Raw genomic sequence first — 72,089 nt, forward strand, 5'->3', positions numbered from 1 at the left:
AATCTATTAAGGACAGCATGTGGATAGTTAATTTTCCATCATGTCATATCAAGCAGTGCCATATTTTCAGAGTCAACCACCAAATACACTTTGTAGCTCAAGACAAAAAGTAAAGCATACTGCATTTCTAGATTTACTTTTATCTCATTCAGTTCATGGATGTATACATAATATACATGAATTATTTTTTTCATGATCGGCATTAGATATTAGTTGGATTTATCAGTTCATTGTGTGTGTATATGTTTCTCTCTCTCTCTCTGTGTATGTGTGTATATATATATATGTGTGTGTGTGTGTGTGTGTGTGTGTGTGTGTGTCTGTATTTCTCAGAGAAATTTGAAGAACATCAGATGCAGTTAAATCACAAAGGGCCGTGTGATTTTTATAGGTTATGTGAAAACTGAAGAGCTACAAATACTGGTGGCTTTTCACTTGGTCATCATAGACACATTATGAAACCAGAAGGAATGCATTATCACTTGGCAAATATTCTGGGGTAATTAAAAAAAAACAGACCAACCTTGTTTCACTAGTGTTTTTAGAAGGCGAAGAGCAATTATGTGTTTTGCTATGTTCCTGTATCTATTGTAGGTATTACAGACCTAATGGACAGTTGAAGACTTTCAGAAAGGAAAGTGATTTCAGAGATAAGGAGCATAAGGGTTACCAAGTATGCATGTTCACATCTGTGTGCTGTGGAACAGGCTGTTCTGAGCAATGTCAGGTTTATCCTTGGCTTGGTGAATTCCCCGCCCCCCCCCAAAAAAGTGCAACAAGTTCTGTGAAAAACTGGAAACATTTTTCCTTTTCCTTGAAGCGTTTCAGTGTTGACAATATATGAAGCAGACCATTCTGTTATGCTACCCCAAAATGTCACCCATGAACTTAAGGCACAATCAAAATAAAGTATTGAACAGATGACCAGGAATATATTTACTAAAGGTAAGGTTAAAGGATTGGCAGCATGATGAAGGTTTAGTGACCTGTAGATTGTTAGTGCCCTAAGCAATCTATGTCTAAAATGTGTCAACTACATAGAATCCACAACTTCTACTGTCCTCTTACCACTGTTTCATATCCATATTTTAAGTATCTACAATAATTATACACAGTTAGAGAAGAAAAATGAGAGATGTAATTTCCCACAGATTAATATGCCATTTTCTTCAGAGTTCTATTACCTGGTTCTACAGGAAAGTATTCAATTGATATTCTCGTGTACTGTCCTTTTGGCTCATGCGTTTCTCATGTCCCTTTATTCCTCCCTTTATTCTCACATGCAACCATGTCCTAAATACCTCCTCTCGATTTTCAAAGATTCAATTGGAACAACTGAAACTGTTGTACTCAGAGGTAGTGAGGATTAGAATTCAATATAAAAGTTAGGTCTTGGGGGAATTGGGATTAAATCCTACTTCTCAGCAACTAACAGTGATATATATGCCATTTACTAAGAGTTCACTTTTCTAATGATTTTCATAATCTTGTAACACTTCTTATAAAAAAGTATATATGGAAGGCAATAACAATGACATGGAAGTTAAGAGCATACCCTATTCTTATAGATGGATTGAATTCCATTCAAAGCATCAAAACTGTGTGACTCTAAAACACCTGTAATTCCAGCTACAGGGGATCTAATTTCATGTTCAGGCTTCCTCAGAAACCTGCATTTGCATGCACTCATAGGCATGGGCAGACAGACAGAGATGGACAGACACACACACACACACACACACACACACACACAAAGTCTATTTGCCAGGTTATATGTATATATGCATATATGTGATTGTGACTTCAGTAAAAATGATTATGAACTTGACAGCAAGGAGTAGAACATGGAAATAAATGGATGGGACTAGAAAATATCATCCTGAGTATGGTAACTCAGTCTCAAAAGGACATACATGGTATGTTCTCACTAATAAGTGGATATTAGTCAAAAAATTTACAGAATATTCAAGGTACATTCCACAAAAGTCAGAAAGGTCAACAACTTGAAGGGAGGTCAACACTTGGGAGGGAGAAGAAAGCAATGAAAAGAGGGAGGGAGGGAGGGACAGGGCAGGGAGAGGGAATGGGTGTGGGGGGGAGAGGGGAACATGATCTGGCATTAGATGGGGAGAAAGGACTGAGGTCCTGAGGGCCAGCAGAAAGAATGGAAACAGGCAAACTCAGGAAGAAGAAAGTTGGAAGAACCCTCCAGAGTACACCAGAGATTTTGGAAGTGAAAGACTCTCAGGACTCAAATGATAGGGAGGTTGCTGAAATGTTCTACAGTGGGGAGAGGGAACTTATTGAATCCACCTCCAACAGAAAGGCATGGCTTCAAGTGAGGGATGGGTTTGTTATCCCACAGCCAAAGCTCTGACCCGTAATTTTTCCTGTCTGAATGAAATGCAGGGATGGAAATGAAGAACAGCCTGAGGAAAAGAAGGTGCAGTGACTGCCCCAAAGTTGTTTCCAGCTCAAGGGGAGGCCCAAGTCCTGACACTATAACTGAGGCTATGGAGCACTCACATAAAGGACCTATCATGACTGCCCTCTGAAAAATCCAACAAGCAGCTGAAAGATTCCGATGCAGATACTTGCACCCAACCTATGAACAGAAACTGCTGACTACTCTGGTTGAATTAAGGAAAAGCAGGAAGAAGCTGAGAAGGAGGGTGACCCTGTAGGAGAACCAGCAGTCTTAATTAACATGAACCCCTGAGATCTCTCAGACAGTGGAGCACCAATAAGGCAGCATACATCAGCTGAGATGACGCCCCTAACACATATACAGTCGAGGTCTCCCAGGTTTGGTTTCAGTTAGAGAAGATGCACCTAACTCTTGAGAGACTGGAGGTCACAGGAAGTTTAGAGTATTGGTGCAGTGGTGGATGGGGTTATCCTCTTGGAGACTCAAGGAGAGCAGAGAAAAAGTATGGGATATGGAACAGTTGAAGGGTGGACCAGGAGGGGAATAAAATCTTGAGTGTAAAAGTAAATAGAACTTTAAAAAATAGAAAGAAGGCAAGGTTGAAAGAATGTAAATACAGTGTCATGCTGATAATTTCTAATGTTTAAAGAAACCACTACCATGACAAAGATGTTGGGAAAAATATTTTACTTATTCTACACTTCAATATTGCTGTTAATTATTATAATAACTTAGTAAAGGAACTTAAACTAGGAAAGGCCATGAAAGCAAGAACTGATGCATAGGCCATGGACGGGTGCTGATTCCTGGCTTGATTCCCATGGCTTATCAGTCTGCTTCTTTAGACAACCCAGGACCACTAGTCCAAGGATTCCAATAGCCACAAAGGGCTGGGTCCTCTTTCATAGATAACTAATTAAGACAATGTCTTATAGCTGAATCTTACAGAAACCTTTTCTCAGTTAAGGTATTCTCCATTTTCTTTTAGCTCAGTTCTAGCACCTAGCCTTTAAGATCATGCCACACACAAATTGTGTGCCTTTTTCACAGAATTTTCTCCCTTTACCTTAAATACTAATTTGAAAACTCAGACACACATACATATGTGCTGTCTTCTTAAATATGTGACGTCTTCTTAGTTCAGCCAAATTGATGGGCATAAACAACCATTACATGAAGACTGCATTAATTGTATCTAGGATAGTTAGACATTATTGTTTAGTGCAGTTTGAGTACATTATTAAAATGAATTTTAAAACAAAATGTCTTAAATCAATTCATTGATCATTGTAGCCAGAATTGCCACCCTTTCTACTCTTATACAAACAACATAACTATGGCCTTCTTCAAATTAGATGGTTTGGTTTTGTTTGGTTTATGTTTGCTTGTTTTATGACTTGCTGAATCCAATTAATCTTTCTTCTAGATACATGGGTAAGCGACCATCCTGTGAAATATGATTAACTTACCAGGGATCATACTCCTAGAAAAAATTATCTCTCCTTCAATTAAGAGCCATCAAAGTATAGCCTCAGGTATGTGTGAAAGTGTGTACCCCTCCCCCATTCATGTTATGATTTTCTAAAGTCAAGTACAGCTCCTCTAATTTCATGTGATCAGTGAGACTCTTATGTGGAGAAGACATTGTTTTACTCAGTCTTCCTGGATCTCTGGCTCTAAAATGTTTCTTTGCATCGTCTATTATGTTCCCTGGGTGTTGGGAGAAGGGTGTGTAATAAAATATGCATAAATGGTATGCATATTGTTCTTTTTATGTTGTTCGTATACGAGTCTCTCATTCAATTGCTGTCCAGTGCACAAAGATTCTTCTTTGGTGAGACTGAGAGCTGTACTAAAAGGCATTTACCTAAAAGAGATTTTTGCCAGGCTTTGGATTGTTGCTCTCCCCCTTGGGTATGTTATTGTTTGGTTTTGTTTTGCTTTTGTTTTGTATGTTTCAGAATATCCCATTCTGGACATCTATTTGAAAGTTACTAGTGACATATCTTTCCCCATTGAATGACCTTTAAAATGTCATAATAAATCTCATACTAGTTGTGGTTTCACATTCCACCCTACTGCTGGGTTGTGGGAAATGGCCTTTTGGACTGGTGAAAGCTGAATGCTAGACTGCATTTACACTGCATCATTGCTGTTGGGTACAGGGATCAATAGAAGCACTAACTTACAGTTCAGGGGGTGAAAAATGTCATGCTAGGGTGTGGGAAGATGAAACTGCAGTTCCCAAGCTCTCAAGTATCCAGTAACTGCCCTGCCAAGTAGTAGGGTCCCATACTCAGGTGATTTCAGGTGAACCTTCTCCCCATTTTAACTGGTCAAATAAAGGCTAGAGCCTGTAATTTGGCAGTTGGAAAAAAGGTGGGGCTTGGAGTTTTAGAAAGGGTGAGAGAGCAAGGAGGAGGGAGAGGTGAGGAGACTGGAAGTAAGAGAAAAGATGGAGGAAAAGGAGGTGGAAAGAAGATGGAGCACAACCATGTGGTCTAGAGGAACCACAAGTGGCAAGTGATCTTATAGCTGGAGAACGAACAAAGTAGTATAGTGGTATATCTGCCCATCTTGTTGTGAAGCTTATACATATTATATCTGAGTTTTGTGGTTTTTTTTTTACATGTGCTTATTAGTGTTAGAGATTCACTGCAACAAATTTGTGCCCTTCATATTGATTAAAACACCACATGAAATAATACTTCACTTCCCATACCCCACCCCTGGATATAAGTCTGGGGCAGTGATCTGGGTTGCCTACAGAGAGCTGCAAATTCCCTCCCAAGCCCCAGGCAGACAGCTACAGCCAAGGGCAGCATCCCAGCCTGGAGCAGGATATGGGACAGCCAAATTGGCTCTCCCGACTGTTAACACTGCAGGTTACCTGATATCAGCATACAAGTACATGGTTCCAGCTGCATCCCAAACTAAAGACAGAGACCTGACTTGGAAGCACAGAAGCCACAGGTTTTCCTACAGTCAGCCCCTTCCTCTATGAATAAAGGAATTGGAGAGGATTGCAGTGTTCTTAAGCGAACAGCAGAGGGAGCCAAAGGCACAAAGTGCTCTGTATCAGGTAAAAAGAATCATATGCTGGGATTGCAAGCTGGTACAACCACACTGGAAATCAGTCTGGAGATTCCTCAGAAAATTGGATATAGTACTACCCAAGGAGCCACCTATACCACTCCTGGGCATATACCCAAAAGATGCTTCAACATATAACAAGGACACATGCTCTACTAGTTCATAGCAGCCTTATTTATAATAATCAGAAGCTGGAAAGAACCCAGATGCCCTTCAACAGAGGAATGGCTACAGAAAATGTGGTACATCTACACAATGGAACACTACTCAGCTATCAAAAACAATGACTTCATGAAATTCATAGGCAAATGGATGAAACTAGAAAATGTTATCCTGAGCAAGGTAACCCAATCACAAAATAGCAGATATGGTGTGTACTCACTGATAAGTGGATATTACCCCAAAAGCTCAAATTACCCAAGCTACAATCCACAGGTCATATGAAGCTCAAGAAAAGTACGCCCAAAGTGCACATGCTTCAGTCTTTCATAAAAGGGGGAATAAAAATATTCATGGGAGGAGATATGGAGACAATGTTTGGAGCAGAGACTGAAGAAAAGGTCGTTTAGAGCCTGCCCCACCTTGGGATCTAACCCCTAAACATTCAGTCACCAGACCTAGACAATATTTATAAAGCCAAGAAATGCATGCTGACAGGAGCCTGATATAGCTGTCTCCTGAGAGGCTCAGTCAGTCCATGAGAAACACAGAGGGGAATGCTAGCATCAAACCATTGAACTGAGTACAGGATCCCCATTGGAAGAGTTATAGAAAAGTTTAAAGGAGCTGAAGGTCTTGCAACTGCATAAGAACAGCAATACCAACCAACCAGAGCCCTGAGGGACTAAACCACTACCCAAAGAGTACACATGGACAGACAAATGGCTCCAACTGCATATGTAGCAGAGGATGGCCTTGTTGGGCACCAATGGAAGGAGAAGTCCTTGGTACTGTCTTCTCCCCTCACTAGTGTAAGGGAATATCAGGGTGGGAGGTGAGATGGTTGGGGAGGGGGAATACCCTTATAGAAGAAGGGAGATGGGGGATGGAATGGGGGCTTATGGACGGGAAACTGAGAAAGAGAATAACATTTGAAATGTAAATAAAGTATATCCAATAAAAATGGAAGAAAGAAATGTAAATAAATAAAATTTCCATCAAAAATAAATGGGTAAAAGATATATATTGATACTTAAATATGCTAAACAGAATAGTAAATACCTTTTTGTCTTTTATGGAACAATATTTTGAATGGTTTGATGACAGGGATGATTTAATGGAAACAGACACCTTGTCATTCACTGGTATCGCAATATTTATTCTCTTGATTTACTGTGTCTTCTCAAAAGACAGGGCTCTAGATAAAATATTCTGTACCTTAGTAAAGAGAATAGAGGTAACACTAGAATTGAAGGCACAGGATTCTATAGTTCAGAGGAAGTAACAGAAAGAGAAGACAAATGACTGGAGACGGGCTGGAAGAGACATTAGAAAAAATAATTTAGTCATTTACCAATCAGACTGAAGAGCAAGGAGATAGAGAAAATTTGGAAGCAAAGTCTAGAGTATAATTTACTAAAGGTAGTAAATCAAAATAAGGAAGATGCTGCAATATCAGAATTACAACATAAAAGAAGCTAAGATTGTGGAAGCAGGGCCTAGAACAAAAGATATAAGAAATTGTAGAGCAGTATGAACAATTGAAGAGAAACTTAAGACTTGACATTATGGCCAAGGGGAAACAGTAGAATTGAAGATAGAGGAAGTTAGAGATCAGTATAAATACAGAAAGATAAAAATAAAGATGGGGGAGAGGAGCTGGAAAAGATCCTAGAACAAAGGATGCAATAGCTTACAGATCAGACAGATCAGAGAAGTAAAATGAGTAGGTAGTGAGGATTGAAAGCAAGACTTGGAGAATAACTTTTTAAGATTAGTCAATCAAAATAGAATAGACAAAAGACTATCAGAATTGCAATATAAAGAAAAATTTTAAATGTGGAGGCAGAACCTGTAAGAGAGAATACAAGGACTCGAGGAACAGGAAGAGTGACACAAGGAAAGAAATGAAGCATAGACAGAAACTGTAAGAGAGGAATTTAAAATTTCAATTGTCAGGTAGAGACAGAAGATAAAGAAGCCAACCACAGGTTATTAGAAACAAACTGTAGTTTATTGGGTTAATAAACAATAAAAACCTCCAGATGATGATCATCCACAGGATTATCAGGGATTTGAATGGAAACCCATGGATGTGTTAGAGCTGAGAAAATTTAAAGAAATTGTCACTAATTTTGGAATACATTCACCATTTGTAAAACAAATCCTGGGCTTCTAAAAATAGAATTAACCCATCTGCTTGTCTCAACTATGAACTTCACACTTATTATTCTCATGCAATTAATGATTTTTCCCATTCTCCTCTAAACTTATTTCATATTTGTTTTCTCAAGCCTCCAAATATACAAAAAGGAATCACAGATGAAATTAGTCACAGATTGTTTTTGTTTTTTCACATACACTCTGACAAGACCACTGCTAGTATTTCACAAGGTACACTCTGAATCATCAAACCATTTCTTTGATTCCAGAGAGTGATCTCTTTGGAATCTTATCACATGCAGCTGCATTATGTACAAGCATTTCTTGTGTTGCCTATGTGTTTCAGTGTCCTTTCACCTGAGAATGTCTGACATTTTCAATTGGATTATGTCTGAGGAGATTCATTTTGTTTTAGTAAGCGTCTAAAAAAAGAGCAATTCTCAGTGTCCAAACGTGGCTATATTTTATGGTAATATGGCTAGGCACTCTATATGAGAACAGGGGATTTTGGAAAAATCAGAGTTTATAACACTTCACACTATTTTTTTTTCAAAAATTCCTGATCTTGCCTTTTGCTCTTCCATGCTCTGCTCTCCTGCCCTCTTCCCTGTCCCTTCTCTCTATCCCACCCCCTTCCCTCCACATGCCAATGGCTGGCCTCCTTTGTTCCTCCCCTCTTTTACTTCTCTCATTAATCATTTTCATGTGGAAAAATTAATGCCTGATCTTGTATCCAAATACCAAACAATATACATGCCATTTAATTTTCTGTCTCTGTGACATTGTCTGCTAGACAGTCCAATTGGCTATACTTTTCAAATACATCACAAAAGTGACAATATTCTTAATCTGGCCTTCTAGCTCTGACAAGTCTGCATTCATTCCTCTCAAGCCATTAATATTCCATGAATGCATATTGTCTATGGCAGAGTACAATAGGGAACACATCATCAATATCTACCATATTTCCTACTAACCTTCATAATAATTGTTTTCAGAGTGATCTGAAATATTCTTCTTTGACAGAAGTGATGACATAGGTAAAAATCATGGCTGATGCAAGGAAGTGGTGGTCTAGCAAGAGACCAGCGATGAAGTTATCAACAATGACCCACTGTCTTCCACCTAGTTATGTGCTTAGGAATTTAGAGGAGAAAGTATTTAGCTTGGAATAAATTTCAAGTGACATGTATCTGATATACTTCTGCTGAATTGAAATTTCAGTTTTCATAGACAAGTACATTTGTACAATGTCATGAATTTTTTTCATATTGCTGTTACAATACTCTGTCCTTCATACAAGGATACCACCATGGAAGAATTGCCTGTTGCTGATTTTGAAATAAAAGTAAATGTCACAAAACTAATATCATAAGGTTCCCCTTCTGTGTTAGATTCTTTAATATACTGAATAGTTAGGATTTTACTGCTATGAGCAGACAGTATGACAAAACCAACTCTTACTTTTTTAAAAAATGTATTCAAAGAGGATCTGGTTTACAGTTCAGAAGCTCAGTCTATTATCAACGTGGTGGATATCATGGCAGTATCCATGCAGGCCTGGTACTGCAGAAAGAGTTGAAAGTTCTAAATCTTGATTCAAAAGCAGACAGGAGAAGACAATCACTTCCAGGCAGCCTGGTGAACCATCTCCAAGCCCACCCCTAAAGTGACACACTTGTTATAAAAAAGCCATTCACATTCCAACCACATAGCACTTCCTAATAGTGCCACTTCCTGGGCCAAGCATATTTAAGCCACCACATTCTGCTCCCTAGCTTTCATAGGTTTGTTCGAACACATGATTCTATAGGGGGCATACATAGCCATAGCATAATGCAAACTCTATTTAATCCTACTTCAAAAGTCCCATAGTATATAACAGTATCACCAATTTTAAAGATCCAAATTTCAATGTCTCTTTTGAGATACAACCAATCTCTTAACAGTAATCCCATAAAAAATCAATATCAAAAAAGCAGATTACATACATATACCATCACATGATAGACATTATCATTCCTAAACATCATAATAAGGAAATACTGTACCAAATTAAGGCCAAAAACAGTCTGGACAATCTCTAAACTGCATCTCTATGTCTGATGTCAAAACATTCTTCAGATCTCCAACTTCTTTTATCTTGGATGACTGTAACAAACTTTTTTCTTGGACTTATTTTACTCCCCGTTAGCAGCTTTCCTTGGCTGGTATTCCCTGGCTCTGAAATTTCTAACATCTTGGGGTAGCCAAGATGACTTCAACTTTATAACTTCTTGATACAGTGTCTATAGTATACACATGATTTTCTAGGTTCCTTCAAAGAGCCTGGGTCACTTCTTCAGCCCTGTCCTTTGTAGCATTCTAGGGCAAATTGTAAAGGGCATGTAGATGTGCGGTTTCTGAGTCTGAGAGTGAATGAAAGCATTTCTTTTCTTTTCTTTCCTTTTCTTTTCTCTTCTTTTCTTTTCTTTTCTTTTCAGATGACCTTAAATCAGTATCAGGAAATTTTTGTGAAATACTAAAAAAGCATCCCATGCTATTGCCTGCTAGTCCTACACAGACAGCCTGACCTGTTCTCATCCAGGCAGACAAACTGTTCTAAACCCAGTAGACTCTCTGACTCAAAGCTCTGAAATCACTCTCTACTCCTGGCTCACTAAGTTCCCATGGCTGGCTGCTGCCATGTCTGCCCTGTGCTTCCAAATCCCTGTAGCTAACTGGGGTATACTCTTACATGCTCTTGCACCATATCTTTCTCAGCAACCCAGTTGAGTAGCTCTGTGAAGGGAAACACCACAGAATCATAGTTTAGAATCAACAGATAACACAATTGCTGGGTGCAGAACCTAGCATTTTAGTATCGTAAACTAATCTATGTTAAATCTTCAAGTGGTGGATCCTGGTAGATCTACCACTCAAATCCAAAACTGCTAGCTTCCTACATTAAGTCTGCTTCCTTTGCTCCCACTATCCAAAAGGACAGTTCATTTCTCCTGCCTCCTTTTTTCTCTTTCTGACCCAGAAGTCCTGCCTACTCTCCTAGTCCTTTGAATTCTTGATTCATCAGAGGAAGGTTCCATGACAATGAAGTTATGAGCACACATTGCTTCATCTATGTTACATTTCTTTCCAATGATCCTGGATGTCTTCATGGAGATTTAATACCCAATATAAAGTTGATTTATGCTATCCTAAATTTAAATTTGTATTCCAGAGGGAGGGCACTCTACATTTGTAGATCAGAAAAAAGTAAACTACAGGAGTTTATACACTTCTTCCTTTTCTGGGCTCTGGGACTAAAATCTGGGTCACTGGCAAATAACTTTATGCTTTTGAGCCACCTTGCCACCTCATTTTCAAAAGATTTTAAATATAAATTACCCCAAATATCAAGGTCAATATTGAAATACATAAGGAAAAATCCGCCAACCCAGTTCTTCTCTGAGTTTCTTATTAAGTAGCATTTTACACAGCTGATGAAGGTAGTCTCTCTTGAGTTTTACAACATCACTTTCATTTGTGCTTCTCAGTTGTATGTTCCATTTAATAGTGTAAGGTCTCTTATTTAAAGATTTAAATTCTAGTTTACACATGTAAGAGAAAACACTAATTCTTTTGTTACTACTATTATTTTATTTTCTTCTGGTCCCTCTTTTCCCCATTTTCCTACTTGGTGCTATTAATTGTACACGGATGTTAAAATCAGATTCTAAGAAGATAGCATGTATATAATATTTGCCATGCTTAGTCATTCTTTTATGTATTTTTCTTAATTCGATGATCTCTATCTCTACCTGTTTTCCTAAAGATAGCAAGTTTTCTTTTGTTTTTAGAGAGCACTAAGTCTCCACTTTTTGAATGTTTCACACATTAACCAATTAATAGACACGTATGCTAGAACCAATCTTGACTACTGGAAATAATGTGTTCATTCAAAAGAATAGACTGGTAACTCTCTGCAGTATGTTGAAATAGCACAGGTAAGATCTAGTTTGGATTTTGAGGAACTTACATACTGATTTGCATAGGGGCAGTCTCATAAGATTTACAATCACCTAACTACCCTCTCTGGCATATGCTATTCATATAATTCATGGTAGGCATTTTGACTAATATGGGGTATTGTAGGCATGAAGAGAGGTATGCATTTATTATATATATACTTTTTTATTTAACCAGAGACATTATGTCTGAATTTATAGTTGGTCTTAGAACCAAATCTTAAAGAAAAAGGTTAAATGTCATTTACACTTAGAATCTTATACAATAATGTCACATTTATCATTTGGCCAGGAGATACAGTTAGGCTATAAGAAGAAAATGATAACTGGACTACATTATGAATGTATGTGCATATTCCTCCAAATTTCTTCCTTTTCATTTCAAGTTCTTTATAAAAACTAATTTCTTACTGAGTAAAAAATGTATTTAGTATTCTTATATATGTGTACGATGCCAACGAATGTTCTAATATTCCTTGATGTATTATCTGTCTATCACTTTTACCCCTTGAAAGTAAATTCACCAAAAATCAGAATCTGGCTAGTGAATTCTATATACATGTGGTCCGACTTTCTTTTGGATTTCAAATGTTTGGGGTAAATTTGGTTTTCATTTGCATTGTTTTACTCCATACCGAAAGTATTTCTGACTACACAAGCAGGGTTTAGAGGTCAGCAGTTTACAGTTATTTCCTGTAATTTAAATTATTCTTTCATGGATGGAGATAGGAGCCTTATAAGACTTAGGAGGCTTGAAATTTTAAGAGGCTCAGGAAATTCACAAATACCATAGGATTGAGGAAGCTTAGGAAATGACATGATTCAGAATGTTACTTCTCTTTTTTTCCTGCACTATGTTTTAATTTTTTACGACTATTTTTTAAAATTTTTATTAGATGTATTTCTTTACTTACATTGCAAATGTTATTCCCTGGTTTCCTGTCTGTAAGCCCCCATTCCCTCCCCTCCCCCATGCAGGTATTCCCCCTATACATCCCCCTTATTGCCCCCATATTACCCTGCGTTGGAGGTCCAACCTTGGCAGGACCAAGGGCTTTTACTTCCACTGGTGCCCCAACAAGGCTATTCTCTGCTACATATGCAGTTGGAGCCCTGGGTCAGTTCATGTATAGTCTTTCAGTAGTGGTTTAGTCCCTGGAAGCTCTGGTTGGTTGGCATTGTTGTTTTTATGTGGTTGCAAGCTCCTTCAATACTTCCTCTAATTCCCTCAAGGGGGTCCTATTCTCAGTTCGGTGGTTTGCTGCTAGCATTGACCTCTATATTGGACATGCTCTGGATGTGTCTCTCAGGAGAGATCTATATTCAGTCCATGAACTTTTTAGCTTCATCAATCTTGTCTAGTTTTGGTGCCTGTATATATATGGGCCACATGTGGGTCAGGCTCTGAATAGCCATTCCTTGATTCGCTGCTCTAAACTTTGCTTTCATATCCCTTCCTATGGATATTTTCCCCTTTTAAGAAGGAGTGGGAGCATCTGCATTTTTGTCATCCTTCTTCTTGAGCTTCCTGTTTTCTGTGGATTGCATATTGGGTTATTCAAGCATTGTGGCTAATATCCACTTATCTATGAGTGCATACCAAGTGTGTTTTTCTGTGATTGAGTAATCTCACTCAGGATGATATTTTTTAGTTTACCTATGAAATTCATGAAGTCATTGTTTTTGATAGCTGATTAGCAATCCACTTTGTAGATTATCATATATTTTTTAATCCATTCCTCTGCTGAAGGGCATCTGCACTCCAACCAGCTTCTGGCTATTATAAACAAGGCTGCTATGAACATAGCATGTGTCTTTGTTGTATATTGGAGCATCTTTAGGGTATATGCCCAAGAGAGTTATAGCTGTGTCCTCAGGTAGTCAAATGATCAACTTTCTGAGGAACTCCAGACCGACTTCTAGATTAGGTGTACCAGTTTGTATTCCCACCAACCATGGAGGAGTGTTCCTCTTTCTCCACATCCTTGCCAGCATCTGCTGTCACCTGAGTTCTTTATCTTAGCCATTCTCACTGGTATGAGGTGGAATCTCAGGGTTGTTCTGATTTGCATTTCCCTGTTGATTAAGTATATTGAACATTTCTTTAGGTGCTTTTTGGCCATTCGATAATCCTCAGCTGAGAATGTTTTATTTAGCTATTTAGCTCTGTACTTGATTTTTTAATATGATTATTTAGCTCTCTGGAGTCTACCTTCTTGAGTTCTTTGTATATTTTGGGTATTAGCTCTCTATCAGATGTAGTATTGGTGAAGATCCTTTTCCAATCTGTTGGTTGCAATTTTGTACTAATGACAATGCCTTTTGCCTTACAGAATCTTTGCAGTTTTATGAGGTCCCATTTGTCGATACTTTATCTTTAGATCATGAGCCATTGATGTTTTGTTCAGGAAATTTTCCCCAGAGCCCATGTGTTCAAGACTCTTCCCCACTTTTTCTTCTATTAGTTTGAGAATATCTGGTTTGATGTAGAGGTCCTTGATCCATTTGGACTTGAGCATTGTAGATAGTGATAAGAGTAAGTTTAAAAACCAAGGAACTATTCTGAGAGTGAGGAGACTCTTCAATGGCTTTCTTTTCCTAGGACATTCAGGGCTGAAGTTTTCATAAGTCATCATCCACATTGGGACCTAAAACCATGGGAAAGCATAGATATTCACTTTGATTCGCAACAACCAGAAATTACAGACATGATTTACAACAAAATTATTTTATGGTTGGAGTTCATCACAACAGGAGTGAATTTATTATAGGGTAGCAGCAACAGGATGTTTGATGGACTTTCTACTTCTAAATTTTGAAAATATTTCTAGGGTTCAAGAAAAGAGTTTCTCATTGGATTAATCATGTTGGCAGTGGTTATAGGCACATGAATACATCTAAGCTTCCTGTCTTATTGATACAAGAGTTCTAACCCAACCTAGGACCACTTACATTGTTACTGCCAGTGTGTAGAACAAATTTCTCTGTCCTTCTTGGAAAATGTTTCTATCACATTGGAATCTGTGATTCCCTTTACAAAAATCTTACCATCAACACTTTTATACCCTGGACCTCTGCATGGATTTGCATCACTGAATATTCTAAAACACCATCAATTCCAATGTCCCATTACATCCATGAGTAATACCTGCTGTTCTCTCTACCTTCATCTCTTTGTCAAAGAGCAGGTTTTCCATCCACTTGATGTTGTTCTAAGCATATGTTTCTATTTTAAAGAACCCACAAAGCTGAACATTTAAAACTTTTTGAAGTATGCTGCCTGTAAGCTTATTCTCCATTCTCCTGTTTATGTTCCCCTGCCATGAATCAATAATAAATCAAGGGTATGGCACCCACCAGAGTTAGGTATAGGTCAATATTATGGAAACCATATTTCAATTGAGGCTCCCTTTACCCACATGACTCTACTATGTTTTACATTGACAAAAATGAACCAGCGTAAGCCTTTTAAAAATATGAGGCTTCTTCCCCATTGATCGGTGTATTTCTGGTATTTTCTGCTTTTGTTTCCTCTTTTGCAAAGAAAATGCATTCTACTATAACAATTTTAACATTTTCTATTTGTGTTTAATATGTAGTTGACTGGAAGATATTTTGATATAATTTTCCTTGAGTTTTCTTAATAATAGTGTAAATGTCTTTCTCCCAAATATTTAATTTTAAACTGCAATAACCTAATGTGAGTTTATATAGAAAAGTGTCTACTGCAATTCATTGACATTAGGTGGTGCCCTAATAGCAAAGATTTACTTAGCTGTCTTTGCTGTCTGCCTTGTGTACAAATAATGAGAAAGTGACTGCTTATTCTCGGATGTTCGACATTCATAACTGTAAGAAGTTATTTATTTAAATGCAGTTACAGTCTATGGAGTTCATTTTTTTGGGAACACCAATCTAATATAAAACACTATTGTAAATATCTCACTCTTTTTGCCTTTAACTTTAGAACTTTTAAGTCTTAATCTTTCTCATCTCTTTTGGCTGTTTCATAGTCTGTGAGCTCTGAGATTCAGATGACATAAAATTGTATCTTAAATGTATCACAAGTCTTCATTTGATTACCATTTTTAATGAAAATGGCATTACATAATTTCATCCATTTCTTTCCTCCCTCCAACCCCTCTCTTGAACCCAACCTTGCTGCCTCTGAAATTTCATGGCCTCTTTTTCTTTTATTTGTTGTCACATAGTTTTTCTGGGATATAAAAAATAACCTGCTTAATTTTTATAATGTTAACTGTTTAAATATGATTTTGGTGCTGACCTTTTGATATTGCTTAACCAACTAAGCAGTGCTATTTTTGAATAATCATTAAATATTAGGAGCATGTGAATCTTAATTTCTTGGCATCTTATTTTTGTAATAATCAAGAAGGGGAAAGTATGATATCAGATGAGAATGTTTCCTTTAATTTTATTCTGAATTAAAATAGATAATTTTTGCACGGAAATTAATATTTTGAGTGAGAAAGGATATCAAATGTCTTTTGAATAATCTACTTGCTCAACTGACTGGCATAAATATTCTTCTAATAACTTCTTCAACATATTTGGCATGTGTTATGATTTGCCCTGGAGTTATCTGTATTTTGATGCTAACTCTGCTGCCCCAAGGATGGTTGCCTAGTCACATACTCAGGACTCAGGTGACATCTTCAGAACCTTCTCTGCATTTAATTTGTAAAATACAGGTGAGGGCCAATACAGGATAGAACGAGGCCTGTTGTTGGACAAGAAGGAAGGATGGGTAGGGGAAAAGTTTGAGGGAGGAGACTGAAATGGAAAGGAGGAAGAGACAGGAGGAGATGGGAGAAACTGCAGAGAGGACAACCTGGAAGCTGACGTTCCTTTACAGGTTGTTACGAATGTTCTTAAGGGATGGATGTGTACAGGGCATTATATGTTTAGGTGGGCAATTATATCCTATCGATTGGATCATAGGTTATTGTGTTGTGTGGTCTTTCATGTAGCGATTTAAGTGTAAGAAAGTGTGTGGTGGGTAGATACACTAAGCCGCCATGGAGTGTTCTTTTACCAGAGTAGTTTTGGGAGGAAGGATCCTAATTTTTATGTAATTTTAAGTAGCATCTCCTTATCTAGGCACATTTTCTTGCAAACAAATAATATCCTTTAATCACGGGACAGAATAAGCCCATCCTTCATTTAAATGTATTTGAACTCAACTTAAATGTTATTTGAATACAATTAAGTATTTTGGAACTCTAGAAACTAAGAAAGATTGTCAAATTAGGACAGGATTGGCATCTCTCTCTCTCTCTCTCTGTGTTTGTTTGTGTGTGTGTGTGTGTGTGTGTGTGTGTGTGTGTGTGTGTGTAAAATATTCACTCTTTAGAGAAGAGTTGATGTTAAAAGTTAATATTCCATTTCGGCTTGAGAGGGGATAAGCTGATAAGACTCCTTGTTTTTCAGAGGATATTCTTGTGGTTCCCAGCACTGATATGGTAACTGACAACTCTATGTAATTATAATGACATGGCATCAATTTCTGTCCCCCATAAGCCCTATATCCATGTTGTACACACTTACACTTTCAGGTAAAACTCATATGCATACCTTAATGTAAATGAATCTTGAAAAGTGTTAGACTTAATACTGATTGTGTGTGAGCACACTATGCATTCGGAACATGAGACATGACAACATGCCATTATTAATTTTCTTTTGTCTTGTATTTTATCAAAACACAAGAAAAGTATCAAACACATGTTGACTGATTTTTACTGTGACATGGACTTCAAAGAAATGTAGATTCTGACTTGATCTCTGTTTAAAAAATCCCACAGTATTATGTTGTAATACTATTCTGTAAACACCAATAGTTACCCTTGAATTTGAAGTAACTCCTAACAGGCAAAGTTACTTGTTTTTCTCTTGACTACACCTGAACCTTTCATGTGTGTGTGTGTTTGTGTGTGTGTGTGTGTGTGTGTGTGTGTGTGTGTGTGTGTGTGTGTGAAGTAAGGAAATGAGTGTGTGGTTTGTGTGGGTAGTGTCTGAGGGATTTGGGAATGGATATGATTAATGCATACATGTATGAAATTGACAAAAAATAAATGGCAGCCTACTGTCAGTGGCAAAAATTGGCTGTAGACATCAATAGACCCACTGGCATCCAGCCAAGGAGAACAGGCAGAGGTTGACACCTATAAGCTCACCAGTCACATAGCCAACTATCAGCAGCATCCACTACAATGTGCAAATATATATTGGACCGATGTGAAAGAAAGAAAAACAGAATAGTTTGAGCATTATGAAGAGAGATAAAACTAGAGATGTGAGGGTATAAAGGCATAGCCTGCTGTGAGAATCCTGCCTTGGAACTGCTGTGAGAATTCTTCCATGGCAAAAATCCCAGATGGTACTGCCCATGAAGAAAATTTCTGTTGCTATGGCTATGCCACAGTGTTCTGTGTCCGTGTCTGTGGCTCACTAAAGATCATTTGGACATCCCTGGTCTGGACTGAGACCCTGGCCCATAATTTAAGGGCTGTGCAGAGCTTATCAGACCTCTCACATGCTACAGCCCTTCGGAGACTATGCCCATCACCTCACCTGTGCATCACAGTTGAGCTGGCCCCTATGGTGAGAGAAGAGGTGAGCCAGTCAAGAGGAGGTGAGGGTGACAGTGTAATGAGAGAGCTGACTCTGCCACTCACCTTCTGTGAGGCATCCCACCCTCACCAGCTGAGGCAGGCAGGAGAGTTGGCATCAGGGTCAGGAGAGTGGGAGAACTTTCTCCATACCTAACCAGCTGTCAGCACCTTGATTGGGAACCACAGTAGAGCTGATTTTTTGACCTAGGTGAGCCATGAGAGCCAGAATGCTGTCTGTGAGCCTTGTTGTCTGCAGCACTGGGTCAGCTAGTGGGGGCAGTGCTGAAGAGCTCGATCTGGTGGTACAGGTGCAATAGAGCTAGCCAACTAAGCTGTCACCCATTCCCATATCCAGTGTATCGAGTTGGCCCACCCCAACATCTATACAATCTATGAAAAATACTAGTATTTTATTCACTTACCAATAAAAGGCAGAAGCATTTTCTTTCTCTAATACAATAAAAGTTAAAGCTTATTTTTAATCCAGAATGAGTGAGTTCTGAGTTGGTGCTTCAGCTTTTTCTCCATAATACATATGTGTCTGAGTATGTAAATAGATTAGACAGAATGTTGGGCACAACAAATAAGTATGTGATAATAAATGTGTATGTATTAAAATATATGTGTTTTGCTTCTGTAAATGGTTTTCCTTCTGCAAGAGTAACTCTCTTCTCCTGGTTCAACAAAAGTTTATAGGTCTAAACCTCCCTCCAGCCTGGCAAGTGAGAATCCAGGCTTCTGGGCAACAGAGAAAAAAAGGGGATTGAATCCTTTATTTAATAAGTAAACTTAATTTACCTATGCAATAGTTGTTAATTGCCCAAGCCTGCAATTCTTAACCATAGAATAAAGAGGGAAATTTTTAGGATTATTTAGAATCTATCAGCAAGCATTCAGTATAGTTAGAGAGCTAGAAGGCAAGAAACCATTAATCTTTAAAACTACCTCCAAAAACTACCAGTCCCTAAACCAAACTCTATATCTAATGCCTCAGTTGATTAATGGCCAGGATCCTGGTAAAGGAATAGGGATTTACAGAACATTCAAAGAAAAACACCAAACTCAGCTTTTAAGAATTAAGCTAACTTTTGAAGTTCCTAATCATCTGGAACTCCTCTAACCATTATATTTTTTACTCTTTTAATTAAAATCCAATAAAATATAAAACAAAATAAATAAATAGAATAATTGCAAATATCAAACATTAAAAATGAAAGACTGTTCTAAAGTATGTTTAAACTTTTCTAAGAATTTCATTGGTCTGCCTTGGGCACCAATGGAAGGAGGTGCCAAGGCTGGACTCTGCCCAGTGCAGGGCAATATCAGGGGGTAGATAAAGGGGGTGGTTGGAGAGGGGGAACACCCTTATAGAAGAATGGGAGGGGGATGGGATGGGGGTTTATGTCTGGAAAAGGGAAAAACACTTGAAATGTAAATAAAACAATATCCAATTAAAAAAAGAATTGTATTGGTCTATAAGGCCCAGGTATATAATATTCATAAACAAGACCAAAAAATAAAAATAAAAATAAAGTAATAACAGATTAGCCAGGGCATGCATACCACAGCATTTATTTATAGGACTGTTCAAATCAGAAGAATGTGAGCTGGTTGATACTAAACTGCCCAAAAGAATACGAGCTGCAAGAATAGGGACTCCTACATTTGGAATAGAAAGGATGTTATTTGTAAAAAAAATAATGAAGTTATCAAGGCAGTTATTCCCTAGAGTACTGACATTAAAGGCACACCACATACTAAAGGCATCACTGTTTATGTAGTTTACTCTTGAATTCCACATCTTATGTGAAGTCTTTTGCTAAAATAACCAGTAAATGGAAAATATAGCAAGACAGTGGGCAGAACATTGTGGTGACATGGAAAGAAGGAGTCCCTCAAGTGATAGTTGACTGATACATAGAAGGAAGACTACCCTTTCTGGAAATAACCATCCTCAGATTGCAGTACCACCCATGATCAGAATGAGAAACAGCAAATAATGATTGTATGCTAAATATTTTATTGGAATCACTTTTCTACAGGAATGATATTGAAGGCATCTGTCTTTTGTTCACCTGAAAGAAATAAATAAACAAGGTTTGGGAGAAGAAAGACACAATGCACAATTTTTCAACATGTCCTAAATATCTTAGTTTCTTGGATAACTGTGTTAGAGTTAAGACATTTAACTGAGAGTCAATTTAAATTATATATACCATAGAATTATAAAGGGTGTTCATGTTTTGGATGTATCCATCATCTTCGTGTTTAGGAATAGGATCACTGGAGTTTGGGGGATGGTATGAAGGATGAGATATTTAATTACCTTCTCTCTGCTCAGAAACCAGATGGTTATGCAGAAAATGACCACAGGAAACTTGACTGTTGCTGGCCTCCCTGCTGGGGTGGTCCTTGTGGGTTTCCAGGTTGAGGTGGTCTCTGAGGGCCTCCCTGTGGGGGTGGTCCTTGAGGGGGTCTTTGCTGAGGGCCTCCAGGAGGGGGCGGGCCTTGAGGGCTACCAGGCTGTGGGGGTCTCTGAGGGCCTCCCTGTGGGGGTGGTCCTTGAGGGGGTCTTTGCTGTGGGCCTCCAGGCGGGGGCGGGCCTTGAGGGCTACCAGGCTGTGGGGGTCTCTGAGGGCCTCCCTGTGGGGGTGGTCCTTGAGGGGCTCTTTGCTGTGGGCCTCCAGGAGGGGGCGGGCCTTGAGGACTTCCAGGCTGTGGGGGTCTCTGAGGGCCTCCCTGTGGGGGTGGTCCTTGAGGGGGTCTTTGCTGTGGGCCTCCAGGAGGGGGCGGGCCTTGAGGACTTCCAGGCTGTGGGGGTCTCTGAGGGCCTCCTTGTGGGGGTGGTCCTTGAGGGGGTCTTTGCTGTGGGCCTCCAGGAGGGGGCGGGCCTTGAGGACTTCCAGGCTGTGGGGGTCTCTGAGGGCCTGCTGCTGGGGGTGGATGGTGAGGATGGTGGTGATTGCCTCCGTGCTGCGGTGGTCTCTCTGGTCTGTTTACATCATCCCCACTGCCATCATCATCACCATCATCGTTATCATCACCATCACCATTTTCATCAGAAGCAGGAGGTCTTGGGGGCAATCCACCAGGAGGTGGTTTTGGATGATGTTGGCCATGTCCCTGGCTCTGCTGCTCTAACTCTGTTTAAGTATAGATTAGAGTAGATGAGTTTATACCTTCTCTTTCTCGCAGGATCAACCTCGTTCCCCAAACTTTATACCACTGATGCTTCATGAAGCTTAATTTTTATATTTATCGTATGTACTTTCTTGTATCTCAACTCTTGGGATGAATATTTGTCCTTATATCTGGTGGGGAAAAAGTGTTTTATGCTACTTACAATTCTCAGACAGAAGTGAAGAATGGAGGTATGTTCTTCAAATGCTACTAATTAGAAATTGGTGGAGTAGCAAAACTGTGATAGCAACGATTTATTCTTAAATATAAAATGGTGTTCAAGGCCTTATAAGCATGTGTAAAGCAAGAAGAAAATGTAAGAATATGTTTTCCATTCAATTCTCATGCAAAATATATGTATTATTCAGCTGTGGATACAGTGAGAATAATACATTTAAAAGTAAGGATAATAAATTTAATATTATTGGAAAGGACAGGCACTGTGTAGCTACATATTTTATGTACAATCAAAGCATTCTAAATGAATCACTGGGGAAAAAGAATTCTTTGAGCAAACCATAGTACCACAGAGGACGTTAAATGAGGACACCCTAAATGTGTACCGTGTATAATATATTGTGTCAGTCTTGAAAGTGCCTCCTATTTTTTTAATCAAAGCCTAGCTTGTGATTCTTCCACTGTATGGCCCTGCTGGAGACTCAATGTTGGGAAGATTGATTATCTACGGAGAAGCTACGAGTCCTTATTTTGATAAAATAAGGAAATGCTAGGGATGTTACAGAATTGAATAATTCCAAATGTAAAGAGTACATAGAACGTCAATAGAGGATGGATCTGTCTTTACCTAACTGCTGAGATGAGTCTTCATAGATGACTTCTAGGAAATAAATAGAAAGAAGTTGAAAGTTACTTATGACATTTTCTAGTTGCTGAGAATCCAACCAGGGTGGTTTCTACACTCAGTTGCAGTGACTATTTAGTTCCTTCTTAGATCTATCAAACTTTACTGATATTCTGCATTAAAATTCCCACAATTTCAGGGATACATGATTCTACTCTTAAAGTTTTCTTCATAATTTTTAATTACTTTATATTATAGTCCCAGGTATTTCATTCACTGAAATAAGAAAAAAATGCTTTCAATTCCATATACAACACAATGAATATTGCATAGCTATCATATTAAAAAAAAAAGAAAGAGAAATCAGGTCTAGCAATATACTTTAGTAGCAAAAAAAAAAAAAAACCTTACCTAATGACTTATATTAAGTTCCTGAATCTATATGATATAAGGAGAAGTTGTGCTACCAATAATGTGACCTCTGTCAGAATGTAATTAAGCATGGAAATACATGCAGACACATGGGCAGACAGACACGCACAGAGACATGCATATTTGCATTCACACACAACAATAAATCAATGTTAAAATTATATTTATAAAAATTATTCCCTGATATTTATAGCTCATGTTGTACAGAGTTTTCAATTTAACTTTTTCCATTTCTCAGAACCATTCCTGATATATTTTAACTTCTTTCATTTTTCCCTGTCCTCTAGACACCAGACAAGCACCATCCACTATCTGCTTTTCATAACACCATAAGAACTGAGTTTCCCTCTGTCAACAGGAATATATTATTATGCATCATTCACCACTAAAGAGGTCTTTTTATAAATGGACTCACATTATTTTGTTGCAACAATTTTTGACCTATAATTATACGTTAAACTTTAGACATAAAATTAAAACAAATATCCTATTATTTGTTCCCATAATTCTTTGCCTCAGTCCCTTTTTTTTTTACCTTCTTTGATTTCTCTCAATCCTGATCAGTGTGTTACCCAAGTCCCATATCACTGTACCACTCACTCCCCTACTTCATACCTTCATCTACGCCCTGAGCTGAGCTCAGGACTAGCAAGGCTGCTGTGAGCAGGACCACCAGCATCTTGCAGGTGACTCTGGAGTTGCTCCCAAGTGTGTGCTGGAGGATGGAAGGCAACAGCATTTATAAGGAAGTTAGAACAAAGGTATATTTCAGGTCTTCACTGTTGATCTGACCTGTCACAGCAGGATGCCATGCATCCCTGACTCTTCTTTGGGACTTTAGCCTAGCAGGATGCAGTAAGGAGCAGGTTGTCAAGGATTAAGGTCTAAATCATACAACATGAAATGTGGACAACAATGTTAAAGTGATGCACTGAAATTTCAGATGTTATAAATGAAATTCTAGTTTGATGTAACTGTGACTCTGTCCTTGTTAGCTGTGATCCTGGTAGGATTTGCTTCTATATTAGCATGTCTATTTGTGTTAATATTCTTTTCCTCATTGAAAATAAAGATGAACATTATTTCTGCTAATAAATGAGAAACTCCATATACGATATTATACACCTGCATATATACTTTAGATGACTCTTTTTCATTCCTGCAGACTAGTAAGATACCACGATGGAATACATAGTAAATGAGACAAGAATGATAGGCTGCTCTTGCCCAGATGGGCTGTACGGGATTCCCCAGATCTGGTTCAAATTAGACAAAATATAATAACACAGAACTGAAAGACTGAATATTCTTTTCTTCTCTTCTTTCTGTGTTAGGGAAAGAAAAATGGCAAAAGAGAGACCAGGTAAGCAGTGAAGCAGCCAATACTGGAACACACAGTCCTTACATGAACCACAGAATGACATGCTTTACAGAGCATATTCTTACACCTACACATTATTTATTTATTTGTTTATTTGTTTATTTCAGAACATTGCATTATACTATGTTCAGTATCACTTCCTTTTGGAATTATTCATGATCAGTTAAATGGACTTTTGATTGGCTATAAATATGAATCAGGTGGTCTGACATCACCTTCAAATCTACAAGGCATTGCTTACTCTAAATAATTTTCAACATGGAGAATTTAATTTTCTACATTTTTAGCCAATGCTTCAATACTTACCAATCTGACTAGCTGAGGATGACTATGCTCTATACCACACAGTGCCATGCTTATTGCTATATCACAGTACACCATCCATTTAAATTCAGCAAAAAGGCTTGACTATCATTTATATCAGTGTTCATATTATTTTGCTTGCCTATGACTTAGCCTCATATCTTCACTTGCCATTCTTCTACACATGTGCCCAGGAGTCTGGATTTGAACCCCTAAGGACAGCATCATTCTAGAACTCACGAACATAGTTTCCTTTCCTTTCCTTTCCTTTCCTTTCCTTTCCTTTCCTTTCCTTTCCTTTCCTTTCCTTTCCTTTCCTATCTTTCCTTTCCCTTCCCTTCCTTCACTTCTTTCTTTCTTTCTTTCTTTCTTTCTTTCTTTCTTTCTTTCTTTCTTTCTTTTTCTTTCTGTCTTTCTTTCTTTCTTTCTTTCTTTCTTTCTTTCTTTGCAATAATTGACTAACATATAGACAGGTGTGGTATCTCACTCTTTAATCATAGCACACAAAGTTGGGTGCAGAGGCAGGAGGATGTAGATGTTCAAGTGTAAGACCAAACTGGTCTACAGAGCCATGTTCATGACAGCTGAGATGAGAGAAGCCCTGTCTCAAACAAACGAACAAACAAGCAAACAAAACAAAACAAAAAACCCTAATAAATTGGTTGGCAGATGCTGTGCTTAAATGACTCTTCATTTGATACAAATATTGTTTTCTTTCATATTCTTACACTTATTTTTCTATTGCAAGAGGCATCGCCTCAACATGGAAAGTGTGAACTAAAGCAAACTGTTGCCTTTTCATCTCCGTGCTCAAATTGATTTTTCATAATCCCTCAGGTTTTAAGTGTGGACAGTAGAAATTTGAAGAAAAATTGGATGAGATAAAACAGGGAGGGCATTTGATTATATATTATCCTTTATCATGTGGACCAATCTCCTGTGCTATTCATTTCAATATTCAAAATGTTTCATTTTGAACATGTTATAGGGATTATTTCAGAAAAATTACCTAAATTGTCCTTTGCGATAAATGATTTGAAACTATGTGGTGCTATTAGGTGTGTGGGTTGTGATGTTGTTGTTTCTGTTGATGATGCGTCCGCCTTAGGTTGTTACAGATGTATTTTGAAGGGGGGTATATACTAGTATTTGGTAAATTTGTCTCATTCTGGGAAAATCAGAGACAGTTTCATAGGACTCATGGTGTTTATGCAGGGAAGGAAAATTCGACTCTTCTGAATATGCTTATTGATAGGATAGATTTTAGTGTGTACTAATAGAAGATGAGAAGTATTGGGAGATGGGTGTCTGAATCAGCTGTATTTTTGGTAGACATTGCACTGGGGATGTCAGATATAGAGCAGAGGAGAAAGCTAGGCAAACATGTTCATTATTGGTGAAGCATTTGGTGAAGCACTGCCTATTTTAGTGGAACTCAGCCTACTCCTGAGCTAAGTTCGTTCTGGAATAGAACAGTTGATTTTGGCAAAAATCACACAACTTGAGCCATGTCTGTGACCTTTTTCAGTGTCATCAATATGTAAAAGAGATTATTGTTATATGAAAGAAATGTCATCTGGGAACTCAAGAGGAACAAAAAGAAAAAAATGTTAAGGAGAAAGGGCCTGGAAACACTGCCAGTTATTAATGGCAAAGGTGACTTAAGTAATAGCTTTCATGTGAAGGACTCTTGGAGACCTGTAGTGATTAAAGTACTAAGGAGTGGTTCTTCCATATAACTCAGCTGTATCTCTTCTAGTTAAGTTTATGAATATCTCTAAGTCATCACACCATATAGACACTTGTATATTTATCACTGCATTATACAAAATACCCACAATTTAAAATCAGAAATATGTAAGTTTAGATCTTGTTTTTCTGGTGCTTCAATATGGATATTCATGGGGCTGGTACATCACATTGCCCTCTCAGAGGCTTCCACTTCTGTCCACATTCTCACCAATGTTTATGATTCTTTACTGGAATCATGGTGACTGTTCTAACTAATGTCAAATGGAATATTCTCTTAGTTTTAATTTGTACTTGTATGATTAATTAAGATAGTAGAAGATTTATTAGACATTTGTATTGTTTCTATTGATAAATGATCATTCATTTTTGGAGAGCTGGCTCAGTCATTAAAGGCTCATAATGGAAAATATGAGAGAAATATCTATTCAATATTCTGTATTTACCTTTCGAGACAACTGTACATTCTGAATATTAGTCTCCTATATGATATAGAGGTATCAAAGATTTTTATTTTACTGTAATGATGCTACTAAATAAACATAGCTATAATATAACTCCTAATAATATTCTGCTATACTGATGAATCAGTGCTTTCCTCAGCCATCATCAGAGAAGCTTTCTCCTGCCACTTATGGGAACAAACACAAATACCCCCTCAAAGAAAATATTCAAAGAATGAAAGGCCTACCTCAATCCTAAATGGAATGTTTTCACCAAATCATAAAACTATGCAGCAGTGGAGGTCTAAGGAGTGTTAGAGCCAGAGGGAATTGAAGACTCTGAGGAAGCAGGCATTGGAAACATGAAAAGACCTACACATATGCAAATGCATAGAAACTGAGACAGTGTGCACTGAGCCTGGACATGTCTGGACCAGCTAACATCCTAGTGGTAAAAACAGAAATAATGAAAGCATACCCTATCCCTAACCCATATACAATCTTTTATTGGTAGCCACTTGCAAGTGAAAATTTAATTTTCTCCAAGAGAGTCCCATAAAGGAAATAAACTAAGCATGTCCAGGAGTATATGACTAACATAAAACAAACTCAACAATACATTTGGAGGTTTCTTATCTCATAATATCATCTCATGGCTACCCCTTCTAATACTTTCATTTTCTTCTCAAAGTTTTATCTCAATGCACTCTTAATTATGTGGGGATGTATTTGCCTGTGTCTTCCATGGGAGTAGGGTCAATATAATGCATGTATAACTCGGAAAGAATGTTTATTCTATTATCTTAAAGACTCAGGGTTTAAACAACAGTACAGTGGGTTTTCTGGGAGTTCAAAAGCTACAAACATGGAACTTAGAAGCCAGAAGCCCTTGTATTGTAGAAAGTAATTGGTGTAAACCTACAGTAAGGCTGAAGAAGTTGAAGTCTCATGAGCCAATGTGTTTGCCTTTTTCTGTTAAATGCCTGCTTCCTTGGAGTCTTTCATCCCCTCTGGCTCTTATACGCTTTAGACTTCCACTGCTGCACAGTTTCATGATTTGGTGAAGACATTCCGTTTAGCTGTATTCCATATAGCTACAGGAAAAGCTCATTTGATTAGTGAGAATCTATTAGCACAGTATGCAAAAGCCCCCCTTTGCTCATAAGTTTGTTCTAGCACTTGCACCATGATACATACAAATAGTGTGCCCTTTTCACAGAAATTCTTCACTTAACCTTCAGTACTATTTAAAAACTTATCAGAGACACACATAAATATGTGTTTTACTCACCTTATTTATGTCTCCTAAGTTCAGAGAAATTGATAGTCATAAAGAACCATTATATAAAGATTGCACTGACTGTAGCTTGGATAACTAGACATTATATTGTAGTGCAGTTTGGATGAGCTATTAAACTAATCTTTAGAATATAGTAACTTGATTGATAATTGTGACCACTCTTGCCACCCATTCAACCCTTTCTCTAACACCATAACTCATTGCACACTTCAAATTAGATTGCTTATTTTGTGTGTGTGTGTGTGTGTGTGTGTGTGTGTGTGTGTGTGTTTGTTTCTGTGACTCACTGAATCCAATCAGTCTTTATTCTAGACTCATGGGGATGAGGCCATCCTCTAGTATATGATTAACCTACCAGGAACCATAACTCTTCTACCAAGAAAAATCTCTCAGTTAGCAGCCATCAAATCCAATAGATCCTCAGGTGGTGGGGAAGAGCTGTGTACTTTTCCATTATGCATGTTGTAGGTTGACCGGTTTGATTTGTTACAGACAAGTCAAGTTATTGTTGTTTCATGAGAGCAGTGGTTCTTTCATGTCAAAAAGACAATGTATATTACTCTGGTCCTCCTGAACCTCTGGCTCTTGAAAAGTTTCTTCCCCTCTTCTTTGATGTTGTCTGAACTTTAGGAGAAAGGAGAAAGGAGTATAATAAAACATCTATAAATGGCATATTAATTGTTCTTTTCACATCAGTCATTTATGAGTCTCTCTAAATGATATAAATGTTCCTTTAAATATTGCTCCCCACTGCACAAAGATGCTTCTCTGGTACAGTCTGAGAGCTGTACTTAAAGACAAGTACCTAAAAGTACACATGGACGGGCTCGAGCTGTTTAAGTAGCAAAGGATAACCATGTTGGGCACTAATGGAAAGATATGTCCTTGGTCTGCGAAGGCTGGACCCCCCTAGTGTAGGGAAATGTCAGGGTGCAGAGGCGGGAAGGAGTGGGTAAAAAAGGGTGGGGGAAAAACCCTCAGAAAGGAAGGGAGAAGGAGATGGGATAGGGTGCTTATGGACAGGGAAAGGAGATAACATTTGAAATGTATATTAAAAAATCCAATAAAAAATCAAAAGATATTTTTACCAGGCTTTGCATGGTTACTCTCATCCTAGCATGAGGTTTTATTTTTGTTCTTTGCTTGCAGTTCTTGTTTCTTTGTTTAAGAATATCCTTTTCCACACAATTATATAAGTCATCTATTGGATAGTAAGGAATGGCTTATCTTCCTGGCTTGATGACCAATAAAATGTCTTAGTAAATCTCATGTCAATGGTAAGAACAAGAAGCATCTTCATGGCTAAGACTCATCCTTTTTTATCATACCATGTTGACCTTGCCTGTTTTCATACCTGTTTATCAGGAGATCTCTCCTTGTGGCCCAACAATCAGTAAATGAAGAATCATTGTTACCACCAAGGTTAATTCCCAGGACTTACTTCAGTTAATGTTAGTAGTAGCTCCTACTGGTAAGTCTGGAGCAACAAAAATTAATATTTGAGAAAATGTTAATTCAGCCTTGATAAATTTCCAGAATATTGACTGGATTGAGTTGGAAACCTCCTACTGTGTCAGAAAATATGGCTCAGTGGGAAATGTGCATGTTGTGATAAACCTGGGGAATTGTATTCAAATTCCCAGAATCCACATATAAAATATTTATGGCCACATGTACAATTGAAACTACAGCAGTACAGAAAGCAGAGGCAGGATGAACTTTTGCAATTACAGTTTGCAGTGCCACTCTACGTTTAGTAAGAGTCAAGTCTTAAGAGAAGAAAATGGAAATAAGAAATAAAACCCTGACATCTTCCTCCAGCTTTCACCCATGCATGCTCACAAATATACAGTATATACTATATTTATATATACAATAAATAAAAAACCTCATCTTAGGAGGGTTTTATAGCTTTAATATACTTGTCACAGGTAGTGGTACTATTAGGAGGTGAGACCTTGTTGGAATATGTATGTTGTTGTAGGGGTGGACTTTGAGACTGTCCTCTTAGTTCTCTGAAGATAGTTTGCTCTTGGCTTCAGTTTGATGAAAATGTAGTTAGACCTCTCAGTTCCTACAGCCACTGGCCAGTCTGGATGTCTCCATTTCCCACCATGATGATAACTGACTCAACTTCCAAACTTATAAGTCAGCCCCAATTAAACATTTTTTATAATAGCAGCCTTGAACATATTTTCTCTTTATAGCAATGGAAACCCTTACTAAGAAAGAGGGCCTTTGGAAAAGATATTTTTCTTTCCTCAGTGAGTAAGCAGCCTTTGTCTGCTGAGCGCTTCAGGTGAAGTTGTTATTCTTTGCATGCCAGATCATCTCTAACTATGGTATCAGACATGTAGAAGCTAGGTTTTTTAAGTTTAAACCTCCTACTAACTTATCATTCCCACTTTGGCCATTTCTCCTGTTACTTCTGCAAATGACACGCTGGCTACTTTGACTCACCCTAAAATAGGCCATACACAGGCAGGATATCTAGTCTAGTCTCCTCTGGCATCTTGCTTATGACTGTCAGTTAAACTTATTTTCCTGGGCTTTATAATATTTCATTGACTTTAGAGTTTTCTTCAGCATCTGTCTTTTTATATATTTTAATTCTAAATAAAAGTTCATTTCACTAACATCTGCAAAAACAAAACAAAACAAAACAAAACCTCGGTCCTTTAGACTAAGAGGTCATAAAACAAATAATCTTAAAGAGGACTTAAAGTTGGAATGGAATATGTGGTGGAAGATGCCAGAGGAGTCAAAGAACTGGTTAGGGCCAAATACAGTCAAAACACATTGTTACATGGATGGCATTCACAAGGAATCAATAAAATATATTATTTTTCTTTAAAAAAAACAAAAAAACAAAAACCTGGGAGCACTTGGAAAGTGAAGCTAGAGCTGACATCGTCTTGCATCATTTGCATATGATTATAGGTTTGCTCTCCCTTCCCTTTCCCCATTCTGTGTGTCTTCATTGTCTTCTTGATTTTTGTTTTTGTTTTTGTTTTTTGTTTTTATCTCATTTTCTTGTTACCCCATCTCCATGTTTTTCTCCCAGTTCTTACCATTTGTGCTACTATTGGGTATCTCTCCTCTTTGAAATATATACTTTTTTTTGGCGGGAGCACAAAGGTCTTTTCACACATAGAAGCACTAGAAAGACAGGCATTTTAAAAACACAAGATGGCCTCTTTAGGGGAAGAGACACATAACCTGATTTTCACCCAAAATTCTAGGGATGAAGATGCTTATTAGCCTGGTGATTTATACCATGTATAGAGCCAGGCCATATCAAACAGAATTGGAGATACCTAATAGTCTAGGTGACCTTTGTGTTTTATGTATGGTCAAAGAATTCTCTAAGCTTGAATAAGTGGGTTTTGAGGTAGACTAAATGAATGCTACAGTATCTGTATTATAGAGACCATGCTAGATTCTTCCTTGGGCTCTAAAGATAACCTATCTCCATAAGCTATATCCTTGGAAAAACTGACATGTTACAAACACTTCGAGTTGAAATTTGATTTAATATAGCTCTGTATGCACAGGTGATTTTATTACAACAGGAATTTTTTTCCTCAAATTGTACAGTGCTAAACTTAGCTGACAATGTTTTAACTTCCAACAGTTGATTAAGTCATGCTGAACTATAGTTCCTTCTTGTCTCTCACCCATTGTGCCTCTAGCAGCTCTGGTCTTTGTAGGAACCCCCATGCATCTTCTGATGGAGAGGGACTCCTTTTCTGAGACCATCCTAACTCACTTCTAATGACCCCATAAAATCATCATTCAACTTACTGTTTGGGTTCAGGCTGTTAGCTTGTGTGGTTCTACCTGTGAGATCATTTGGCGGGGTTTCTCACTGATATGTTTGCCACTAACCATTTTTCATCTGGAGTTAGAACAACATTTAAGTGTATTTGAATGTATATCTGGAGAGCTGCTGGGTGACACAACGAGTGATTTAACCATTTTCTCCATATTCTCACTATGTAAAGAATCAGTGTTTCTAACTTATCAGATGTGATGTAGATAAGGGGTTATGTTTCCCGTAATATTCTGAGGATTGGTTTTCCTGAAATCCTCCTGGCTGAGACATCTTGGAGGATTTCATAAAACATTTTTCTTCTTATTCTTAAACATATATCATCTCCTTTCTACTTTTCTATTGTTTATAAGGCACAGTCCTGGTGTCCTTGTTGTTTTTTTTTTAAAGATTTATTTATTCTATATAAGTACATTGTAGCTGTCTTCAGACACAGCAGAAGAGGGCATCAAATCTCATTACAGATGGTTGTGAGCCACCATGTGGTTGCTGGGATTTGAACTCAGGACCTCTGGAAGAGCAGTCAGTGCTCCTAACCCCTGAGCCATCTCTCCAGCCCCCCCTTGTTGTTTTCTACAGGACTCTACCTCAGCTAATGTGAGATTTACAGAATTCAAAGATCGAGTGTACCATCCTTCATTTGATCAATAATTTTAATATATTGGAGGGAGAACTCTATCTTATTCTACGGTGAACCAGAAGTCTGTCTTATTACAGCATTTGTTAGCATACATATATGCATACAAATATTATCCCATTACTTTACATTTAATAATTTAAATTATTGAATATTAAAAAATGGTCGGTTTAAATGTACATCTTTCAAATGTGAAATTTACAGAAATATAGTTCACACAGTACTTCCTAAAACAGTATTATATTTTTGTTTCTTTCCCTTATTATTATCTGCCACTCTGTGTTGGCTTACTTTCAGACACTGAAGCAGCTTATTTGCCCATTTTAAAGGAAAACAGTTGCAGTGAGGAAGAAACAGCCAAATAATCCAAACAGAATATAGCTCATACAAACAGTAAAATCTTTCTTTCAAGAAAAGCTTGAAACATAGTTCGTCTATTATTGCCTCACAGCAGCCAACATAGCAGACAAGCCAAACAAGAAGCTACTAGCATCTTAAGTCCCTAGTAGTAGGGGTTGTGAAATCTTCTATTTAAGTAATATTTGTTCTCCTTTAGTTGTTGTTTAAGTGGGTTATATATTGCCTCTGTTTCAAACCTAGGCCTAGTCCTGGAAGCTTCTAGCCTCTATACAATCTTATCAAGGCCTAGAATATTTTCAGTTTCTGAGACTTCCTGTTGTATAAGCTCAGTTTCTCTTATTTATGATCTCTCCTTGGCTCATTCAACTCAGCTGTTCTTGGTCAAACTCCTCCTCAAGCTGACTGATTCTATCTGATTTTTCTCAACCTTTCCACTAACTATTCTGATTGTTGAATACCAATTTTGCCAATCTGTTCTGGATTTGCCAATCTGGATTCTCATTTCCTGGCTCATTCAATCTTTACCTATTTCTATCTTGCTCTCTGTGTTTATCCTGTCTCACTAAAACTCTTCTGGTAAAACTGCCTCCTTTGTCTCTCCCTCTAACCTGCTCTCTTAAGTAGGTTCTCATTCCTGTTTATTGAAATGTTGGACATATCCCATTCTGCCAAATCTTTTCTGATTCGTCACTTTTTTTGCAACTCAATTAGCCATCATTTTCAAATATGGGTGCTTCGTTCTACAAACTAACTTAACTTCATTGTTTGGGATTAAATGTGTGTGCCAAGGGGATGTCTATATTCTAACTGACTTCTATTTGATTGTTTTTCAAGAACAACAAAGAAAAGAACATAACAGAATATGCAATTTGCACTGGCAGAAGGGATTTCCCTTCTAACAAGAGTAATAGAATATGAGAATGTTTCTTTCTAACACTAGTAATAGGTGGCTAGATAGGCTTTAGTTTACCAGGCCTTAACATCCTCCTCAGTAAAATCTGGAAAGAGAAAGAAAGGAATTCATGAAGAAAAGCATAAAAGAATGCTAATATATGATAGTGAAATACTCAGAATTATTAGTATATGGGTAGTCATGTTTGATAATTTAATATAAAACCAAAAGGGTGACTTGAATTGGTAGTACAGGTGAATAACCAACCCTCAATTCCATACCTACTAGCTTTCCAGAAGCAAAAGCAAATTCTACTTGGTGGATGTATGACTTATGTTTGGGAGTCATCATTTTCTGGCATGTTCTTGTGTGATCTTGAAATGTCATAACAAATTTTGACATCATCCTTTTTTGAGGTAATCAATGAATATCCTTCCATGGAGTACTTAGCTAAAGCTTCATTAATCCCATATTTGCCTGCTTCACTTCCTTTGCCTCAGGAAAATTTCAATTTTTCAATCTCAATACCTTCACCATCATCATCAGCTTTTTGTTTGTTTAGGTTTTGGGATTTTGTTGGTGTTGTTTGTTTGTTTACTTTTAAAAAAAGTCATGAGTGGGAGCTTCTGAGGGTACAATGGGATAGTAAACTGTGCCAAAATCATGAACATCCACACTGAAGCTCTAAAAATACTACATCTGTACTTCCATATGTGGTGGTTCCATATTGTGGGTATTTTGGGGAGTGCAGTGAGAAATTTGCAAGTGTCCATGTGGGGTGATGACTTGTATAGTTATCCATATATGTAAGAAGAGGTAGAGCTGAGTCACATGAAAACACCACTCCTTAACTGCTTCAATAATTACAGGTCCCCAAGAACCTGATGCATAAGAAATTACTTAACCCAATTCAGGCACTAATAACTGACAGTGTTCCCAGTCCTCTTTTCTACAACCTGTTTGGGGTTGTTTGGTTTTGATTTGGTTTGTTTTATCTTTTATCTGGTGAGTTCCTGGGTGACATTTTTAATTCAACAATAGTCTCTTTAACATATTGCTGACACCGGAAAAGGTCACAAAAAGGCACGAAGATGTGTGATTTTTGGCAAATTCAGCTACAGTCTTCCAGAACTTATCTAGCTCAGGAGTAGCCTGAGTTCTACTAGAACAGCCAGTTCCTTAGCAAACTCCCCATGAACATGCCTGGCTAGTTTCTCCTCTGCTCCATATCTGACTTTCCCCACCCAAAGCTTACCAAATCCACACCTGGTCAGAATCCCTCATCTCCTCATTCTTCTCATCTTTTATCTGTAGACACTAGAAAATCATCTTGTCAATAAACATTGAACCATATTCAGAACAAACAACTGTTCTTTCTCTTTATTAAACCCCATGAGTCTGTGAGATTATCTCTGTTTTTATAGAATGATAGAAAATTACCAAATGCTAATATATTTCACTACAGAATACATCTATCATCATCTAAGGGGGAAACAGCAACAGCAACAACAAAACCCATCCGTCTGATATCACTACAAATTTTCACATCATTTGTAGCAATGAACAATTTAGGTAATTTTTCTGAGATAACCATCATACCTGTTCATAGTAAAACATCTGGAATGCTGATATACATAGCAGATTAGAGTGGTTCACATTTGATAAATGATAATAAAATTCTTCTCAACATTGACTGAGACGTCATGAGTAGGGCTACAACTAAGATAGCAGGAGGGCAAGGCTCTGATGACAACGTGGGACTATTAACTTTGCTCCAGATAGAGGGATACAGCTACAGATATTGTATATATTGGATGTGCTTCATTTAGTTTTCTTGGTGACACCATAAGATACCCAAAGGATTGTTTTTGTTTCCTTAATTTCTTATAGAATCATATGAATATATGTGAGATACAAAGTAACTGTCTGTGCCCCTTTCATTTCTGCTTCGAAACCTTCTGTATGCATACCTGATATAAATACTTAAACAGGCTTCCCACAAATGTTGTGTGCACCATCCTTTTGTCTTTTTTTCAATCTTTCATTTATTCTCTACATAGATCAAGAACTCTGTACACCATAATGTAAAATTAGGGGTTTCTTGTTATGACTTTTTTAACAGCCAATTTTTATTGAATAGTGTAGACTTATATTTTTCTCAGTCCTATATTTAATAGTGGCTCTTAAATGCTTTAATCTATTTTCAACCCCATCACTCAACATAGGTAGTAGAAAAGAAAGGTTTTTTATTATGTGGGGCCATGGGCCGGTTGAGAAATTTTTCCTTGGAACAAATTCCATTTTACTTGTCAGGAAATCAGCAGTTTAGTTCACAGAAAATATCTGTGACAGCCTAATCCACTTACCAACACTTCACAAATATGCCAGTTGTTCAGTAATATAGGATTGGGATAGGAAACATGAATTACCAACAGTGGCAAGGCAGTGGAGATAGCCTGGACCCCTCAGAATCTGAATGAGTCAGCAGGAGGAATCAGAACGATTAGAGACACCAGGGGAAGTTGTTTGCTGTGACCTTTCCAACATAATGAAGATCAGCAAAGGCTCAAGACCAAGAAGCATTGCAAAGCTGACTGTGCAAGCAAGCCAACACACACACACACACACACACACACACACACACACACACACACACACAAACACACACACACAGTCTCACACGCAGAGATAGAGAGAGAGAAACACACAGCCACACACACACACACACACACACACACACACACACAACCACCCCACACAAACACCAGGTTACTGTCCAGTGAATCCTATTTATACTCCCTCTATACATCACAAGTCCTCCATGGGTCTTGCCTCACCATGTAGCTTTCCTCAGTACATTAGTCTGTCTTATCAACTCCATGTGAGTCTGTATCAGCTGACATCACTTTGCCAATTGGCCTGAGTCATCACAAGTGGCAAAAAAACTGCAGGAACCTCATGAGAAGTATCTGGTCCCTTTCTTTTCATGGAGTCATGAGAAATGAATCTCAACAATACAATGTAAGGCGAACCAATACACACATGTCATAAAGGAAGTGTCCTTCATCACTCATCCTTTAATGTGCCTGCTTTAGCAAAGCATCCTTTCACCTGTGGCTACTTCAGGAAAACAGTCTTCATGGCAAAGCACCATCCAACATAACTGACTTTACATGGAAACTAGAAATTTCCACTTCAGAATAGCACTAAGAGTTGGAGCTGGAGAGATTATTCTGCTGTTCATAGCACTTGCTGCTCTTTCAGGTGACCTGGGTTTGGATGCTAGCACCCACCTCGGGTGTTCCAAAGCTTCCTATAACTCCAGTTCTAGAAGATCTAATGCCTTTTTTTTCTGGATGCTATAGATCCATGGGCACATGTGGAGTACACAGAGATAAGAAAGAACACATACAGTAAATAAATAAACCTAAAATCTATGTACATTTTTCTCTTTTATTTCACTTCTTTCTTTTGAAACAAATTCCAAAATGTTTACTACCCACTCTAATTTTGGTGTTAATTAGGTACACTAAAGGGGGCTTTCAGTTGCTGGACTTCAATATTTTGATAGCTGGATCTTGGTTGTAAGCCTCAGGAGAAAAAATGGCTAAATAAGGAACTAGACCTTGTTTGCTAACATGAATACAGTCTAATGGTTTCTAGGAAGTCAGAAGGAATGAAGGAGGGCAAGGTCTTCCAGCGTCATGTTTGCCATACTCAAGCTTATCACTCCCTTGAACCATGCTCCTTACTGCATGTTCTTCCAGCAGTAACAATTCCAACACTATGCTGCTTCATTCCTTTAAGGATGTTTACCAAAGCTGCCTTTCTGGCCTACTGGTGTTATCTTGCAAAGGTAAACAAACAATACAAGACATTTCAAACTAGGATTTTTATCTTAGACAGTGTTATCTTTCTGGAATGAATTTTTCTTACTCAATAAAATTTTCCCAGTCCCATTCACTGACATAAAATTTCATGATTTTATTTGTCTTTGCAGAGAAATAATTCTGTTATGTCTATGTACTACCTTTGTATTATCTCTGCTTCTGTTGATAAACATTGAGTTTGATTCCATGTCTTAGTTATTGTACATATAACTGTGATAAATTTCTGCAAATACTTCTGCACCAGAAGGGTATAAAATATACTTTGGGTGTACATGCATGAGTAATAAAAGTGGGCTAAACTTGGTAGTTTTACTCACATTTCTTTTCTTTCTCTTTAAAAATATCTTCAAAATGATTTGCAGCATTGCAAAGCTGACTGTGCTTCATCATTCTACACTCCAATCAGCAGTGTTCACCTTTCTGCTACATTCAGTATTTGTTATAATTTGTTTTCAAGATGATGGTCTTTCTGAATGGGGTAAAACAATCTCTAAAAGCACTGTAATCTGTTTCCCTGGTGGCTACAGATGTTGAGAACATTGAAAACATTTCTTAGACATATAATTTATTTTTCTTTTGAGAAATTTGTACTGTTTTTAAATTGTTTGCTTGCATTTTTAATAAGTACTGTTGCAGAATATTTGATCACACTATGAATCCCAAGATTATGCTATTTCTTTGGGGAAAAAAGCCCTGTTTCTTGGTGTGCTGTTGTTCTGCCCTTAGCACATACTTTTAGGCCATTTGACTGTAATAAAGACAAGTTCTTATATTTAACATCAAAGAGTGAATGTGAAGTTAGAAAGAAGCACCTGTTTGAAAGTGATATCTAGTTGAGTAGACAAAAAACAGGAGTATCAGAGAAAGATTTGAAGGAATAGGATTATTCTTCTCTAAATTGAAAAGAGAGGAAAGGTAAGTAAGTTAAGACGGAGTCAGAGAAAAGAATGAGGAAGGTAGTTTAACTAGGAGAGTTTTTTATTGGCTATTTTATGTATTTACATTTCAAATGTTATTCCCTTTCCCCCTCTCCCATATCCCATCCCCCTTTCCCTACTTTCATGAAGATTCTCCAACTCCCACACATTCACTCCCACCTCAACACCCAGGCATTCCACTATACTGCACAAATGAACCTTCACAGGATGAATGGCTTCTCCTCCTATTGATGTCAGACAATGCCATCCTCTGCTATATATGGATCTGGAGTCATGGGTTTCAACATTTGTATTCATTAATTGGTGCTTTAGTCCCTGGGAGATCTTGGGGTTTCTGATTGGCTGATACTGTTGTCCTTCCTATAGGGTTGCAAACCCCTTCAGCTCCATCAGTCCTTTCTTTAGCTCCTCCATTGAGGTCCCCATGCTCAGACAGATGGTTAGCTGGAAACATCCTCATCTGTATCAGTAGGGTTCTGGCACATCCTCTCAGGAGACATTCATATCAGGGTCCTGGCAGGATGCACCTCTTGGCATCAGCAATACTGACTTGGTTTGGTGGTTGCATATGGAATGGATGCCCAGGTGGGGCAGTCTCTGGATGACCTTCTCTGCAGTTCCTGCTCCAATCTTTGTCCCTATATTTCCTCCTGTGAGTATTTTGTTCTCCATTCTAAAAAGGACTGAAACATCCACATTTCGGTTTTCTCTCCTGTTGAGATTCATGTTTTGTGAGTTGTTTCTGGGGTATTCTGAGCATTGGGGCTAATATTCACTTATCAGTGATCATTCTTTTCTGACTATGATAACTCACTCAGGATGATATTTTTTAATTTTATCCATTTGCCTAAGAATTGGCATGTATGGGCCACATGGGGCAGGCAGGCTCTGAATGGGTGTTCCTTCTGCCTCTGTTTTAATCTTTGCCTCCCTCTTCCCTGCCAAGGGTATTCTTGTTCCCCTTTTAAAAAAGGAGTGAAGCATTCGCATTTTGATCATCCGTCTTGAGTTTCATGTGTTCTGTGCATCTACGGTAATTCAAGCTTTTGGGCTAATAGCTACTTATCAATGAATGCATACATACCATGTATGTTTTTCTGTGATTGGCTTACCTCAGTCAGGATGACATTTTCCAGTTCCCTCCATTTGCCTACAAATTTCATAAAGTCATTGTTTTTGACAGCTGAGTGATATTTCATTGTGTAGATGTACCGTATTTTCTGTATCCATTCCTCTGTAGAAGGACATCTGGTTCTTTCCAGCTTCTAGCTATTATAAATGAGGCTGCTATGAACATAGTGGAGCACGTGTCTTTTTTATATGTTGGGGCATCTTTTGGGTATATGTCCAAGAGAGGTATAGCTGGGTCCTCAGGTAGTTCAATGTCCAATTTTCTGAGGAACTTCCAGACTAATTTCCAGAATGGTTGTACCAGTCTGCAATCCCACCAACAATGGGGGAGAGTTCCTCTTTCTCCACATCTTCACCAGCATCTTCTCTCATGTGAGTTTATGATCTTAGCCATTCTCACTGGTGTGAGGTGAAATCTCAGGGTTGTTTTGATTTGCATTTACCGTATGACTAAAGATGTTGAACATTTCTTTAGGTATTTCTCAGCCATTCAGCATTCCTCAGCTGTGAATTCTTTGTTTAGCTCTGAACCCCATTTTTTATATGGTTATTTGTCTCCCTGCAGTCTAACTTCTTGAGTTATTTGTATATTTTGAACATAAGCCCTCTATCTTTTGTAGGATTGGTAAAGATCTTTTCCCAATCTGTTGGTTGCCGTTTTGTCCTAACCACAGTGTCCTTTGCCTTACAGAAGCTTTGCAGTTTTATGAGATCCCATTTGTTGAGTCTTGATCTTAGAGCATAAGCCATTGGTGTTTTGTTCAAGAAATTTTCTCCAGTGCCCATGTGTTCGAGATGCTTCCCCACTTTTTCTTTTCTTAGTTTGAGTGTATCTAGTTTGATGTGTAGGTCCTTGATCCACTTGGACTTAAGTTTTGTACAGAGTGATAAGCATGGATCGATCTGCATTCCTCTACATGCTGACATCCAGTTGAACCAGCACCATTTGCTGAAAATGCTATCTTTTTTACATTGGATGGTTTTGGCTCCTTTGTCAGAAATCAACTGACCATACGTATGTGGGTTCATTTCTGGGTCTTCAATTCTATTCCACTGGTCCAACTGTCTGTCCCTGTACCAATACCATACAGTTTTTATCACTATTGCTCTGTAATACTGTTTGAGTTCAGGGATAGTGATTCCCCTGGAATTCCTTTTATTGTTGAGGATAGTTTTAGCTATCCTGGGCTTTTTGTTATTCCAGATGAATTTGCAAATTGTTCTGTCTAACTCTCTGAAGAATTGGATTGGTATTTTGATGGGGATTGCAGTGAATCTGTAGATCACTTTTTTTAAAATGGCCATTTTTACTATGTTAATCCTGCCATTCCATGAGCATGGGAGATCTTTACATCTGAGATCTTCAATTTCTTTCTTCAGAGGCTTGAAGTTCTTATCATACAGATCTTTCCCTTGCTTGGTTAAAGTCACACTGAGCTATTTTATATTATTTGGGACTATTATGAAGGTTGTTGTTTCCCTAATTCCTTTCTCGGCTTGTTTCTCTTTTGTGTAGAGGAAGACTACTGATTTATTTGAGTTAATTTTATACCCAGTCACTTTGCTATAGGTGGTTCTCAGGTTTAGCAGTCCTCTGGTGGAACTTTTGGGATCACTTAAATATACTATAATGTCATCTGCAAATAGGGATATTTTGACTTCTTCTTTTCCAATCTGTATACCTTTGATCTCCACTTGCTGTTTGATTGCTCTGGCTAGAACTTCTAGAACTATGTTGAATAAATAGGGAGAGAGTGGGCAGCCTTGTCTAGTCCCTGATCTTAGTGGGATTGCTTCAATTTTCTCTCCATTTGGTTTAATGTTATCTATTGGTTTGCTGTATATGGCTTTTACTATGTTTAACTATGGACCTTGAGTTCCTATTCTTTCCAGGACTTTTATCATGAAGGGCTGTAGAATTTTGTCAAATGCTTTCTCAGCATCTAATGAAATGATCATGTAGTTCTTATCTTTCAGTTTGTTTATATAATGGATTACGTTGATGGTTTTCCATATATTAAACCATCCCTGCATGCCTGGGATGAAGCCTACTTGATCATGATGGATGATTATTTTGATGTGCTCTTGGATTCAGTTTGACAACATGTTATTGAGTATTTTTTTCTTCAATATTCATAAGGGAAATTGGTCTGAAGTTCTCTTTCTTTGTTGGGTCTTTGTGTGGTTTAGATATAAGAGTAATTGTGGCTTCACAGATGGAATTTGGTAGCGCTCCATCTGTTTCAATTTTGTGGAATAGTTTGGATAGTATTGGAATGAGGTCTTGTATGGAGGTCTGATAGAATTCTGCACTGAACCCATCTGGACCTGGGCTCTTTTTGGCTGGGAGTCCTTTAATGACTGCTTCTATTTCTTTAAGAGTTTTGGGGTTGCTTTAATGGTTTATCTGTTCCTGATTTAACTTCAGTACCCGCTAACTGTCTAGGAAATTGTCCATTTCCTCCAGATTTTAAAGTTTTGTTGAATATAGGCTTTTGTAGTAGGATCTGATGAATTTTTGAATTTCCTCTGATACTGTAGTTATGTCTCCCTTTTCATTTCTGATTTTGTTCATTTTTACACACTCTCTGTGTCCTCTCATTAGTCTGGCTAAGGGTTTATCTTTCGTGTTGATCTTGTCAAAGAACCAACTTTTGGTTCTGTTCATTCTTTGTATGGTCCTTTTTGTTTCTACTTGGTTGATTTCAGCTCTGAGTTTGATTATTTCCTGCCTTCTACTCCTCCTGGGTGTATTTGATTGTTTTTGTTCTAGAGCTTTTAGTTGCTGTCAAGATGCTGATATATGCTCTCTCCTGTTTCTTTCTGCAGAAACTCAGAGCTAAGAGTTTTCCTCTTAGCACAGCTTACATTGTGTCCCATAAGTTTGGGTATATTGTATCTTCATTTTCATTAAATTCTAACAAGTCTTTAATTTCTTTCTATATTCCTTCTTTGAACTGTTTATCATTGAGTAGAACATTGTTCAATTGACATATATATGTAGACGTTCTTCCCTTATTGTTGTTGAAGACCAGCTTTAGCCCTTGTTTGTCTGAGAGGACACGTGGGATTATTTTTATCATTTTGTATCTATTGAGGCCTGTTTTGTGACCAATTATATGGTCAATTTTGGAGAAAGTACCATGAGGTGGTGAGAAGAAGGTATATCCTTTTGTTTTAGGATAAGATGTTCTCTAAATATCTGTTTAGTCCATTTGGTTCATGACTTCTCTTAGTCTGTCTATGTCTCTGTTTAATTTCTGTTTCCATGATCTGTCCATTGATGAGAGTGGGGTGTCAAAATTTCCTACTATTATTGTGTGAGGTTCAATGTGTGCTTTGAGCTTTAATAGTGTTTCTTTTATGTATGTAGGTGCCCTTGTTTTTGGAGCATAGATATTTAGGATTGAGAGTTCATCTTGGTGGATTTCTCCTTTGATGAATATGACATGTCCTTCCTTATCTTTTTTGATGACTTTTGGTTGAAAAGCGATTTTATTCGATATTAAAATGGCTACTCCAGCTAGCTTCTTCTGACCATTTGCTTGGAAATTTGTTTTCCAGCCTTTCACTCTGAGCTTAGTGTCTGTCTTTGTCTCTCTGGTGTGTTTCCTGTAGGCAGCAGAATGCAGGGTCCTCATTGCATATCCTGTTTGTTAATCTATGTACTTTTATTGGGGATTTGAGTCCATTGATGTTGAGAGATATTAAGGAATAGTGATTGTTGCTTCCTGTTGTATTTGGATGTGAGATTATGTTTGTATGCTTTTCTTCTCCTTGTTTTGTTGCCAAGACGATTAGTTTCTTGCTTTTTCCAGGGTGTAACTTGCCTCCTAATGTTGGCCTTTGCCATGTATTATCCTTTATCGGGCTGGATTTGTAGTAAGATATTCTGTAAATTTGGTTTTGTCATGGAATATCTTGGTTTCTCCATCTATGTTAATTGAGAGTTTTGCTGGATACAGTAACCTGTGCTGGTATTTGTGTTCTCTTAGGGTCTGTACGACATCTGCCCAGGATCTTCTCGCTTTCATAGTCTCTGGCAAGAAGTCTGGTGTGATTCTGATAGGTCTACCTTAATACTTTACCTTTTTACCTTACTGCTTTTAATATTCTTTCTTTCTTTGTACATTTGGTGTTTTGACTATTATGTGACGGGAGGAGTTTCTTTTCTGGTCCATTCTATTTGGTATTCTGTAGGCTTCTTGTATGTTTATGGGCATCTCTTTCTTTAGGTTAGGGAAGTTTTCTTCTATGATTTTGTTGAAGATATTTACTGGTCCTTTGAGATGGTAGTCTCTTCTATACCTATTATCCTTAGGTTTGATCTTCTCATTGAGTCCTGGATTTCCTGTATGTTTTAGACCAGTAGCTTTTTCCATTTTACTTTATCTTTGACAGTTGTGTCCATGATTTCTATGGAATCTTCTGCTCCTGTGATTCTGTCTTCTATCTCTTGTATTCTGTTGGTGATGCTTTTATCTACGGCTCCTTGTCTCTTCCTTTGGTTTTCTATATCCAGGGTTGTCTCCCTTTGTGCTTTCTTTATTGCTTCTATTTCCATCTTTAATTCCTTCACCTGTTTGTTTCCTGGAATTCTTTCAGTGATTTTTGTGATTCTTCTCTATAGGCTTCTACTTGTTTATTTATGTTTTCCTCCATTTCTCTAAGCGAGTTCTTTATGTCTTTCTTGTAGTCCTACATCATCATGATCACATGTGATTTTAAATCTAGATCTTGCTTTTCTGCTTTGCTTGGATATTCAATGTTTGCCTTGTTGGGAGAATTGGGCTCTGATGATGCCATGTAGTCTTGGTTTCCGTTGCTTGGGTTTCTATGCTTGCCTCTTGACATCAGATTGTCTCTGGTTTACCTTGTTCTGCTATTTCTGACAGTGGCTATATCGTCCTATAGGCCTGTTTTTCAGGAGTGTTGTACACCTGTTTCCTGCTTTCTTTCAGCCAGTTATGGCAACATAGTGTTCTGCTTTTGGACGTGTAGTCTTTCCTGTCTACTGGTCTTTAGCTGTTCCTGTGGGCCTGTGTCCTGAGTCCACCAGGCAGATCACTTGGAGCAGAAAATTTGATTTTACCTGTGGTCCCCTGTGGCTCCTGGGCAGTTCCTTTTGAGCTCCTTGTGAGGGCGGCAACCAGGAGTGCCTATGCTGCCTTTCCCATGCCTCCTGTGCACAGGGTCCCAGATGTCGTTAGGTGATTTCCCCTGGAGTCAGAGATGTGGGCTGAGTGTAGTCTCTTCTTGCTTCCCAGGTATGTCTGCCTCTCTAAAGTTTTAGCTCTCCCTCCCATGGAATTTGGGTGCAGAGAACTGTTGATTGGGTCCCTTCTTGTCTGGGTGGTGTCCGGACCACAGGGGACCTGCCGCTCGAGTGCCCCTATCTTCCAGTTTCCAGAGGCCCTAAATAGTTTCCTCTTGAGCCAGGGATATGGGCATGGGTGGGTAGTATTGGTGGTCTCTCCTGCTCTACAGTCTCAGCAGTGCCCACCTGTCTGGGCGGTGAGCTCTCTTTCCCAAGGAGTTTGGGAGCAGTGAGCTGTGGGCCAGAATCCGCCTATAAGAAACATTTTTAATCTATTTCATAAACAACTTTTTCAGCTTTCTCAAATAACATTGCAATTTTTTTCTACAATGCTCTGATAGGCAATCTTGTCTCTCCGCTGACTTATTGACGTTTTAAGTTCTGTATCAACCATACTTTTTGTAACCATCTTGTACCTGCTTTTATCCAAATACCAAAATTTTGTATTTTCTCAGTCTCTGTGACACTGACTGCTAGACAATCCAATTGACTGTACCTTCCAAACACATCTCCAAAGTGCCCTCCTACCTGTAATCAGTCCAAATTCCTCCCTCAAACTCCATTAATATCCCATTGTGGCCTGTGTGATGGACAGTTCTTCACTGGCCCCTACTTGATCATGGGGGTTAGGGATGAGTTGGTGCAGAGTCAGCATCACAGATTATGTGAGAAAGTGAGAAATGCCATAGCTCATCTGCACACAGCTGCAAGCTCATTTAATACCCGCCACCCATGTCCTCATTGGTCCTAAGAAAGTATCTATTCTAAACAGCAGTTCCTGCTGAGATGGATTTTATTTGCACTACCCATCATTGTTCTCTCAGGCATTCCTCAATTAGGTCCTCCTGCAGGAATGCTGGTGTCAGAAGAAGTCTTCAATTAGGTCCTTCTGCTTGAGAAGCTTTTGCAGCTGCACAGTCTCCCAGCATTTACATAGAGGTGGCACCACCATTCCTGCTTCATGTCCATCCTTTTGTTTTTAGATATTTACAGCCTAGTGGGAGCAGGGTGCCAGTGCTCCAACGTTGTTGGCCCCACCTTGGAGGACTGCCAGTATACTGTACTTTGCCTGTCTTATGTTGTCCTGTCTTCCAGATCTTACCTGACCTTGATTACCAGCCCTCAGACTACCAGCCCTCAAAGAGATATAACTCTGGAGGCATGTCACACAATGGGGTTGGGTGGGGATTAGGAACATGCTGCATTGTGGTGTCGCAGGTTTCTGCCATCCATGCTTTGATCAGTTCCTTAGAGGGGGCCACAATTGGGATTTTTGAGAGTCATCAGCACATTGAGGGTTGCCTTCTTTTTAGAACACTGCCTGGAGATGTGCTGTGTGAGGCACTTAAACAAAATAATTATTAGTATGACCATTCCTCCCATCATAGCATAAGTGGCTATCCATAAGAGGTCAAGGAGCCCCTTAATATTGTCCCACACTTTTCCCAAGAACCCAGCATCTAGGGACTGCACAGATATGCTGGTCACATTGAGGTTGTTTATATTTTACCTTAATGGTACAGAATAGTTAAAGAATTTGTCTGACTGGATGCCTTTAAAATACTGAGCCAACTGCTTTCAAGCTTCAGTGGAGTTATGTACCTGGTAAGAGGTTAGGCAGAGTAAATGAATCCCGCGGTTGCATGCCAATAGAGACATGTCCCTAACAAGTGCCAACTCTTCTGCCAGTAAGTCAATCTGTTGTTTTAAAATGTGAATGGCTTAGTAAAGATGCTGACTTAGTACATATTGTGCCTGTAGCACCTCAGCTGACTTAAAGACTACAGCATTGATAGTCTCTGCTGTAGTGGCTCTCTTGGTCAAACCAACAACAGCTATTATTGCCCCAGTAATATCTTTTTGATGTTACTGCAACAATGGCAGCTGTAATACCAAAATCTCTCTTTCCTTGGTGTAGGTGTTGTAAGTAAGGCTGGGCCATCAGAGTGATGACAAGAAAGTTGGTGGTATTTACTACAGGGATCCACGTAGTGTACTTTGAAAAGGAAAGTGGAACCCTATATTAAACTCTTGATGATTTGCATAGTTAACTTAGCTACTATAATTTATATGAAAATCAGTGAAGCCTTGGTGCTCTAGAACACTGATGCAGGATAGACCCTGAATACCTTGTACAATCTTTATGAAATAGGATAGAATCAGTGTCTACCTTCATTTACCACCTGTTTTAGTGTGATATCCTAATGAATTTGAGACCTGGGTTGAAATGACTGCTGCATTAATAAAAATTTTGACTGAATATCATGTACACAGGACATACAATGTGACTGATAGAATTTAGGTTATAAAGATCATCAGAAATATCTGCTGCCTTCCCTTTGTGATAGAATACTGGTGACTAATATCACTTTCCCCCAACAACATATATTTGAAGAACAGATAGTCTCATAAAACAGACTGAAATTTAAATTATGTCAAAACTTTACTTTGAATATGGGTACTGGAACCTTACATAATATTCCATCAACAAGATTAGTTTCTGAAGTCACATGGCATATCTTTTATAAGTAAAACAATGACAGTCTTCCTAACCGTGATATGTTATGGGCTAAGTCCCAAGTGAAGTCAGGGATGCAAAGAATACTGTTTGCCAGGTTTGAGGTCATCCTGTAGGGAACTCAAAAGTACCATTGTTCTGAATCTCTCTATAAGGAGTGTTGGTTCTTTTTCTTCTGTCTTCTAGGAAGGATTGAGAAAAACTCCAGAGCCTCCTCAGGATGCTGGTGGTTCTGCTGACAGTGGTCCTGCTGCCCCTGAGCTCAGTTCAAAGCTCACATGAAGGTATAAGGAAATAAGTTGGGGTGGATTTTTTGTCTAGTGCTAAGAAAAAATACTGTAGGAAAAAGGGAGGTAGATGGAGGTTATCAAATTATGATCAATGTATTATGTATACTGAGGAAGCTAGTGTGTTGTATAATGGGTGCAGGAGAGATGAAAAAGATAAATGTACATCAAAATTGCTAGGAAAATAGAGAATTGGATAGTAAGACTGACACTTTATACAGTAAGATAGGCATCTAATGATAGAAAAGTCAAATTTACACATTTTTGAATCTATAAGTTGATGCAGGGATTTCATACATGAATACTTTATATAGAGTTTTCTTTTCACTTCCTTTCCTCAACTCATCCTCCGTTTCCTACTCTTTCTCAAATTTGAAACTTCCTTATTAGTACTGCAACTACACACATATACACAGACAGAGAGAATGGATGAAGAAGGGAGGGAGGGAAAGGAATAGAGAGAGATATATAGAGAGAAAGAGAGAAAGTGATAGAGAACTGTCTATCAAGTATTGCAGCTATGTAGAGGTGTTTAAGGCTGACTACTTGGGTTTGGATTCATCAACTAGAGAAAACTAGTTCTTCACCCCTAGAGAAAACTCATTCTTCCTCTCTCAGCCACTATTGGATACATACAGCTCTTCATTTATCAGTAGATTTTTACTCTCACATTCAGAATACACTTACATGTAGCACATGTGACATAGTATAGATGTTTATACTTTTATTATCTTCTTGAGAAATCTTGCAAACATAAGGAAAGAAAATAATGAATTAAACTGTCATAATTATGTAGTAAAACTTGGCCTTGAAATAAACATAGCAAATGCTAGTTTTAAGTTTTGAAGGATTCTAGGACAGCAAAATGTTGTCTTCACTTTTGGCAGGTCATTGAGATTCAGTAATCACACTCTTTTGAAGCATTTCAGAATATTGTTGTTAGGCTCACACAAATTATAGAGATGATGAATAGAAGTCACACAAAATAATTTATGCAACTCTTCCATACTGCTAATTCTGGGTGACACCAGTTTGAATAAGAATATGGCCTGGGTTCTAATCCAGTAGTAGCTTGCATGTTCCCCAAAGGAGAACTGACTGCTGAGAGAAGGCTCCCAAATGCAAAGCCTACTTATTTTGACTTCTTTATGGCTTGTTAAGCTATTTCACTCTTTCTCAGCATTCCCCTAAAACATACTTAGTTTCATTTTTAATACTGAACAGAAAATTCTTTCTTTGCTTCTTATCTCTGCATATCATTATTGATACTACAGAACAATTTTCAGTGTGAATATTCAGAGAATCTGGTGAGAACATTTTATTTTTTTATCTTTCTTGGTTCACTCTCCATTTTTAGATCCTTGAAAAACTCTCTTTGTCTCAATGCATAGTATGTGCAGTGAGACTAAAGTTCATAGAAAGCCTATCATTACCATATATAACTTTGTTTCCTGGGGATTGTAATGCATTTAATCTAACATCACATTTTGTGGAGAAATTTAAGAAAATCTACTCATTTCAGGAGCATAGATAAGAGATACCCAAATTAGTTGAGTATAGAAAAACTATCAAGACCAAGAAATGGACATGATGTTAGTTGGCTTCTGACAAATAGGTCTAGACTGCCAATATGTGATGAGGTCAGACAAATGCAAGGTAATGTTACTCTCTTACTTTCTGGATGATACTTACAGTGACAATGTATCTGGATGAGCATACACTTAAGAGACTAATACCTGGAGAACACACATTCAGAGTCTCTGCTAATAGTGGAAGTCAAGAGGAAACCTCTCAAACAGGAGCACCTCACAGTGAAAGCAGCTACTTACATTCACACTCTTCACCTCCCTTCCTTCCTCCATGGTGGAGAAAACCACTCCCATACCCACCACCCAACACCTACCACACCACCACCCACACAGACCACCACATATTGGGGGGGACCACACACAACCTCGCTCTCCTCAACCTGACCATAGCAACCAGACTCATCCTCTTACTTCTCACCCAGACCATGGCCACCAGACTCAGCCTCTTCCTCCTCACCCTGATCATGGAAACCAGACACAGCCTCGTCCTCCTCATCCAGACATAGGCAACCAGACTCAGCCTCGTCCTCCTCACCCCGACCATGGCAACCAGACACAGCCTCGCCCTCCTCACCCTGACCAAGGCAACCAGACACAGCCTCGTCCTCCTCACCCTGACCATGGCAACCAGACACAGCCTCGTCCTCCTCACCCTGACCAAGGCAACCAGACTCAGCCTCATCCTCCTCACCCTGACCATGGCAACCAGACACAGCCTCGTCCTCCTCACCCTGATCAAGGCAACCAGACACAGCCTCGTCCTCCTCAACCAGGTCAAGGCAATCATACTCACCCTCGTCCTCCTCACCCAGACCATGGTAATCAGACTCAGCCTCGTCCTCCTCGACCAGGTCAAGGCAACCAGACTCAGCCTCGTCCTCCTCACCCTGACCATGGCAACCAGACACAGCCTCGTCCTCCTCACCCTGATCAAGGCAACCAGACACAGCCTCGTCCTCCTCAACCAGGTCAAGGCAATCATACTCACCCTCGTCCTCCTCACCCAGACCATGGTAATCAGACTCAGCCTCATCCTCCTCACCCTGATCAAGGCAACCAGACTCAGCCTCGTCCTCCTCACCCCGACCATGGCAACCAGACACAGCCTCGCCCTCCTCACCCTGACCAAGGCAACCAGACTCAGCCTCGTCCTCCTCACCCTGACCATGGCAACCAGACACAGCCTCGTCCTCCTCACCCTGATCAAGGCAACCAGACTCAGCCTCGTCCTCCTCACCCTGACCAAGGCAACCAGACACAGCCTCGTCCTCCTCACCCTGACCAAGGCAACCAGACTCAGCCTCGTCCTCCTCACCCTGACCAAGGCAACCAGACTCAGCCTCGTCCTCCCCATCCAGACCTAGGCAACCAGACTCAGCCTCGTCCTCCTCGACCAGGTCAAGGCAACCAGACTCAGCCTCGTCCTCCTCGACCAGGTCAAGGCAACCAGACTCAACCTCGTCCTCCTCTACCTGGTCAAGGCAACCAGAATCAGCATCCTCATTCTCCTCTACCAGATCATCCTCCTCACCCTGACTATCAACGTACACCACAGCAAGATGGAGGCAATCAGTTAGGATCTCAACCTCCTCCTCCTGCCTACTGACACAGGCACAAGAAGAGGTAATCATATATAACACCATCAATTCTTACTAAGTGACCCCAAGAAAGCACTAACATTGTTTCCAATAAAATCAAAGGACAAAATGATAAGGCCAGCTACTTCACTAACCTAAATTCAGTGTCTGCTAAAGTTATGCTTTATTCACTCAGCAAAGACCTACACTTTCCTCATTTACAGAGCCCTAAATTAAACTGAGAACATACTAAGCTAGACGGTAATGGAAACACAATTCTATATTTTTTAGTCCAATATTTTCTTTGCTTTTTAAAAATCTTCTGTACAATATTTATTTTCTTGAAGTGTTATATCAGTGTACTTTATTTTTCCATTGTTTTTGTTTTGTTTTGTTATTTATTTATATTTGGCCAGCATTGGTGTGGGACTCTCTGTCTTCTCTGAAGTTTCTGCTTCCTTTCTCAACTTCACCGATTTTCCATCTCATGCCTTCATCCTAACAAACTTAACTCTGCTTAACACAAAAGTGTTCAGGTTCAATGTCTCTCTTAAGACTTGTTTCTGTATCTTGTAGACTTTCAAATGATTGCTTGGTTCATTGACACATTCTCAAACTAAAAGTAAAATAAAATAATAATTTAACACCGAAAATCAATATGCTGCTAAATTTTAAATTTCTATCTTATTTTTAATTCTCCACATCTCTCACTGAAAACCTTATTAAGAATTACTTTTATGATACTGTGTTCAAATATTCGATTTTCCCAATGAATTATTTCATAATTATGTATAAATATTTACTGTTCATTTCAAATAATTATTTCTCAGAAAACTCCTATGTCAATTAATATAGCTTTAAAAATCTTACATTTCATTTTTCTCTACCCGAACTTCTTATATTTATTTACAATTATTTGTTTCTCTTTTCCTCACTCTATTGCTTCTTTTTCATCTTCACTCTTCTTTATAATTGTACAGCATCTATTACATAACTATTTCATGATAATTTGTTCATTCCCTGTTCATAGGTACTTGTAAGTATTCCAATGTCTCTGTTAAATTTAACAGTGACCACTCTGTCACATCACTTTTCCTTTCTAAAAGCAACTGAAAGATAACTTAGAATAACCTGTATTTCATCATGGTAAAAGCCACAGTTGAAAGAACATACTGTGTTGGGTGACTAATATGAGCAAACAAAACATTATAAGGAACAAGAAAGTGGGAAGGAGACAAAAATCCATGAAGTTGGGCTTTTTGCTATTGTTAATGAATGCAGAAGGAGCCAGAAACTGTTTCCTATAGTGATCCAGGTCTATGATCTTTATTGGCTTTGTTTTTTATTTGTATATAGGAAATGATAAAGTACTCATCAGAAGTTATGTCACTGAAGCTATCCTTTGTCATCTCAACACTTAAAAGACTGAATGCAAGATTGACCTATACTACACATCACAAGTTACACAGATAAGGTATACCATTGGAAGCTAAACTATATCTTCAGTTTCACAATAAAAAGCCAGAATGCAATTTCTTCTTGTGTTGTCTCTTTTCTTGATGGATGGAAGGTAAGGATACAAAAATTAGAACATCCATGACTGTTTTTCCTGTGTGTTTTTGGAAAACTTCTTTTCCTCATTTACCAATGAGCTCCATTTTATGTGAAGATATGGGTTACTCTCAGACTGATCTTCATTTTACAGAGTAAAGGAAATGACATAAGCTATTTTAATAATTTTTATTAAATCTTACCATTTTACAGAGACAAGGAATGCATAGCATGCAAATCACTGATTCTTAAAATTTCTATAGAAGAACCAGGTTCCTGAGATGGATGTGGCTCTAAGCTGGTTCTCTCATAAACCTTTTCCCTGATTTCAGTTCTGGCTTTTCATATGCTTAAAAATTTTCTTCTTGGTTTGGTTTTAAAAGATATAAAGAAGTTCTCACTATGTAACCCTTGTGGGTTAAACCTCACTATGTAAACAAGAATGGTTTCAAGTTTCGCTCTGCCACTACATTTTCCTGCCTCCAACATTTTATCTAAATACAAGTACATTGCGCATAAGAATAGTAGATCTTAAGCTGTAATTAATTTGAGTCTTTCTGATATAATCTAATATTAAGTTATTTTAAAATCAAGTATTTGATTCAATACTTATCTATTTTACTTTGGGTTTTCATACATTTGACAGATAAAATTATGAATAACAGCATTGGACACAGATATATTAGATTTTTGGCCATTTCATAAAATTTACTGAAAATATATTGATCACATTTATCTATGCAATTCAATAAATGTGTGACATTATTTCTTGTTTCCTTCTCACTTGAATTAGTTTTTCAACTCTTATGCACAAAGGACTGCTGGAGTATCTTAGGTGCAGGTGTAACTCCATTCTTTGTTTGTTTCTTTGTTTCTTTGTTTGTTTGCTTGTTTGTTTGTTTCCTTCTTTCTTTTACAATCTTGAGGATTTTGCCTTCATGCTTCTAATCTCAGATGCATGAATATGGCCTCTCCTAAAACTGATTTTTCTCAGATGGCCTACATTATTTATTCATTTATTTATTGGCAGATATTCCACATTCCTACAGTTAATCACTTCTTGGGTTTCTTTGCATTACCACTCTCTCAAAACTATTGAAAAGATTTCTGATACTACCTACACTACCTGGCTGTAGGATGTCTTGTGACATCTAAGTCTTTGTGACCCCATAATCTCGCCAACAAAATCTGTGTGCCAACAAAAGAAGTTTCACATGTGTAATCCAAACTAAGTTTTCAAATGAAGACCCTAAGACCATATTACCAAAGGTATAAAACATTTGCTTACTTGGGAACCTGAATCTAAAAAATACTCTTTTATGTGATTATTTGAGGCACAATATCCTGACATCATTTTCTTTAAAGGAAAGTGTTTCACAAGATTTTATATTTCTGTGCTATTGATCAGTGATGTCATTTTCTCAACCTGTATGAAAACAATTTGATTTCCTTTTAAGGAAACAAAATCTCCAGAAATGATGACTTCTTTAAACAATATTACACAGGTTTGTGAGTTTTTCAAACTTTCTATTCATACTTTTGCTAACAAATTCCATTATAAACAGAATTAAAATAGTTAATGTTCATGCATGTACTGAATGCTGTATCACCTTGAAATTCTGCCATATCTGTTAACCTCATTAATTTAATATTAATTTCCCACAAAATTTCAGACCATGAACAAATTGAAAATAAGTGTTTTGACATGATGTAACAAATGCCCTTTAGTATAATTCCCAGTAGAAGCTCATTTACTTCTGTAAAACCATATGAGTAATCTCAGTCTTCTACATTTCTACTGAAATTCTAGTATTGAGTTTTTTGCTGATATCCCATTAAGCTCTGCTTACCGTACTCTAATGTATCTCTCCATTGAATTGATAGTAGCTAAATTTACCTTTTAAATTTAAATGCCCTTGAAAATGTGTAGTCTAGGCTGACCTAGAACTCATAATTCTGTTTCCCCACACTCCTAAACCTATGAAAGGGGAAGTTCCTAGGAATTTATGAGAGTAACCCTAGCTAAGACTCACAGCAATTGGGGCTATGGAACCTGAAATGGGCATCTCCAGTTACCAGAAAAGGCTTCTAATGAAAGGATTTGGAAACCAAACAAGTCATAAAATCTTTGACCCAAAATTTTTCCAACCTTTAATATGTATAGGGGTAAAGATGGAGCAGAAACTGAGGAAAAAGTTAACCAATGATTAGCCCAGTTGACACCAATGACATGAGATAGGGACCATCCTTTACACAATTAATATTTTGCTATACTTGCCGTCAGGTGCATAGCATAACTATCATCAGAGAGGCTTCATTCAGCAACAGAAGAAAACAGATGCAGAAACTCACAGCCAACCATAAGATAGAGTTTTGGGGAATCCTGTGAAAAATGAGGATGATGGATTGAAGGAGACAGAGAGTCCAAGAACTCTACAAGGTCACCTACAGTATCAACAAATCTGAGCCCATATAGAACCAAAGAACTGAACTGCCATCCAGAGAGCATTCATGGGATAGACTTAGGCTATCTTCACATATATATATAACAGTTGTGCATTCTGGTATTCATTTTGGAAATTTAACAGCAAAACCAGGGACTGTCTCTGACACTGTTGCCTGTGCTTTGATGCCTTTCCTTTATCTAGGCTACCTTCTATAGCCACAGTAAGAGCTGTGTCTACTGCTACTACAACTTAGATGGAAAGGTAGATTGATATTCCTGGGTTGCCTCTTCTTTTCTGCTGAGGAATGGAGGACTGAAGGTTGGTGAGAGGAGCAAAGGATAGAGGAGAGGACTGGGCGAAAAGGAGAGGGGAAAGCTGTGATTGAAATACAAATTAAATTAATTAATTAATTTAAAAAGAATAAGTAGAAGAGAAAAATCCTCCTGAGATACTCTGTTATATAGTCTCAGCAACATGCTGCTTCTCAATTCTAGTTCAATATTGACTTTCTAAAGCTGTGACTGACTCATCTAACAAAACAATGCAAGGGGAGCATTAGTCATCAGTTTGGGTTTGTTTTTTAAAACCATGTTTAGAGGATAATTTATTGTGCTGAAAGGACTTGTAAAAACAAAGTTGTTTTAGCTTGTAATTCATGAGAATGTCTTAAATTAATACCTTCAGCTAATGTGCCTAAGATGGGCAATATCCTGATGCAGTTGGGCTTGTCTTAAAAATTATGCTGATTGTTATAAAATCTTTCTCTGACTCACCTATTATTATGAAACCATGGGTCACAAAGTTAAAAGGCTAACTGCTAGTTCAGCTGTTTTACTGAAGCCTTGTTTGCTTAGAATAACTGTGGCATCTAATGGATATCTGTTACAAAATCAAGTTTTTCTTACCTCTATACAGTATGAGTTAACCCTACTTCCCAAAATTGCTACATTGTGGTTTTCGCCTTTCATTTCCTTCCACCAAGAATAATCAGGACATTATCTAGAAAAGTCCCGTTCACTGTTTCTCAGTGTTCTTTCCCTGGGGTATATTAGCCCTGGGGTACATAAAATCCAGTAAAAAGGTATCTGCTAAGAAAAGATCCACAAACAACTTGAAATAAGGAATTCATATAAATTTGGGAACTCTGATGTCTTGAAACATGCAATTTTATGTTCTTACATGAATGGATAAAATTAATAAGTTACTAATTCTGAGTTACCAATTGATTTAAATGAAGGAAAGAAATAAAGTGCTTATCCTTGAAGTCATTTACTCAATTAAAAGTTCAGATTTGAATTCTCTACTGCATACTTTCAATGTTGTCCGTCTATTTTCAGAATCTGTATCTGATGGAATCTGTCTATTCTGTATTTGTGCATCTGTCCCTGTATCTATGCCTATACTTGTTCATCTCTAACAAAAGCCCTCACATTTTATTGAACATCCTAAATAGCATCACATGGGGAAGGTACAGGATACATTAAAGGAATCTTTAATAAGCCTGTACAAGTATTTAAGTATCTGGCTCTAAATGATCCAAATTGATCCAGCCATCAAACATTAGTACAGACATCATTATTTATAATCCTATATCCATAAATGGATATTCATTTTAGAAGGTCTTTTTCAACCTCTGCATTCGGTCTTTTCAGCATGTTTTGGGTCAGGGACATGGAAGAATACATAAATTGAGAATAATGCTATGTATTAGCACAAGTAGCTAAACTTGACTGCAAGGGAATTCCAAAGCAAGTAAAGTTATGTGTTACATTGTTCTCTTAAAAACAGGTCAAACAACTGCACTGATTACACAGTTCATTATCAGTCTTAAATGACTTCAAGGTTTAGTAATAACTAGCTACCAGGCTCACCTCAAAAATCCAGTCTCTAAGAATGTAAAAAATAATTTATCATAAAACATTGTCATAGATGGTAAAATTATAAAACATATTTTAGAAGTATCATGCTAAAGTGAGTTATTTATTTATTTATGTTTGATACATTACTTACATTTCAAATGGTATTCCCTTTCCTGGTTTCATGTCCATAACCCCCAATCCCCAAACCCACCCCCATACAGATGTTCCCCCTATCTACCCACTTACCACCCCCAACATTCCCCTGCACTGGGGGTTCAACCTTGGCAGAACCAAGGGCTTCCCCTTCCACTGGTGCCCCAACAAGGCTATTCTCTGCTACATATGCAGTTGGAGCCCTAGGTCAGTCCATGTACAGACTTTTGGTAGGGGTTTAGTCCCTAGAAGCTCTGGTTGGTTGGCACTTTTGTTCTTTTGGTGTTGCAAGTTCCTTCAGCTCTTTCAATCCTTCCTCTAATTCCCCCCAAGGGTGTCCTGTTCCCAGTTCACTGGTTTGCTGCTAGCATTGACCTCTGTATTGGACATGCTCTGGATGCGTCTCTCAGGAAAGATCTATATCCGGTCCCATTCAGCATTCATTTTCTAGCTTCATCAATCTTATTTAGTTTTAATGGCTGTATATATATATATATATATATATATATATATATATATATATATATATATATATATATATATATATATATGGACCACATGTGGATCAGGCTCTGCATGGCCATTCCTTGAGTTGCTGCTCCAAACTTTGCTTCCATATCCCCTCTTGTGGATATTTTTCCCCTTTTAAGAAGAAGTGGGGGCATTCCCATTTTGATCATCCTTCTCCTTGAGTTTCCTGTGGTCTGTGGATTGCATCTTCAGTAATTTGAGCTTTAGGGCTAATATCCATTCATCAATGAGTGCATACCAAATGTGTTTTTCTGTGATTGGGTTATCTCACTCAGGATGATATTTTTTTTCTTTTTCTTTTTTTTTTATTAACTTGAGTATTTCTTATATACATTTCGAGTGTTATTCCCTTTCCTGGTATCCGGGCAAACATCCCCCTTCCCCCTCCCCTTCCTAATGGGTGTTCCCCTCCCGACCCTCCCCCCATTGCCGCCCTCCCCCCACCAGTCTAGTTCACTGGGGGTTCAGTCTTAGCAGGACCCAGGGCTTCTCCTTCCACTGGTGCTCTTACTAGGATATTCATTGCTACCTATGAGGTCAGAGTCCAGGGTCAGTCCATGTATAGTCTTTAGGTAGTGGCTTAGTCCCTGGAAGCTCTGGTTGCTTAGCATTGTTGTACATATGGGGTCTCGAGCCCCTTCAAGATCTTCCAGTTCTTTCTCTGATTCCTTCAACGGGGGTCCTATTCTAAGTTCAGTGGTTTGCTGCTGGCATTCGCCTCTGTATTTGCTGTATTCTGGCTGTGTCTCTCAGGAGCGATCTACATCTGGCTCCTGTCGGTCTGCACTTCTTTGCTTCATCCATCTTGTCTAATTGGGTGGCTGTATATGTATGGGCCACATGTGGGGCAGGCTCTGAAAGGGTGTTCCTTCAGTCTCTGTTTTAATCTTTGCCTCTCTCTTCCCTGCCAAGGGTATTCTTTTTCCCCTTTTAAAGAAGGAGTGAAGCATTCACATTTTGATCATCCGTCTTGAGTTTCATTTGTTCTAGGCATCTAGGGTAATTCAAGCATTTGGGCTAATAGCCACTTATTAATGAGTGCATACCATGTATGTCTTTCTGTGATTGGGGTAGCTCACTCAGGATGATGTTTTGTAGTTCCAACCAATTGCCTACGAATTTTATAAAGCCGTTGTTTTTGATAGCTGAGTAATGTTCCATTGTGTAGATGTACCACATTTTCTGTATCCATTCCTCTGTTGAAGGGCATCTGGGTTCTTTCCAGCTTCTGGCTATTATAAATAACGCTGCAATGAACATAGTGGAGCACTTGTCTTTTTTATATGTTGGGGCATCTTTTGGGTATATGCCCAAGAGTGGTATAGCTGGATCCTCAGGCAATGTCCAATTTTCTGAGGATCCTCCAGACTGATTTCCAGAATGGTTGTACCAGTTTGCAATCCCACCAACAATGGAGGAGTGTTCCTCTTTCTCCACATCCTCGCCAGCATCTGTTGTACCCTGAGTTTTTGATCATAGCCATTCTCACTGGTGTGAGGTGAAATCTCAGAGTTGTTTTGATTTGCATTTCCCTTATAACTAAAGATGTTGAACATTTCTTTAGTTGTTTCTCAGCCATTTGGCATTCCTCAGCTGTGAATTCTTTGTTTAGCTCTGAACCCCATTTTTTAATAGGGTTATTTGTTTCCCTGTGGTCTAACTTCTTGAGTTCTTTGTATATTTTGGATATAAGGCCTCTATCTGTTGTAGGATTGGTAAAGATATTTTCCCAATCTGTTGGTTGCCGTTTTGTCCTAACCACAGTGTCCTTTGCCTTACAGAAGCTTTGCAGTTTTATGAGATCCCATTTGTCGATTCTTGATCTTAGAGCGTAAGCCATTGGTGTTTTGTTTAGGAAATTTTTTCCAGTGCCCATGTGTTCCAGATGCTTCCCTAGTTTTTCTTCTATTAGTTTGAGTGTGTCTGGTTTGATGTGGAGGTCCTTGATCCACTTGGACTTAAGCTGTGTACAGGGTGATAAGCATGGATCAATCTGCATTCTTCTACATGTTGACCTCCAGTTGAACCAGCACCATTTGCTGAAAATGCTATCTTTTTTCCATTTGATGGTTTTGGCTCCTTTGTCAAAAATCAAGTGACCATAGGTGTGTGGGATCATTTCTGGGTCTTCAATTCTATTCCATTGGTCTATCTGTCTGTCTCTGTACCAATACCATGCAGTTTTTATCACTATTGCTCTGTAATACGGCTTGAGTTCAGGGATAGTGATTCCCCCTGAAGTGCTTTTATTGTTGAGGATAGCTTTAGCTATCCTGGGTTTTTTGTTATTCCAGATGAATTTGCAAATTGTTCTGTCTACCTCTTTGAAGAATTGGATTGGTATTTTGATGGGGATTGCATTGAATCTGTAGATTGCTTTTGGTAAAATGGCCATTTTTACTATATTAATCCTGCCAATCCATGAGCATGGGAGATCTTTCCATCTTCTGAGGTCTTCTTCAATTTCCTTCTTCAGTGTCTTGAAGTTCTTATTGTACAGTTCTTTTACTTGCTTTGTTAAAGTCACACCGAGGTACTTTATATTATTTGGGTCTATTATGAAGGGTGTCGTTTCCCTAATTTCTTTCTCGGCTTGTTTCTCTTTTGTATAGAGGAAGGCAACTGATTTATTTGAGTTAATTTTATACCCAGCCACTTTGCTGAAGTTGTCTATCAGCTTTAGTAGTTCTCTGGTGGAACTTGTGGGATCACATAAATATACTATCATATCATCTGCAAATAGTGATATTTTGACTTCTTCTTTTCCGATCTGTATCCCCTCGACCTCCTTTTGTTGTCTGATTGCTCTGGCTAGAACTTCAAGAACTATATTGAATAAGTAGGGAGAGAGTGGGCAGGCTTGTCTAGTCCCTGATTTTAGTAGGATTGCTTCAAGTTTCTCTCCATTTAGTTTAATGTTAGGAACTGGTTTGCTGTATATGGCTTTTACTATGTTCAGGTATGGGCCTTGAATTCCTATTCTTTCCAGGACTTTTATCATGAAGGGGTGTTGAATTTTGTCAAATGCTTTCTCAGCGTCTAATGAAATGATCATGTCGTTTTGTTCTTTCAGTTTGTTTATATAATGGATCACGTTGATGGTTTTCCGTATATTAAACCATCCCTGCATGCCTGGGATGAAGCCTACTTGCTCATGGTGGATGATTGTTTTGATGTGCTCTTGGATTCGGTTTGCCAGAATTTTGTTGAGTATTTTTGCGTCGATATTCATAAGGGAAATTGGTCTGAAGTTCTCTTTGTTTGTTGTGTCTTTGTGTGGTTTAGGTATAAGAGTAATTGTGGCTTCATAGAAGGAATTCGGTAGGGCTCCATCTGTTTCAATTTTGTGGAATAGTTTGGATAATATTGGTATGAGGTCTTCTATGAAGGTTTGATAGAATTCTGCACTAAACCCATCTGGACCTGGGGTCTTTTTGGTTGGGAGACTTTAATGACTGCTTCTATTTCCTTAGGAGTTATGGGGTTGTTTAACTGGTTTATCTGTTCCTGATTTAACTTCGGTACCTGGTATCTGTCTAGGAAATTGTCCATTTCCTGAAGATTTTCAAGTTTTGTTTAATATAGGTTTTTATAGTAAGATCTGATGATTTTTTGAATTTCCTCTGAATCTGTTGTTATGTCTCCCTTTTCATTTCTGATTTTGTTAATTTGGACGCACTCTCTGTGTCCTCTCGTTAGTCTGGCTAAGGGTTTATCTATCTTGTTGATTTTCTCAAAGAACCAACTTTTGGTTCTGTTGATTCTTTCTATGGTCCTTTTTGTTTCTACTTGGTTGATTTCTGCGCTGAGTTTGATTACTTCCTGCCTTCTACTCCTCCTGGGTGTGTTTGCTTCTTTTTGTTCTAGAGCTTTTAGGTGTGCTGTCAAGCTGCTGACATATGCTCTTTCCTGTTTCTCTCTGCAGGCACTCAGCGCTATGAGTTTTCCTCTTAGCACAGCTTTCATTGTGTCCCATAAGTTTGGGTATGTTGTACCTTTATTTTCATTATATTCTAAAAAGTTTTTCATTTCTTTCTTTATTTCTTCCTTGACCAGGTTATCATTGAGTAGAGCATTGTTCAATTTCCAAGTATATATGGGCATTCTTCCTTGATTGTTATTGAAGACCAGTTTTAGGCCGTGGTGGTCCGATAGCACGCATGGGATTATTTCTATCTTTCTGTACCTGTTGAGGCCCGTTTTTTGACCAATTATATGGTCAATTTTGGAGAAAGTTCCATGAGGAGCTGAGAAGAACGTATATCCTTTTGCTTTAGGATAGAATGTTCTATAAATATCTGTTAAGTCCATTTGACTCATGACTTCTCTTAGTCTGTCTACATCTCTGTTTAATTTCTGTTTCCATGATCTGTCCATTGATGAGAGTGGGGTGTTGAAATCTCCCACTATTATTGTGTGAGGTGCAATGTGTGTTTTGAGCTTTAGTAAGGTTTCTTTTCATATGTAGGTGCCCTTGTATTTGGGGCATAGATATTTAGGATTGAGAGTTCATCTTGATGGATTTTTCCTTTGATGAATATGAAGTGTCCTTCCTCATCTTTTTTGATGACTTTTAGTTGAAAATTGATTTTATTTGATATTAGAATGGCTACTCCACCTTGCTTCTTCTGACCATTTGCTTGGAAAATTTTTTTCCAGCCTTTCACTCTGAGGTAATGTCTGTCTTTCTCTCTGAGGTGTGTTTCCTGTAGGCAGCAGAATGCAGGGTCCTCGATGCGTATCCAGTTTTTTAATCTATGTCTTTTTATTGGGGAGTTGAGGCCATTGATGTTGAGAGATATTAATGAATAGTGATTATTGCTTCCCACTTTATTCATATTTGGATGTGAGGTTATGTTTGTGTGCTTTCATTCTCTTTGTTTTGTTGCCAAGACGATTAGTTTCTTGCTTCTTCTAGGGTATAGCTTGCCTCCTTATGTTGGGCTTTACCCTTTATTATCGTTTGTAGTGCTGGATTTGTAGAAAGATATTGTGTAAATTTGGTTTTGTCATGGAATATCTTGGTTTCTCCATCTATGTTAATTGAGAGTTTTGCAGGATACAGTAACCTGGGCTGGCATTTGTGTTCTCTTAGGGTCTGTATGACATCAGTCCAGGATCTCCTGGCCTACATAGTTTCTGGCGAGAAGTCTGGTGTGATTCTGATAGGTCTGCCTTTATGTTACTTGACCTTTTTCCCTTACTGCTTTTAATATTCTTTCTTTATTTTGTGCGTTTGGTGTTTTGACTATTATGTGACGGGATGTGTTTCTTTTCTGGTCCAATCTATTTGGAGTTCTGTAGGCTTCTTGTATGCCTATGGGTATCTCTTTTTTTAGGTTAGGGAAATTTTCTTCTATGATTTTGTTGAATATATTTACTGGTCCTTTGAGCTGGGAGTCTTCACTCTCTTCTATACTATTATCCTTAGGTTTGATCTTCATATTGAGTCCTGGATTTCCTGTATGTTTTGGACCAGTAGCTTTTTCCGCTTTTCATTATCTTTGACAGTTGAGTCAATGATTTCTATGGAATCTTCTGCTCCTGAGATTCTCTCTTCCATCTCTTGTATTCTGTTGGTGAAGCTTGTATCTACAGCTCCTTGTCTCTTCTTTTGGTTTTCTATATCCAGGGTTGTTTCCATGTGTTCTTTCTTGATTGCTTCTATTTCCATTTTTAATTCCTTCAACTGTTTGATTGTGTTTTCCTGGAATTCTTTCAGGGATTTTTGCGATTCTTTCAGGGATTTTTGTGATTCCTCTCTGTAGGCTTCTACTTGTTTATTAATGTTTTCCTGTGTTTCTCTAAGGGAGTTCTTCACGTCTTTCTTGAAGTCCTCAGCATCATGATCAAATATGATTTTGAAACTAGATCTTGCTTTTCTGGTGTGTTTGGATATTCCGTGTTTGCTTTGGTGGGAGAATTGGGCTCCGATGATGGCATGTAGTCTTGGTTTCTGTTGCTTGTGTTCCTGCGCTTGCCTCTCGCCATCAGATTATCTCTAGTGTTACTTTGTTCTGCTATTTCTGACAGTGGCTAGACTGTCCTATAAGCCTGTGTGTCTGGAGTGCTGTAGACCTGTTTTCCTCTTTCAGTCAGTTATGGGGACAGAGTGTTCTGTTTTAGGGCGTGTAGTTTTTCCTCTCTACAGGTCTTCAGCTGTTCCTGTGGGCCTGTGTCTTGAGTTCACCAGGCAGCTTTCTTGCAGCAGAAAAGTTGGTCTTACCTGTGGTCCCCAGGCTCAAGTTCGCTCGTGGGGTGCTGCCCACGGGCTCTCTGCGGTGGCAGCAACCAGGAAGACCTGTGCCGCCCCTTCCGGTGGCTTTAGTGCACCAGGGTTCCAGATGGTCTTTGGCTTTTTCCTCTGGCGTCCGGGATGTGTGTGCAGAGAGCAGTCTCTTCTGGTTTCACAGGCTTGTCTGCCTCTCTGAAGGTTTAGCTCTCCCTCCCACAGGATTTGGGTGCAGAGAACTGTTTATCCGGTCTGTTTCCCTCAGGTTCCGGCGGTGTCTCAGGCAGGGTCCTGCTGCTCCTGGGCCCTCCCCCACGGGAGCCCAGAGGCCTTATACAGTTTCCTCTTGGGCCAGGGATGTGGGCAGGGGTGGGCAGTGTTGGTGGTGTCTTCCGCTCTGCAGCCTCAGGAGTGCCCACCTGACCAGGCAGTGAGGCCTCTTTCCCAAGGGGTCTGGGAGCAGAGAGCTGCTGCCAGCTGGGATCCGCGGGCGTGGGACCTCCGGCAAACACAGGACGTGCCCGGTCCTAGGTGAACTCTGCCTCTGTGTGTCCCGATCTCACCATCAGCTCTCTTGCAGCAGACAAGTTGGTCTTACCTGTGGTCCCGAGGCTCAAGTTTGCTCGCGGGGTGCTGCCCACGGGCTCTCTGCGGCGGCAGCAACCAGGAAAGGATGATATTTTCTAGTTCATTCCATATGCCTATGAAGTCATAAAGTCACTGTTCTTGATAGCTGAGTAGTACTCCATTGTGTAGATGTGCCACATATTTCGAATCCATTCTTCAGTTGAAGGGTCATCTGGTTTCTTTCCAGTTTCTGGCAATTATAAACAAGGCTACTATGAATATAATGGAGCATGTGTCTCTGTTGTATCTTGGAATATCTTTTGGGTATAGGCCCAGGTGAGTAAGTTTTAAAACAAACAATTTTGCTCATTTTTGGAATACATACAAAAAAGGGAATCAAGAAATTATCCCCAACATGGGATACAGTGTGCCCTAACATGTGATTTATATGATATCAAAGCAATCTCTAAGATACCAAGCTATTTATGTTTGTTCAAATGCATTATGCATTTGATATTTTCACAAATGAGGGATGCTGAAAATTAATTTAAAGATAGCTTTATTTGTTCTATGAAATGAAGAAGTCATACGAACTCTTTTCACTCACAAATATAAAGACTAACAGAAATATTTTATAGTTCATCAGGTGCAAAGAAAATTCAATTTCCCTAAATTTGTGACATAAGTTGGAAACAAATATTGTTAGGAACTTATAAAACCAGTTCCCCTCTACCCAAGGAGCCATTTCTTTTATCACTGGCAGAAGGAACAAATGTCCTTATCTGGTGCCAAGTAGGATAACAAAGTGCTTCCTGCTGACTTCCAGCCCTTCCCAGTATCACAGTACCAGTTTACACATTTCAGAATCTATTTTGCCCCCCTGCCCATTCTGAGGTTGTCTTTGTTTCTCTCTGTTTCTCTGTCTCTCACTGTCTCTGTCTCCATCTCTTTCTGTCCCTGTCTCCCCCTCTTTCTCTCTCTTCTTCCTCTTTTTGTCCCCTCCCTTTAACTTATATTCCCATCTATACCTCCTCTCATGGATGAGTCCATGCTAGACATTTGCAGACTACAGTTTTCCCTCTGCTCTAGACTGTTGGAGATTCCCTGTGAATTCACAAAGTTCTCTCTCTCTCTCTCTCTCTCTCTCTCTCTCTCTCTCTCTCTCTTTCTCATATCTACAATTTACAAACAATGCACTTAACCATATCTTGGAAACCAGATGACCCATCTCCTCCTGAAAACATGAGTTGATACTGATGATAAAATTCTCCGTGCAGGGCATAAATTAATCCCTTTCAAGGGTCCCTGCCTCTCCTAATCAAAGCAAGCTGGTAGTTTGACTTTCCTAAGTAATGTTTGGATCATTTGTTTCTCCTGGCCTCTGCCACCTACCACATTTGATTCTAAATTTTAGAATCCATCTTCTCAACTGCTTCTTTCTTCAAACTGTTATACTTCTCAACCTCACTGTGATTCAGAACTGCTAGCTCCTATAACTTGCTACCTCTGCAAAAGCCACATCAGTGTGCTAGGAAGCAGTTGTTGCAGAATGATGTCATTACCCAGGTTAAGGCAGGTACAGGGTTGAGTAAGGCCTGTCATTGGATGAGAGTGAAGGATAGGTGGGAGAAACGATTTAGAGAGGTTGGGAAGGCCAGAGCAAGGAGGAAAGAGCTGAAAGAACATGGTGGCAGAGGTTAAGATTAGTTTCTAAGCAAACTACAGGTTGTTATGACTATTCATTTTTTATATGATATTTTTATTTACATTTCAATTGTTGTGCCCTTTCCTGGTTTCTTGGACATTGCCCCCATCGCACATTCTTTTTTTTTCTTTTTTTTTCTTTTTCTATTTTCTTTTTTTCAGACCTGGGGACCGAACCAAGGGCCTTGCACTTGCTAGGCAAACACTCTACCACTCAGCTAAATCTCCAACCCCTCCATCACACATTCTTGAGGGATGGGTGTGTACAGGATTTTGTGTTGTCTAGATGGACAAATTTTATCTTATCAATTGGACAGAGGTATTGTATGATGTGTTCTTTCATGTGGCAATTTAACTTAGTTCAAGATAGTGTATGATGGCCAGATACACTGGGTCTGCCACGGAATCGGGATGTGTGTGCCTGGTGTGGTAGAAACCAGCCAAGAGAACTGTGAGTGAGAGCAAGGTGGCCTAACAGGTTTCTTTGTTGGAATGGCTTGTGGACAGAGGGTGAGAAAGTAAATGGAAGCAGCATGGAGCCACTGAGATAAATTAGCTAGTTCCCAAAGTCAGAACTAGAGAGAGAGCATGACTGCTAGGGTGTGCCCAGGAATCTTTCTGCTGCTTTTTTTTTTTTATTTTTACTGCAACAACTTGTTTTTTATATTGGGCTCACACCACTTGTAAAGGGAAGCTTCTCCTCTCTGATTTCAGATATTTGTTTCTGACAAATACCTTAGACTGAGAGACTAGATCTCTTGGGTTCAAACTCCATCTTAGAGAACCTAACCTAAAGTTGAACTTGTGTAAACTAACAGGCTGGTGCCTAACACTGGTTTCCAGGCTCCCCTCCCAATAAAATCTACATCTAGCACCAGTTTCCAGGTTAATTTGCAACAAATCTGCACTTCCAGGTTATAAGGCTGCCTCTGACGATTTACTTTCTAACAACCACCAATCAGAACAAAAGCAAAAGTTAAGTTTATAGTTTCACTCCCAGTGTCAGCTAATTATGTTAAAGGCTACAATTCCCCCCAATAAGATGTGTGTCAGTCTAGACACCCTCATCTTCTCTCTATAAATGCTTGCCTTAAACTAGACTCTGGGATGCAGCCTGGGATGTTGTGGTTTGCGGCATCAGACCCTGTGGTGTGAGTGTGGACCACGCTTGAGATTGTAAAGAAAGACCCTAGTTTGATTGCCAGAAAGTCATTTTGGAATATTTAGGGACTTGTGAACAGGCACAATAGTTCTGTTTGTGAATGTTCCTGATTGAATTCTTGGGAACTGTACACAACCTACTATTTCCCATCCATGTTGTCTTCTTGCCCATCCCCTTTATCTACCCTTGGCTGCACTCATCTCCCTCCTGGAGCTTCTGTACATCCTCTTAGGAGTAGTTGGTACTGTCTCTGTCTTTCTTGTTGGCTCACTGGAGCCAGTTGTTTAATTCCTTCAGGTATATCAAGCAGCTAACTTATACCCTCCCAGTCCTCTATGATATGGAAATCCTACTTCTGGCAGAATTCGTTTTTACAACCCTTGTCCTTCTGGTTTTTAAGATCGCTCCTGGTGCTTATTGGAACTCTGCTACTGGCAGAGTTTCTGTTTTTAATACTCTCTGTCCTTCTTTAATTAATCTTGTTCCCCCTCAGACCCAGAGATTTTATTAAAGCTGGTTGCTTAGTACAAACAGCTTGACTTCAGTACAGTTCAATTGATGACCACAAATAACACACTGAATTTCCAAGTTCCCAAAAGATTGTAACAACTTCTGTCACTGCTGAAACAAATGATCCCCAATGTATATTATCACTAATAAATTTTCTTTTCCACCCTAGAAAAGGTTTTATCTCTATACTTTCTTTGTTTTCTCTTCTCAAAACATTCTCTTAAGAAAAATATCTAAAGCCTTTAACTGAAAATTAGCATAATCTTATAAGAAGAGTTTATAGGAAAAAACATACACATATGTAATCTTAATTTGCTACATCCTACTCGTGTGTAACCAGAATTCAAAGTTTTATTTATTGGATTACTCTTAAATTTACATTTCAAATGATATTCCCTTTTTCAGTTTCCCATAAATAAGCACCTTTTCTCATACATTTGGGGTTGAACCAAGGGCTGCTTCTTCCATTGGTACCAACAAGGCCATCCTTGCTACATACGCAGTTGGAGCCATGAGTCAGTCCATGTATAGACTTTGGGTAGTGGTTTAGACCTGAGAGCTCTGGATGGTGGGCATTCTTGTTCTTATGGGGTTGCAAACCCCTTCATCTCTTTCAATTATTTCTCTAATTGCTCCAATGGGGGTCCTGTTCTCATTTCAATGGGATGCTGCTAGCATTCTCCTCTGTATTTGACATGCTGTAGCTGTGTCTCTTAGAGGAGTTCTATATCTGGTTCTTGTCAGCAAGTTCTTAGCTTCATCAATCTTATCTAGTTTTGGCTGGTCCTTCAGTCTTTGTTCCAAACATTGCCTCCATATCCCCTCCTATTTCTTCCTAACCCAAAATATACAGGAAATCCAGGACACAATGAGAAGATCAAACCTAAATATAATAGGTGTAGAACAAAGTGAAGACTCCAAACTTACAGAGCCAGTAAATATGTTCAACAAAATTATAGAAAATAACTTCACTAACCCAAAGAAAGAGATGCCCATAAACACACAAGAAGCCTACAAAACTCCAAATAGATTGGGCCAGAAGAGAAATTCCTCCTGTCACATAATAGTTAAACACCAAATGAAGAAAAAAAAAGAAAGAATATTAAAAGTAGTAAGGGAAAAAAGGTCAAGTGACATATAAAGGCAGACATATAAAAATTACAACAGACTTTTCACCAGAGACTGTGAAAGCCAGAAAATCTTGGACAGATGTCATGCAGACCCAAAGAGAAGACAAATGCCAGTCCAAGTTACTGTATCCAGTAAAACTCTCAATAAACATAGATGGGGAAACCAAGATATTCCATGACAAAACCAAATTTACATAATATGTTTCTATAAATCCAGCCCTACAAATGATAATAGATGGAAAACTCCAACAAAAGAGAGAAACTACACCATACACAAAGCAGAAATATAATTTCCTTGCAATAAAAACAAAAGAGAAACAAACAAACATAATTCCACATCTAACAACAAAAATAACAGGAAGCTAAAATCACTATTCCTTAATAGCTCTCAATATCAATGGTCTCAATTCCACAATTAAAAATATAGACTAACAGACTGGATATGTATAGAAGACCCAGCTTTTTGCTGCATTCAGGAAGCAAACCTCATAGACAAAGACAGACACTACCTCAGAGTAAATATCTGGAAAATAACTTTCCAAGCAAATGGCCCAAAGAAACAAGCTCTAGTTGCCATTCTAATATCAAACAAAATTGACTTTCAACCAAAATCATCAAAAAATATAAGGAAGGATACTTCATATTTATCAAAGGAAAAATCCACCAAGATGAATTCTCAATCTTAAATATCTATGTTCCAAATGCAGCGGCACCTACATTCATAAAAATAACCTTACTAAAGCTCTCAACACGCATTACACCTCACACAATAATAATAGGAAATTTCAACACCCCACTCTCATTAATGGACAGATCATGGAAAGAGAAATTAATTGCAACAGAGACTTAGAGAAAATAGAAGTTATGAACCAAATAGATTTAACAGATATTTTTTATAGAAAATCCAATCCTAAAACAAAAGGATAAACCTTCTTCTTGGCACCTCATGGAACGTTCTCCAAAATTGACCATATAATCAGTCACAAAACAGGAAGATAGAAATTATCCCATGCATCCTATCAGATCACCATGCACTGATACTGATCTTCGATAACAACAATAATGACATAAAGCCCACATATACATGGAACTTGAACAATACTCTACTCAATGACAATTTGGTCAAGGAAGAAATAAAGAAAGAAATTAAATACTTCTTAGAATTTACTGAAAATGAAGATACAACATTCCCAAACTTATAGGACACAATGAAAGTAGTACTAAGAAGAAAACTCATAGTTCTGAGTGCCTGCAAAAAGAAACAGGATATAGCATATGTCAGCAGCTTGACAGCACACCTAAATGTTCGAGAACAAAAAGAAATAAATAAAGCCAAGAGGAGTAGAAAGCAGGAGATAATAAAACTCAGGGCTGAAATCAATGAAGTAGAAACAAAAAGGACTATACAAAGAATCAACAAAACCAGGAACTGGTTTTTTGAGAAAATCTACAAGATTGATAAACCTTTAGCCAGACTAACCCGAGTTCACAGAGAGTGTATCCAAATTAACAAAATCAGAATTAAAAAGGGAGACATAACAACAGAATCTCAAGAACTTAAGAAAATCAGGAAAGCCTATCACAAAAGCCTATATTCAATAAATATGAAAAATCTGGAGGAAAGGGACGATTTTCTAGACAGATACCAGTAACCAAAGTAAAGCCATGAACAAATAAACCATCTAAACAACCCCATAGCTCCTAAAGAAATAGAAGTTATAGAGCCCAGGTCCAGATGGAATCAATGCAGAATTCTATCAGACTTTCATAGAGGACCTCATACCAATACTGTCCAAACAATTCCACAAAATAGAAACAGATGAAACACTACCAAATTCCTTCTACAAAGCCACAATTACTCTTATACCAAAACCACACAAAGACACAACAAAGAAAGAGAACTTCAGACTAATTTCCCTATGAATAATGACACAAAATACTCAATAAAATTCTTGCAACTGAATCCAAGAACACATCAAAACGATTATCCATCATGATCAAATAGGCTTCATCCCAGGGATGCAAGGATGCCTTAATATGTAAAATCCATCAATCTAATCGGCTACATAAACAAACTCAAAGAGAACAACCATGTGATCATTCCATTAGATGCTGAGAAAGCATTTGACAAAATTCAACACCCTTTCATGATAAAAGTCCTGGAAAGATCAGGAATTCAAGGCTCATATCTAAACATAGCAAAAGCAATATATAGCCCACAAGTAGCTAACATCAAGCTAAATGGAGCGAAATTTGTAGCAATCCCACTAAAATCAGGGACTAGACAAGGCTACCCACTCTCTCCCTACTTATTCAATATAGTACTCAGAAGTCCTAGCGAGAGCAATCAGACAGCAAAAGAAGGTAAAAGAAATACAAATTGGAAGGTAAGAAATCAAAACATCACTATTTACAGATGATATGATAGTGCACTTAGGTGACACCAAAAGTTCCACCAGAGAACTACTTAACCTGACAAACAACTTCAGCAAAGTGTCCAGGTATAAAATTAACTCAACCAAATCAGTAGCCTTTCTTAGAATGACTTTAACCAAGCAAGGGAAAGATCCATATGACAAGTGCTTCAAGTCTTTGAAGAAAGAAATTGAGGAAGATCTCAGAAGATGGAAAGAACTTCCATGCTCATGGATTGTCAGGATTAACATAGTAAAAATGACCATTTTGCCAAAAGCAATCTACAGATTTAATGCAATCCCCATTAAAATTCCTACTCAATTCAAATTAGATATAGAAAAAACAATTTGGAAACTCATTTGGGGTAAAATATAACCACAGATTAGCAAAAACTACACTCAACAATAAAAGACTTCTGGGGGGGGATCTCCATCTCTTTCTTCCAGCAGTATTACAGGGCAGTAGTAGTAAAAACTTTAATGTATTTGCACAGAGACAGGCAGATAGATCAGTGAAACAGAATTGAAGGCCCAGAAATAAACCCACAAACCTATTGTTACTTGAACTTTGACAAAGAAGCTAAAACCATCCAATGGAAAAATATAGCATTTTCAACAAATGGTGCTGGTTGAACTGGAGGTCAACATGTAGAAGAATGCAGATCAATCCATTCATATCACCCTGTACAAAGCTTAAGTCCAAGTGGATCAAGGACCTCCACATCAAACCAGATACACTCAAACTAATAGAAGAAAAAGTGGGGAAGAATCTGGAACACATGGTCACTA

At 38.4% G+C, this 72,089-nt stretch overlaps 2 protein-coding genes across 4 annotated transcripts; one reads left to right on the forward strand and one right to left on the reverse strand.

The window, feature by feature from the left end:
- The first annotated feature begins 16,643 nt into the window (after positions 1 to 16,643).
- On the forward strand, positions 16,644 to 52,572 carry Prb3 (proline-rich protein BstNI subfamily 3). 2 transcript variants are annotated; one of them, XM_087655899.1, is made up of 4 exons: positions 16,644 to 16,723; positions 47,774 to 47,871; positions 49,886 to 51,086; positions 52,397 to 52,572. In XM_087655899.1, exons 2-3 carry the CDS (start codon positions 47,808 to 47,810, stop codon positions 51,067 to 51,069), a joined length of 1,248 nt encoding a protein of 415 aa, XP_087512025.1. In that variant the 5' UTR covers positions 16,644 to 16,723; positions 47,774 to 47,807; the 3' UTR covers positions 51,070 to 51,086; positions 52,397 to 52,572. The 2 variants fall into 2 exon arrangements, with proteins under 2 accessions (XP_087512025.1, NP_631923.1); NM_139184.2 differs by lacking the exon at positions 16,644 to 16,723 and having other exon boundaries at positions 47,767 to 47,871; positions 49,886 to 50,125; positions 50,321 to 51,086.
- Positions 20,482 to 27,070, reverse strand: Prpmp5 (proline-rich protein MP5). Of its 2 annotated transcripts, XM_087656184.1 has the most exons (5): positions 27,021 to 27,070; positions 23,512 to 23,611; positions 22,468 to 22,500; positions 20,809 to 21,625; positions 20,482 to 20,557 (listed from the first exon to the last, which is right to left on the reverse strand). In XM_087656184.1, exons 2-4 carry the CDS (start codon positions 23,573 to 23,575, stop codon positions 20,835 to 20,837), a joined length of 888 nt encoding a protein of 295 aa, XP_087512310.1. In that variant the 5' UTR covers positions 23,576 to 23,611; positions 27,021 to 27,070; the 3' UTR covers positions 20,482 to 20,557; positions 20,809 to 20,834.
- Positions 52,573 to 72,089: the final 19,517 nt, after the last annotated feature.

The sequence above is a fragment of the Rattus norvegicus genome, chromosome 4 (genome assembly GCF_021556685.1).
Source record: "Rattus norvegicus strain SHRSP/BbbUtx chromosome 4, alternate assembly SHRSP_T2T, whole genome shotgun sequence".
Lineage (NCBI taxonomy): Eukaryota > Metazoa > Chordata > Mammalia > Rodentia > Muridae > Rattus > Rattus norvegicus.

What these genes read in the sequence shown, in the direction of transcription:
- Prpmp5 (XM_087656184.1), bottom strand. Translation starts at nt 23,575, where the DNA reads ATGCTGGTGGTCCTGCTCACAGCAGCCTTGCTAGTCCTGAGCTCAGCT. An exon ending in AGCTCAGGGCGTAGATGAAG is followed by an intron (nt 22,501 to 23,511) that starts GTATGAAGTAGG and finishes TTTATTTCCTAG; the next exon opens with AAGTCATCTATGAAGACTCA. An exon ending in AGACTCATCTCAGCAGTTAG is followed by an intron (nt 21,626 to 22,467) that starts GTAAAGACAGAT and finishes ATACTTAAACAG; the next exon opens with AGTTAGAGCAGCAGAGCCAG.
- Prb3 (XM_087655899.1), top strand. Translation starts at nt 47,808, where the DNA reads ATGCTGGTGGTTCTGCTGACAGTGGTCCTGCTGCCCCTGAGCTCAGTT. An exon ending in AGTTCAAAGCTCACATGAAG is followed by an intron (nt 47,872 to 49,885) that starts GTATAAGGAAAT and finishes CTTCTCACCCAG; the next exon opens with ACCATGGCCACCAGACTCAG.